Raw genomic sequence first — 65,243 nt, forward strand, 5'->3', positions numbered from 1 at the left:
GTTGGAAGTTTTCTTGGTGGGTTTGATTTAAACTATTTAAAAAAGTTCTTTGCAGGACTAGATCAATAGTTCAAGAGATTGAGCACATGCTTTGCACAAGAAAGATTTGAATTTGATCCCTACCATCACCTGGTCCCTCGAGCACTTCGACAAGTGATTATAACAAAGAGCCAGGCTGGGTAATTCCTGAGCGCTACCAAGTGTGAATCCCGCTACCTTACCCACAAATAAAATTTATTTTACAAAGGAAAAAAACAGATTTTCAACAAGAGGAACAGAATCACCTTTTCTCTCTTTATCTTCCCCTAACTCCCTAACTTTGGAAACAACTTTTCTGACTTTGAGCCATGTTAATTACATATATCCAACTCCAATTTTGTTCCCAATGATATTAAACACATTTTGCCGCCCCCCCCCCCACCATCCCTAGAATACACACATAGTGTATTCATATGTTCTCCTGGAAATTAACAAGTTAATTCCAAATTTGGAATACTGTGCAATTGTTGAACAGAAAGGTTCTTTCATAAAATAGTTCATACGAGATATATATGAGATGCTGAGCTCTAGGTATGATATCATACTTGGAAAAAATGTAACTTTTCAAATGCTGTAGCATAATGACAATTAAGGCCCCACGTTCCTAGATCCTGTTTAAGTGGAGTTCAAAAAGGCATTTTTTTCTGCGTCTGGACCCCGCACTGGGTTACTGGCGCCCGGCCACCCCAGGGGGGGAAGGGTGCTGTCCCTCCATCTGCTCCCCCCAGAAGGCTTGGTGGCCGCCATCTTCCAGACGCCATTGGAGAGTCAGGTTTGGGCCTTCAGTGAGGAGACACATGGGGCCTCACAGGATGGGGGTGGAGCTGGCCCTTTCCTCCCCACCCCAGCGAGACCCCGAGTAACCTCCCACGAACGGCCTCTCTAGCTCCTGATGAAGCTGCTTAATGGCCATGATCCCAGAGACTCAGGAACAAATCTCGGAACCCAGCAGGTATTGGCAGAAATCCCTCCAGATTTAATTGTTAAAATTTTGGAATTTCAAAATTGTGCAGCTACTGCTGTGGCTGTGCGACGTCATATGTTATTCAGAACCAGCAATAGAAAAAAAGTTGTCTACGGTTGCCTTTTTGGCAGATATGAGTATTGGAGTAAAATCCCAAATAATAGTGGTAGGTCTGGTGTCAAAATATTGAATGTAATCAAAGTAGAGAGAGAGTAATGTAGAAATCATCTGCCCCACAGGTAGGGGGAGGGTGTGGGATGGGGTATACTGGGGTTTTTGGTGGTGGAGGTACGGGTGTTTCATTGTATGACCGAGACTTAAACCCGAAAGCTTTGTAACTGCTCTCATGGTGATTCAATAAATGAAATTATAAAAAATGAAAAAGAGTAAGGTGGAGTTCATGCCCAATTTAACCAGCGTAATCAGTGGCTGCTATTTATATAGCAGTACTCCTACATTAAAAAAAAGAAAAGTTATTTCTCTGACAGAACTCAGAGGGCACTCAGAACTCTCCATTTTTCAAATAAGAGCCAGGACTTCAGGGAAACTTCAGAAATTCTCTGAAGTAAAGTTTGAGAGTTTCATATTTTTCTGGGAATGCTAGAATCGCCTACACATGCTAAACACTTCTAAAATCTGCTCATTATTTTGAATTGCTGCCATTCTGTATGTGTCATCCTTGAGTTTTTCTTTCACGTACTTGAACTAAATCATGTAGTTGTTCGGTTCTGGCATCAGTGAGCTCCTCAAAAGGCCGATATTCTACAGCTACTTTACCACTTTCTGAAATAAAGTTAACAAGGATCAATTCAAACTTATTGGCTAAAATGTTCTCTCTATGAAGGTAGTACACAGTGATAGTGAGTGTGTACTTCCTTTATACATCCAATAATTTTATTTCTAAAGCATAAAATAAGACCATTTTCCTTGTCAATGCAGACATTAAGTTTGGTTCCTTTTGCTTCTCTGTTTTGAGGCCATTCTCAAAGGTGCTCAGGGATTATACCCACTTAGTACTTGGAGTCATTCCTGGCAATGCAGTGCTGAGCTGGAACTGAAACCTGCTTCCTGCATGCCAAGAATGTGCTCAGCCTGTTGAGCTATCTCTCCAACCCACTGCTTCTTTCATTTCTTTTTATTTGGGGTTTGCAGATCCTACCCTCTGGTACTCAGCGACTGTTCCTGGCTCTGTGCTCCCTGATGGTACTAGAGGGGACCATATGCCGTGCCAGGGATATGCAAGGCTCTGGTACCATCTTCCTAACCCCCTAACCCCCTATTGGTTCTTAAAAGTTATTATAGTTGATAGAAATTTTGCCAGATGACCACAGAAGTCTCTTTTGCTAGAAGAATTGCCCAGACTGCAAGGCTGAAGTCAACCCAGGATCTACTCGTGTAATAAATAAGGTCTGTGACAACGGAAAATTTCTGTCTCTAAGACTGCAGGGCTATAAAGCAAGGAAAGCAATACTGTTTGTGGACTCTCTACTGATTATTCAGTTTCCTTTGGGCACAGCCGGAAATATTCATAGGACTATAAAATTCCATAAGAGGAGAAAATTTAAAAATCTTAAATAGGGGGCTGGAGCAATAGCACAGCGGGTAGGGCGTTTGCATTGAATGTGGCTGACCCGGGTTTGATTCCCAGCATCCCATAGGATCCCCCAAGCACCGCCAGCAGAATCACTGTGAAGGTTCACAACACATAGTTGGTTGTTAAATAGACTCACAAACACTCAATATGTCAGTGCTGAAAACCAACCCCGAAGTGATTCCTGTTAAGTTTCCTCTTAGTAGGAAAACAGTAGCAATAATTAGAATATTTCGTCCTTTACTAAATTCTAGGTAAGTCTTTTTAAACATTTATTTTTATTATTTAATGTTTTTCTTATTTTTTGTTTTTGTGGGTGACACCCAACGATGCAGGGTTTCCTCCTGGCTCTGCGCTCAGGAACCACTCCTGGCGGTGCTAGGGGACCATGTGGGATGCTGGGAATCGAACTCAGGTCAGCTGCATGCAAGGCAAACACCCCACCCACTGTGCTATCACTCCAGCCCCTTTCTTTCTTTCTCTTTTTATTGAATCGCTGTGAGATAGAGTTACAGACTTACAAACGTTCGTGATTATGTTTCAGTCATACAATGATTGAGTACCCATCCCTCCACCAGTGCCCATTCTCCACCACCAGTCTTCCCAGTATCCCTCCCACGACTCCCTCCACCGCCCCTACCCTCCCCCCGCCCCCCCTGATGGCAGGCCTATTCCCTTTTAATCTCTCTCTTCATTTGGGGGTTGTGGTTTGCAATATAGGCATTAAGTGGCCATCATGTCCCGCCTGTAGTCTACCTGCAGCACACATCTCTTATTCCGAATGGGCCCTCCAAGCATCCCTTACTTGGTGGTCCCTTCTCTATCTAAGCTGCCTTTTCCCCCAGCATGTGAGGCTGGCTTCCAAGCCGTGGAGCAATCCTCCTGGTCCCTATCTCTACTATCCTTGGGTGTTAGTCTCCCATTCTGTTACTTTATATTCCGCAAATGAGTGCAGTTCTAGGTAAGTGTTAAGTATTTACTTTTACAATATAAGATAAGCTAAATTAAAAGTATATTTTTTTTCAGAAAATTGCAGCTTAAAGGGGCTGGAGCAATAGCACAGCAGGGAGGGTGTTTGCCTTGCACACGGCTGACCTGGGTTCGATTCCCAGCATCCCATGTGGACCCCGAGCTCCGACAAGGATAATTTCTGAGTGCAGAGGCAGGAGTAACCCCTCAGCATCCCTGGGTGTGACCCAAAACGCAAATGAAAGAAAAGACAATTGCGGCTTAGAAATACCTTCACATATCTGTCTAGAGACCCACTGTTGCATTTTCTAAAGAGGCAGAGGGCCAGAGTACTATTACAATGGGTCGAACATTTGCTCTGCATGCAGACAACACAGGTTCAGTCCCTGGCACCCCATGTGGTTCCCCGAGTCCTACTAGAAGTGGTTCCTGAGCACATCGCCAGGAGGAAGCCCTAAGCATCAGCAGGTGTGGCCCAGAAACCAAGAAAAGAAAAAAGAGAAAAAAATGGAGGACAGAGCTAGTACTTAAACAGAGGAGTCTGAAGTTTACAGCCACTATACTCTTCTGCTTTACTGACAAACAATTGAGAAAGAGGAATTGGATCAAATACTCTCTCTACAGTCTAAACTACTCTACGTTTATACATTGGGGGTAATATTTGCTGTAATTATTTTTCACAGATTCCACAAAGGACAAATTTGAGACTACTCTGTAAAGCATCTAGTAAACAAAGGAATAGGAAGTACTTATATTTCCATTATTTTCAATATAATTGACTTCTCAAAATCAATTTATTTGCTCGTCAAGTAAGAAAGCTGCAGTACTTCAAAGAAAACCAACAAAGTCTTACCTAAACCACAATGAGCAGTTTCTGAAATGCATCTGACACGGTCTTTTGAATAGCAAACTTCTGAGTCCTCTTCCTTTTCATAAGGAAAGGTAATGGTCCGACATCCAACCAAAACAAATAGATTTACTACGCCAATCTTTCTCATTGATTTTTATGAAGTCTAAAAAGAGAACTGGGCCTGGAGCTCTAGTACAGAGGCTAGGGCGTTTGCCTTATATGCGGCTGACCCGGGTTCGAGCCCCCGAATCTCATATGGTCCTCCCAGCACTGCCAGAAGTAATTTCTGAATGCAGAACCAGGAATAACCCCTGAGCATCGCTGGGTATAACCCCAAAAATAAAAAAGTTAAAAAAAATAAAAAATCAAAAAGAGCACTACATCATGATCTTAATGAGTAAGGGAAGGCACCACACAAGGCTATGTCTTGAAGGCTCTGTGCTAAGTATATTCTGTCAGGGCTATTACCATACATTTTTGCTATCTGATCAATTCTGGACATTCGTAAACAGGTAAACTAGAAGGGAGAAATTAGTCAAGATCAGTGCACAAATCTCACACTGATTATGTATTTCAAATGGGCAAACCTACAGACTACTCTAGGAACTTGACATACCTCACACCACTAATATTCCAAGAGCAGCAAACCACATTTGATGGGGTTTAAAATAGAAGGCTACCAATCATAGAAGGAAATATATTTTTACAGAAGTGTGTATTATACACACACACACACACACACACACACACACACACACACGTGCAGCTCACCCATTAACAACATGTCAATAATCTCTTATTTAAGGGCTTAATGGTCCCTAGGGCAAATAGAACAATCAATGGTCCCTGGGGGAAATAGAACAATCTTCACACACTTTCCTCTAAGGAAACATTTGTGGAGCATTTTCAGCAGTTGATTCAGAACACACAATACAAAATAAATTGTTTCCGTTCTGCTTGGGGCAGGGGTTCGGGTTCAGGATGGAAACACACAAAATATGGTGGTAGTAAGGTGTAATGGTCGTGGGATTGGCTATTGAATATTAAATGTAATCAAATATGTTTTTATAAAAATAAAAAAATTACTTTATAATAATCACTGTATCATTGTCATCCTGTTGTTTGTCGATTTCTTCGAGTGGGCGCCAGTAACGTCTCTATTCCTCCCAGTCCTGAGATTTTAGCAGCTTCTTCCAATGATTGGAGCTCTTTTAGGATCAGGGAAATGAGACTTGTTGTCATTACTGTTTTGGGCATATCAAATAGGCCACAGGGATTTTCCCAGGCTCTGCCTGTGTGGGCGGCATACAGTCGGTAGCTTGCCGGGCTCTCCGAGACGCAAATATTTATATATTTCTCTCTATGATTTGTTGCCTACTGTCTGAACCCCATCAAATATGATGTGGCAATTATGGAAAATGGTTAGGAAGTGTCTTATAATGTGAAAGTGGCCTGGCCTGGAGAGTGGCGGCAGTTGGGTAGTGGAGATCAGCTGCCGGGCAGGGTCCCTGGGGATGGGAAGGACCGTCACCCGCCCCTCTCTGGCGTGCCCCGAGTGAAAACGGTCTGTCATGGAGTCCTTTACTTTGCAAAAATTATAGTGTTCAAAGCAGACCCGAGCCACCTGGATACCGCAGCTACGAGTAACCAAATTGAATAACTGTGGTAATTCTAGAGGTAATACATGCAGATGGGCACTGACCCCCTTCCCAGGGGATGCGTACATTTCTCAGATCAGAGCCAAACCGGTCAGCCTCCCCTTGGTTCTGGCCACGAGGCAGGTGCAAGGGGCTTTGGTGATGGTGACTAGATAACCTCGGGCAGATGGCACGCCCGCACCCCCCATGGGGAGTGACAACCCATTCGAATGTCTGCCCTATCACCTATCAATTTCAGGAGCTTGAGAAAGGTTTGCTAGTGGCAAGGATGAGCTGGTCTCATTAAGATTCACCTACCAGAGTCTGTTCCAGTTCTTTCACTAACAGCCCTGCCTTTGATTTAATACCCTAAGCCTAAGTACCATAGATTCTGGGGGGAAAAACATTTTTATTAGTGTATTTCATTATCAAAATGAAGATTTTGGTGAGATAATGGACAATTACACAGGATCTATACTTGAAAAATTTCTTTGGAACAAAGAAGACTGTTACCCCCAAATAGGAGAAACAGTATTCCCATCCCTATATCACTAAGGTTCTTGGTAGGAAGACAGCTCTAAAATTGTGAAGTGTCCCCGGGTCCTGTGGCCCCACCAAAAAAAATGATTCTGTTAGTTACTACCTAAGATTTAAACAAGTATTGTTAAAAACATCTGCCCAAGGCTTTAGCAGCTTAGCAAGGAGAGGGATGTTTCTGATGTATCTGAAAATATGATGAGAGAGAGAGAGAGAGAGAGAGAGAGAAAGAGAATGAATGAATGAATTCTTACCCACACCCCCATTCCAGTCCCCACAGAGACCTTCCAGTTTATCCAAAGTCTCCTCGGCTCTGCTCTTGTTAAAGGACGACAAAACCACCTCTAAAGCACAGAAGATCTTCACACTTTGCGTCTGAAGTGGTGCCACAATATCTTCATTTTCCCTTTCTTCAAGTTCAGAAAGATCCTGAAGCTGTTAAGATTTAGATTGAAGGTCCTTCTGAACATCTCAATGTAGATTTTAAAATGTTTAATTAGAAATAAAAATAAAACGCCAGCAATCCTTGCCAACCGTTGAAGTAACCTGTGACTTCAACGTTAAGCAAAACTTCCCATGAACTACAACAGCCAAGCACATAAGGAGCACACAAGCGTTGTAGAATATGGACACCACCGTCAACTCACTGAGACCTTATAGATTCTGGGGTGTGACCGGTGCTCCAACACTTTCACTTAGACGACTCTCATCTATCAGGTCTGTAGGTTCTCTGGGCCAGCTGGGGTAACACCCCACACAGCTGGGATTCGTGCAATACTCAGGACAAAACCCAGGGCCTTGAACACGGTGGGCACAAGTTCCGCACTTGAACTCTCTCTCCGCTTCCTACCTTGACAATCCTTTTAGACCATCCACTGAAACCAAAATATTAGTTTGCCAGTTCCTGGCACTGGGAGCTGTTTAGGGCAAGTGTAGAATGTCGAACTGCTTTATGTCTGCTGAGACGAACCTAAACACATAAGAGAGATACTCGAGACTAGCAACGACTTCCCACAGAGATCTAATTCAGCCCACCCAAGACTTCTCAGTACAAGTTTCATAAAGTGGCTGTGAAGAGCAAATCAAACAAACTTTGCTGGTTGCTGTAGTTTCAGAGCCATACTCAGCAGTAATCAGTTACTCCTAGCTCTGTGCTCCGAGATCACTCCAGGTGGTGGTTGGAGGAATCATATGTGCGGCTGGGGATAGAACCAGGTTGGCAGCAAGCAAGGTCAGCCCATTAACTCCTGACCTATTTCTTTGGTCCTTAAACAGTTTAGGCATTAAGTTCATAGGAAGCACTAATACTTATTATTCTCAAGCCGTGGTACTTTTCTGCATTATTTCCAAAATCTCTGATTAATCTGAGCGTGTCCCTGACTTCTGGTGGTAAGTGAAACTATAAGCCGTAAGATCTGCAAGATTGTAGATAAGCAAAAGAAGTAAATTGCTTCAGAGATTCTATCTAGCGCTCCTGTCTGTAACGATAACCTGAAAGATAGGTAAGAGACCTGCCACCAAAGCAAGACCTCATCTACAGCACTCCCCTCTGCAAATTATTAGCCCTGCTAGAGGAGACTACAGTTTCGTTTATTATTTTTGTTATGCCATTTTATAAGCAACTATCATCTGCATAAGAGCTTTCTAATAAAATAAAAACATACCTCTGTTATTAGATCTCTAAATACATTACTGTGGAATTCTTACATCATTAGTTCTTAAATGACAATTTCAACTTTCAGCCAGGATGTACTATGTGAACATATTAATAAAAATTCAAATGCAAGGGTGGAGAGATAGTCCAATGGGTAAGGCATTTTTGCCTTGAAAATGGCCAATCTGGGTTCAACACCCAGTACCCCATATAGTGCCACCAAGCCTAGCAGGAGTGATCCCTGAGTGCAGAGTCAGAAGAAAGCCTTGAGCATTGCAAAACAAAAAAGAACAGCCATTCAAATACAAATAAAAGCAGAGCAATATTAATTATTGATTTGTCTCATGTGCCTATCACTATTACCAGTTTATAAACACCTTCAGTGCTCAAAGGATCCATATTGTATCCTTTCCTCATTCTCTGAAGCGAGAAAAGTTTGTTACTCACAAAGGCTTGATAGTTAGTTGGTTGAGAGAATAAATCAAGGAATGAGGAAAGAGAACAAAATTCGTTTCCCCAAGTTCAAGCTGCCTGAGGAGAGAGACCAATGAACACTGATCGTTGAATGGTTACACCACAGGCTAGCCTGTACCTGTATTGACCGCAGCTTTGTCAACTTTGAAACTTAAGAAGGGTTCTGAGGCCCTGGAGAGTAGTTTTTACCTTAACTTTGTAAGAGTTCGTTTTTTTTTTTTTTTTTTTTGCTGGTAACTGTGAAGAAATTCTCTGATGACTTGGGTCTTTTCTTTATTTTACATTCAGATTCGCTTTACTTTTCTGTATTACAGGAGGCCCAAAATAGACAAGAACTATGGGTGCTCTCCAAGGTATAAAAGAACCTCTCATGGAAATGGATAACTTTCAGAGGGAAGGTAGTAATCCCAGCCTGTGCATGAGATGATCTAACTAGAGTACCACCTTCACAACTACATAATGATTTGTAGGATGTTGCCATTATCACTATACTGGTAATGAATCTTATGCTATAAAAATCTCAACACCGCATTTATGAAAGGCATCTTCCTCCCTCCTGGGGTGCCCTCACTCATGCAAGGTCTACGCTCTGCCACTGAGTCACATCCCTGTTCCTACGAAATGGTCTTAATAGCCAGTGAGAGAAAGGGGTGGGGGGAGTACCACTCATCAATTACAATGGATATAGCACTGTAGCACTGTCCTCCGTTGTCCATAGATTTGCTTGAGCGGGCACCAGTAACGTGTCACAACAAATTGTGAGACTTGTTACTGTTTTTGGCATATCGAATACGTCACGGGTAGTTTGCCAGGCTTTGGAGGCCAGGGTGCACGCAAAGGGAAGGAAGTTTTCAGTGGGAAATGGGAACTGAGGGTGGGCATTGGGAACGGTTGACCGAAGACAGAGCCATGACGCTGGCCGCAACTCCCTCCAGCTGGCAGGACTGTCAAACGCACACGTAGACCCCCGCAGAGCCCAGAGGAGCCTGGGAACTGGGCCCTGACCCTTCCAGCTAGTCTTACTGCAACCAGCCTGGGCATTTCTATAGCAGACAGCCCTGGGGGAGCAGCTGCGTGCTGCCCGGATACGAGGGGACACTCTGCAAGGCAGGGGGAAGCTGCTGGGTGGGGTGGGTAGCTGCCAGTGTAAGGTGACCCGGCTGAGCAATGCTTCCCACGGCCCCGACCCCCGCCAAGTTCCGACCCGTCCTCAGCAGAGGGGACTGGAAGAGCATCTGCAGGTCGCAGGCCAGTTGGGCTGCGTGGGCGGAGCGCGCCGAATAAAAGGTGACCATGACATCGAACCCCCCTCTGGGCGGCCACAGCCTTGGGGAAGACTCGCACCGCAATCAGAAGGCAAAGCAGAAGGCTGAGGACAGAGAATGCTGCGGGGCACCGCGGTCACCCACCGCACAGACCCGCGACCGAGGCCCACGCTCCCCGCACACCCCCACCCTCGCGCGGGGGCCACATCCCCAGCATTGTGCACTCTGCAAGCCGGGCTGCAGCAGCGTCGCAAGGGTCCCGGGGTCCAGCACGAGAAATTGTCGTGGCTGCTGACAGCCACGGGGCCCTTGGCACACGGCAGGACGCGGGCCCACAGCGGGAAGTCTGGGCTCGCGGGGCGCCTTTCCCGGAACACCCGCCCTGCCCTCCGGACCGGCTCACACGCAACGCTGCGGCCGCCGGGCCAGGACTCAGCTCCAGCACCTGCAGGGTTTTGAAAGGTACCGCCCAGCCATCCTCGGCCTCACTGCGCCTGCTCGCTCCAGGCTCCCGTGGCACTGCACCTGCGCAGAATGCGCCCGCGCCTTTCCAAGGGGGCTCCCCCAGGGGTGGGGCTGCTGGGGGCGGGGCACTTTGGCCCGCCCAGCCCATAGTGGATGAGGCTTGGTGCTAAGTTCCCACCTTCGGCCCCTGCTGGGTCCCAGCAGCACAAGTCTCTCTTGAAGAGTCCAGAGTGCTAGTTTTGTTTCTTTCTTTTTCTCAAAGAGTTTTTCACAGTATTTAATTACACTCAATATTTCAACACCAATTCCACCACCATGACCCCTTTCCACCACCTTTATTTTATTTTGAGTTTTCCCACCACTACCCGAGATTTCCCCAAAATAGGCATTCATCTGGGGAACATAAAGTAACAAAATAGGAGACTAACACCCAAGAAGAGCCGAGATAAGTACCAGGAGGTTTACTCCATGGCATGGAGGCCAGCCGCACATGCTAGGGGAAATGGCAGCTCAGATAGAGAAGGGAGCACCAAAGAAAGGGTGTTGAGAGGATCCTCCCAGGATGGGACATGCATGCTGAAAGTAGACTACAGACCGAACATGTTTGCCACTCAATGCCTGTTTTGCAAACCACAACACCCAAAAGGAGAGAGAGAACAAAAGGGAATGCCCTGCCACAGAGGCAGGGTGGGATGCAAGGGGATGGGGGGTGGGAGGTATAGTGGCATCAGTGGTGGTGGAAAGTGGGCACGGGTGGAGGGATGGGTACTCGATCACTGTATAACTGAAACTCAAGCACAAAAATTTCTAAGTCTACAACTGTATCTCATGGTGTTTCACTAATAAAAAATTTTAAAACATTTATTTTGTATTGCTTGCTATAAATAATTGACTAAGAATGATCCAAAAAGGTTTCCGTAGAGGAAAGTCTATGAAAATTGTTGTATCTCATCTTGGAGCCATTGGTCGCTGGGATTAGAGACAGAGAGCTAATTTAAGGACACTGGGCAAGGACCTGGAGAAAGCAGCTGGTTCTTGCTCATCAGGGACCTTTGGGTAGCAGACAGAGAGCACCACCTAGTGAAACTTGAAAATGAGGAGCGCTGACCTTGTGGAAGAGGCAGGTCATAAAAATTTTTGTCAGTGCTAGTCCCGCCTGAATGGGTATTTGATCATTGTATAATTGAAACCCAAGCACAAAATTTGTAAGTCTATGACTGTACCTCATGGTGTCTCACTAATTAAAAAAAAAAATTTCCTTCCTCCCCACCCCAATCCCGACCCCACAGGATACTGGACTATTATGAAGGTGAGTTTGTGGGGCCGGGATGATGTCAAAGCATGACATCTCTGACAGAGATGATATCAGAGATCAGGGCAGAAACTGGGGACTTGAGTTGATTCAAGTCGTGGTTCCAACATGGGAGCTTGTGGTGCCCAAGAGACTATTCTTAGCTTCCCTGTAGCTATTTGGTGGAGCAACGGCCTGGGAGGCAAGCAGGTCCTACCCATCTGTAATGTTAGTGTCAGGGACTAGAGCAACAGTACGGTGGGCAGAGCGTTTGCCTTGTATGTGGCCGACCCGGCTTAGATTCCCAGCACCCCATAGGGTCCCCCAAGCACCATCAGGAGTAATTCCTGAGTGCAGAGACAGGAATAACCTCTGCGACTCAAAAGGGGGAAAAAAGTGTTAGTGTCAGATGGAATTGTGTTCTTTTGGGGCCACACCCGGTGATGCTCAAACTGACTCCTGGCTTTATGCTCAGGCATCACTGAACCCCTGGAAGGGGCTGGGGGACCATTTATGCATCTGGGAATTGAACTCAGGTCAGCAAAGTCAGGACAGCACCAAATCCCATCTGTGATATTTTGCCTGGTCCTTGAAAAAAGAATAATATATTCAGGGGTCAGAGCGATAAGACAACAGGTAGAGTATTTGCCTTGCATGCAGATGACCAGGTTCAATCCCTAGCATCCCATATGGTCCACTGAGGACCACCAGGAGTAATTCCTGAGTGCAGAGGTAGGAGAAACCCCTGGGCATTACCAGGTTCCCCCCCACACACACAAACCCCTCAAAAAATAAAGGATAATATAACCAATGTTCTTCTTTTCTAAGAAAAAAATTGGTTCCTTTAATCAAGTGTGACCTTTCTACAACGCTAATAATTATTTTATGAAAAGGAAGATATTTTTATTTATCCCCTTCAGTCTTAAAGTTGTTTTAAAAGTGGAAAATCTTTGCTCATGGTCTTAATTTTATTGTTGTTGTTTTTATCTGTTCTGGAAATCTACAAGTCTAGAAACTACCACATCATCATTTCTCATTTTATGACTGCTGTAGAGAAAACTCGAAGTAGGAGCGTGAGGGATTCAAGGCGCACCCCAGTTTTATCAGGACTGATGCGTGTTACACGCAGGACATGCGTCCATCTGTCCCTTTTCTGAAAATTGCCCTGGATTGTCCTTAAATGAGGTTTATTCCATACCGGCATCTCCAAAGAAAATGGAATCAACAGTGGGAGAGTGCTTGCCTTGCATGTGACTGACCTGAGTTCGGTCCCCAGCATCCCATATGGTCTCCTGAGCACTGCCGGGAGTGAGTCCTGAGTGCACAGTCAAGAGGAACGCCCGAACATCATCAGGTGTGGTGCAAAAACAAACAAACAAAAATCCTGGCTAAGAAAGATAGGAGAGAGGGTAAGGTGCTTGACTTCCATGTGGTCAACCCAACTCTGATCCTTGGAATAGTATGTAAAATATAAAGAAAAATGTCTTTTTAAAAAGTCATCCCTAATCAATAATGTTCCTCCTTTTGTTTGATGACTGGGAGTGTATCCCCAGCACTCCAAGGGGTCACTCTTGAGCAAGATATTCTGGAATAGCCCCAGACACTTGGGTGTGGTCCCAAATACCTCTCCCCGAAACAAAAGAACGACATAGATTCTATCCAGGACTTTTGAAAGATGATCTGAACTCTAGTCCATTCTTCCAAGCAGCCTGAAATCACTGGCATTCTGACACGCTTCCTCCGCCCACCCCTATTTTCTATGCCTCCATACCAGATCATTAAGCTGCACCCAAGCTTTCTCTCTCCACAAAACACAACTGGCTGTGGATAAGTTACTGGAGGCTGATATTGTTTCAGGCCAGTAATTACAGCGTCCATTGCCTCTCCCATTCCCTGTGAAGCTGTTCGCACGGTCTCCACTTCACGATGAACATGTTGCGGACAACAGGTTTTATCTTCCTTCTAGTACCCTGAGTGCTCCGCTTGCAGTAGGCACTCAAATTCGATCAGGAAAATGTGATCACTTTCTCCGTACAAGGAGCACTTTAATAAGCCCCCAAATATAGAAACGTCATCGGGGTCTCCTTGGTTTTACGAATGACAGTCAGGAACTAGGGGCCTGGAATTGCATGGGAACGAGGAGGCAGCCCTTGGAAACCCTTTAGTCCTGAGGCTCTGGTTCCATTTGGTTTCTGAAGGGCAAGGGAAGAAAGTGACACAGAATGAAAGCAAAGGACAAAGTGGAGAATCCCCAAGTGAGGAGAGAGACAAGTTCTGGAAAACTCCACAGAAGGCCAGCTTCCCCCCCACCCCCCCGCCCCGCCCCTACCTCATTCCAGGTGACAGCCTGTGAAGCAGGGAAAGAGTGGTCGGCCCTCACAGTGCAGCTTCCACCTCACCCTGAGGAGACAAGACACTGGTTCTGGCTTCATCACTCCCTGGGTCTCCTTTGTGGCTCTCTGCTCTGGCCTCCTGTGGCCCTTCCCATGCTCCCTTTCAACTGCCCTCATCTGTGGCCTTTGCTCTTGCCCCATTCGGCTGCTTCCACATTTGCAAACAGTTTTCTCCCATGACAGGAATGGGCCAAGAGTTGCTCAATAAAAATGTTGCCCCCCCCCGGTCCTACAGACATTGGGGTTTTTGGGTTCCATCTGGCTGGCTCTGCACTCAGGAATTACTCCTGCTGGGCTCAGGGGACCACAAAGGATGCCAGGAAGGGGGAGGGGCGGAAGAAGATCAGAACCCTAGTCAGCTGCATGCCAAGCAAGCTCCTGACCCACTGTGGCTCCTCCTCCTCCCGGCCTTCTGTATCTTTTTGAGGAACTCTGCACCCTTTCCCATCCCCGGCAGCTGTGCACAGGGGCCGTTTCTCCAGACCTGCTTGGACTCCTGTGGCTCCAGCTGACCCTCTGTCCCCAGGCCCACCACCGACCAGTGGGAAACACTACACCACTAGGCCACCGTGATGGTGATGGGTGCGTCTGTACTGAGCTTGTACAGAAATTTTCTTTTCCTCCCCTGCGACATCTGGATATGCTCAGAAGTTACTCAAAGATGTGGGGTGCCGAGGATCAAACCTGGTTGGGTGCTGCAAGGCAACACTGACCCGCTATGCTACAGCTCTGGCCAAACTTTGTATGCCTTGGGCTGTGTTTTTACTTTCCTGATGGCACCGCAGGAACTGACAACGTTTTCCTTTTGAGGATGACCACCTGAACTAGCCTGGTTTTGGTCTCTGTGCCACTGTCCTCAGCAACTGCGAAACTGACTCTGTTCTTTAGGAACTTTCAAAGCTGAATTTATCATGGATCTGGGCCACAGTCAGTGGAGTTCAGGGCTTACTCCTGGCTCTGAGTGTAGGGATCACTCTTGGCAGGGCGCGAGGCATCATATGTTGTGTTGGGGATTGAACCCGGGTCAGTTGGACACAAGGCAAGTGCAAGCGGCGTTACTACTCATTATACTGTTGCTGCAGTCCTGTCACCTCAGTTTTTTCATGCCACTTCACACTCTGAGCTCACTCGTGCATGTGTCTTAAAGGGTCCACCTCTGATCTTTGGCATGGGGACCTCTGGCAAGCCCAGCATTGTCTGTTCAAGAGATCCTGAGCATTTGGGCCCTACATGTACAATGTGAGCTGCGGATGGCCAGACCCGGCCCCTTCCCTGCCATGACTGTCTCTCCTGTCGCCAGTGACTCACTCACTGGTTGGGTTTGATCCCCAGCACCACACAAATCCAGAGAGGGACAGGGAAGGTGTCTCCAGTTGGCTAGAAAGGGAAGTGAAGACACACATCATCAGAGGAGCCTCCGGAGAGCTCATCCCACTACACACAGCTGCAGGAGGAGAAAACCAGTCCTGGCACCTCAGGACTTCCTGGCATCTCTGAGGAGTCCAGTCTCAAGGAGGGGGATCTGGGAGGCACCTTAAGGAGCCTGAAGGAATGAGACTCAAAGAAGCGGCACAGAGATGATGGGTTCTCCTTGGGTCCGTATCCACAGCTGTGAAATAACCACCTCTCTGCTGTCCGGTCAAGAGAATGTGGAGGGAATGTGCACCTACCACGCATGGGACAAGTGTGTGTGCTGCTCTGATGTCACAGTTCCTTGGGTCCAGGAGTGTCCCAAATGGTCAAAATTCAGTGATCGGGCACGCGCAGAAAGAAGAAACAAATTCGATGGCTCCTGTACCCACCCTGGCAGTAGCCTCCCCAGGACTCCTTATCCACTCCCCTAACTACAAGACTCATCGCCAAGTGCTCCCGAGTGGGTGGTTGTTGGGGCTGAGCAGCAAACAGTCCTAGCTGGGGGAGCACAGGGTGACAGGCCTTAACATGTGCCAGGAAAACTCACACAGCATTCTGCGACCACAAGGTGGCACTCTCCACTTTCCCAGGCCAGCACCAGGAAGGAAGGGCTGGTTCCCGCCCCTGCAGTGGAGGGAGTGACTGAGGCACCAGCACTCACCTTCAGGGACTTGGCTGATGCCTACCAGGCAGGTGGCCAGCCCAGGGAATCCAACCCCAGTGCCAGACACACAAACCCCAGGACCATCCAGGGGAAGAGAAGGTGAGGAGAAACCCTGGCCACGCAGCAGGGGCGGCCCCTCACACTAGCTCACCACTGAATCCCCCCCAGGGGGGCGCAGTTCAGACACCCCCCTTAAGTGCCATGTCCCCCAAGCTACTGACCACCGAGCGCCCAAAGTGCCAGGCTACGCGCCCGCGTCTACATTTGGCTACTGCGGGCAGTGAGGGCACTTGGCAGGGGACCACACGGGGAGCCTCCCTTCCTCCCATCCCATCCATTCCTCGCGGACCTCATCCCCACCTCTGGGAAGGATTCTAGTCATGCATTTCCTGCCAACAGCCTTAATTGGTTACATGATCAATGAACTCTCGTGTTAATTTGAAAGCCCATCACTGCTCTTATGCATGTATGTATTTAACATACGAAAAAGAAGAATTTTACAGCAACTGCCAAGAGGCTCTTCAGACAATAAAATGTCCAGGTGGTATGAAGCAGGAGGTGTTCACTGTAGGGCCTCTAACACCACGGCTGCCTGTGATGACTTCTTTTGTTACTCATCCGTTTGATCTGAAATCTCCGGGGATGACAGGATCTCCTGGGATCTGAAGATCTGCTGCACATGAGGGGTCTGCAGAGTCTTGACGGACTGTCGTGCTGCGACGGGCTGTGAAGACCCGATGGAGTGTGGTGACTCTGCGTTCTGTGGTTCTAGGGAGCCATGTGGAGGCTCGCTGGTCTGTCGTGCCAGGGGGACAATTGGTGGTGGGGGGCGCTGTGGTGCCTGTGTCCCCTGTGCTCCCTGGGTCTTGGGAGTCTTGGCTGTCTTGGTCTCCTTGGCTGCTTTCTCCTCAGGAGTCCGTGCTGCTCTCTTCATGACTTCCCTGGGCTCCCTGGAACAAGAAGAATACAGTCAGCTCTTGAAAGGGACGTGCCCCGTCTTCATCACTTCCTGACTTCAGGAAGGTATTGGAGCTGTTGCCATGGTTTACCCTGCGTCTTTATTGAAAATCTCATCCTCGTCAGAGGAATCCTTGTCATGGAGCTTCTGTGCCATGTTTTTTTACGTGTGGCCTTGAGTGGCTGATACATGTCTCTCAGCCACAGGGGCCGTCTTCGCCAGAAAAAGCCCTTCTGGAAAAGGCAAGGGGAGCGCGTAAGCCTGCACCCCGGCCCACTCTTGTCCTGCCTAAGTGCCACCTCCCCCCAGTGGTTACCTGACTCTCGTGTTCCACTGAACTTCTATGCAGCAATAATCCAAAGAAGGTCCTTGGAGGAAAACACGGACGCACATGATTCATAACCCACCCCATTTCCCATCCTTCCTAGGATGGAGGTCTCTGGTCTTGTTTGGAAACTACCTTGGTCTGGAACCATGAGGAGTCAAACCACGAGGACCTGACACCTTGACAAAGTTTCCATGCATGCCTGTGGCAATTTTTAGAAATTTGTCGGGTCCATTCAAAGGGACCCCGTAGACTCTTGAGAGACCTTTATAGGTACCTGGCTTGGAAAACAGGCAGGATATTTATTTCTGGTTACCACCGTTGCCCCAGCAAATGCCCTGTGCAATGAACAAACTACCCACCACACCGAAAGCATTAGAGTCTGTCCAGAAGCTTTTCAACTGGTCGCCTCTGGATTTAGTCCCTCAGGCACCCTTTACCGGAAGTTGGGGCTGGGGGGATGATTCTATCGTCCTAGCTGCTTCATCCCAGATGCTGAACCAGAGTAAATGCCTGTGTGCAATTAGCCAAATCCTTTAGCTCACTAGTTTTCATGCTGCAGACAATCGCCCGTGAGCAAAGAAGCCACAGGTATCAGCATCAAAGGCAGGAACCGCACCGAGGCACGGAGATGAGTTTTGAGAGTGAAGAGAGGAGAGAGCAGTCTTGCACTTTACGGGCAGTGTTATCATGTGTACAGAGCCCGTGGGTGCTGAGTGGAGGCAAGAAACGCAGCTCCCAAGTCAATGGAGAGGTCCCAAGGGACAGGGACCATGCTCTTTCCCAATCACCAGCAGTGTGTTCCTAAGGGCAAGGTAGTTTCCATTCTCCCTCTATTCCTTTTAATAAGAGACAGAGACAGAGGTTGGGGATGTGGCTCAGTGGTAAAGTATTTGGCTTGCATGTGTGAGGCCCTGGGTTCAATTCCTGGCACCACACTGAGCACTGAGGCTGGAGTAGTCTCGAGCTAGTTAAAAGGGCCTTTTGGACATGAGGCTCCAACTCTGGCCTCTGGCTCCGTATGTCCTCCCTGAGCACAGGTGGGCTGGCATAGGTAACAGCCACCCCACAGGAGGGACTGAGCAGCCCGGACTTGCAGAGCCCTAAGACACTAACACTGAACTCAGGAGGCCCAGGTCACGGGCCAAGAAGCACACAGAAGGGCTCCAGGGTCCCCAAGAACCAGGGGGAGGACACTACAGTGCAAGTGAAAGATTGTCAGACTAATATTTACCTGGATCTTCCATCTTTACTCTGTCTTGCTCTACAAGAATAAATCTGTTTTGGAAAAAAAATATGATCATGATTATCTCGGTGACCGATCTCTCTAAAACCTTATTAATTCCATCGATTTTGCTGTATCTACCCACTGATATCACTTTTTGAGAACAGGAATTCTCTCCTGTTTAATAGTCCCTGGACTCTCCTACAGCACATGACTGAAGGGGCACGTTAGGAATACAGCTTAGTGACTGTTTCAGAGAAATTCAGCGCATTAATCCAAATTAAAAACTATGAGGTAGGAAATTAAAAGTATCTGCCAAAACCCAAACACAGAAACATACTTTTTCACAACGTTTTCTAAACAATGTCAAGAACCAGTCTGATGCCTTTCCCATCACCACTCTGCATCCCCAGTGAGGAGTCCTCATCAATGCAGCAAGCAGAGTCGAGTCTTACAGGAGACAAAACTTGGTTGCATTTGCAATGATTCTTACCCAAAAAAACCCAAAACAATAAAGATCCTATGAGATATGTTATTCCTCAGGCTACAGATATCATACGGTGGGTGGGGCATTTGCATTGACTGTGGCTGACGCAGATTCGATCCCAGGACTCCAGATGGTTCCCTGAGCCCCACCTGGAGTGATGCCTGAGAGCAGAGCCAGGAATAAGCCCTGAGCACAGATGGCTGTTGCCCCAAATAAATAACTAAATCAATATGTCAACTCTTTGAGCGACTTAGACTGAAATTTCAATACCTGAAGCATTTCCGTGCTTTTGTCCTTAAGGAGATAAAACAGAACAGTGCAATAAGGAGCACGGGCTACTTTGTAGGTGACCCCCATGTTTGAAAGCGGGATGATAGGGCTGGGGAGGTAGCTCAGTGGGAGAATGCCTGCCTTGCATGCAGGAGACATGGGGTCGGTACCCAGCACAACAAGAAGAGCAAAATTGGAGGGATGCTAATGCCGTCCTTAGAGGATTGCGAGGATTAAACCAGACAACATACAGGAAATTCCTTGTACTGTGGTTGGCATAAATCAGAGCTGTGTTTGCTGATGACGTCACAAAGGAGCGGCTTAAACATACCAAAGACTGAGAGAGGTCTTCCTCAGTCAGCACCATGGCTTCTAATTTATTCTAATTCTTTGTTGGTGGTTGTGGTGCTGCCAGGGATTGAACCCAGGGCCTCACACATGCAAGACAAGTGCAACACCACTAACCTATATCCCGAACCCCTTCCATCCCATGTTGCTGTTGTTCATTTTTTGAGGCTCTTCCTGCCAGCTGGTGCTTGCGGGGCCTACTTCTGGGGTGGTGCTCAGGGACCATGGAGCACTGTGGCTAGCATCTGGGGTTCCCACGTGCAAAGTGAATTGAAGTTTGAGTCTTTGGACTTATCTCCCTGGCCCTTAAATCACTTTTTTAATGTGCCTGCTGGGAAAAGTCAGTGGTGTGTCATTGAACAGAAGACAGATATAGGCAAGCTCCTGGAGTAACTACCGCACGCTGCCAGGCTTGAGAGTAGCCCAGCTCGGGCTCAGGCTGCAGTGCGGGTGTGTTTGGTTTGGGAGCCACCCAGTAATAGGCAGGAACAACTTGATTTGCTGTTTAGGGGTAGCTCCTGGTGGCTCTTGGGGGGGCGGGGAGGGCATGCATTGCCGAGGATGGAACCCAGGTCTCCCTCACGCAAAGCGTGAAAAGTAGCCCTCGGAGCTCTCTCCCAAGTCTTAGCTGCAGTGTTTTAACTTCATCCAGGGAGATGGTGCTTAAACCTAATGAGAGCTACTGCACTGGATCAGGTCCTAGGAGGGTGGAGATTCTACACTTTTGATCCTTCCAGTCAACAAGGAAAGTAATCAGTAGAAGAATGTCAGTGAGTGTTAAGTTAAACCACTGACATCCTTTTGATTTAAAAAGGGGGAAAAAAAGTCTATATGGTGACCAGAGAGAGAGCTGAATGGTCAGAGTGCATGCTTTGCATGCAGAAGGGCCAGGCTGGATCCCTAGTTCTGCAAGGTCCCCTGAGCACCACCAGAAGTGACACCCCCTCTCCCCTCTGCACTGAGCTGGGGGCAGGCCCTGAACAAACAGGATGTAGTCCCCAAACAGCGCACAGGAAGACTACTTTTTGTTTCATCTCTAGCCTTCTTAACTTTTCAAAATTTTCGAAAGCTTGTTATTTGGGTTCATTTCCACAGGGACCTCTTGGGAGTCAGTTCCCTTCAACAAACCCTGGGATTATCTTTGCAATATGAGAAGCAACCACACCTCATTACTCAAGACTGAAGAGGAAAATCAAGCATCAGTAGGAGGAAAAGGGGCTTTTATTTTCCATTTGAACCCCCTGAATCTATTATCATGACATTAAATCCTGGAAATCTGAATGAACTGTTCTTACCTCAATGAGACATAAAATTAAAACCAATATTATCACGACGACAGCCACATTTATCGCAACGACTGCTTTTTGATTGTGGTACACAACATATCCTGGAACTTTTATGAGCTGAAAAATAAAAATTATTTTCATGCATTACTTTTGGAGGGGCCACATTCAGTGATGATGAGGGGTTACTCTGGCTCTGCACTCGGAAATCACTCCTGGCTGACCAAAAGGGACGCTGGGCATAGAATTCGGGTTGGTGGCATGCAAAGTAAGTGCTTCACCCACTGTACTATCGCTTCAACACCCAGGAACAATTAGACAGAAAGATGGGAAGGATTCTTAAGCCCGTTCTAAAGAATGGTTATCCTTCTACTAGTCTAAAACCCCATCCTCTGAAAGGAGTGGACTATAGGTTTTTATTTTGTATGTGGTTTTATTTTGGGGTGGTTTGTTTTTCAGCCCATATCCGGGGTCCTCAGAGCTACTTCTCGCTCAGTACTCAGGGGGACTCTTTTTGAACTATCTCCTTGGCCCCAATATGTTCTTTTTTTCTTTTTTTTCAAATGTAGGAGTACTGCTATTTATTCAGTCACTGATTAGCTGATTAAATTGGGCATGAACTAGGCCCCAATATGTTCTTAAAGAGCACACCAGATCTATTATGCCATCTTGTCTGTAGCCTTTCCTTCTACAATTTATTTATCTGGTGTGTTAGGTCCTCTTCTTACCTCTCCTAGGAACAGTGCTACCTTTCTACAAACGAGCACAGGGACAATCATTCTTGTAGTCAAAGTTGTGTGGCCACAAAAAAGAGAGCGAGCCAGCAGGAGAGGGAGAGCCAAGACACCCTGGTCTTCTTGCTTGTGTTCTTTCATGGCATGGCCTGAGAGCCCGGAAGCCCCTGAGCCTGGTCACCGTGAGATTCAGTTACAAAGCTTTCCTGATCGTGATCCAGGTTCAGTCAGACAATGCTCCAACACCCATCCCTCCACCAGTGTACATTACCCACCAACAAAATCCCCGCATTCCTCCTGCCACCTCCTCCCCGCCCCCAGCCTACCTCTGCCTTTATGGCAGGAACTTTTCTTCTCTCTCTCTCTCTCTCTCTCTCTCTCTCTCTCTCTTCCTCCCTTTCTCTTCCCACCCCCCCTCTTTCCCCCTTTCTTCCCTCCCCCCCCCTCTTACTCTCTCCGCTCACTCCATGCCCCCCTTTTGGGCGTTATGGTTTGCAGTGCAGATACTGAGGTCATCATGTTTGATCCTGTACCCACTTCAGCACACATCTCCCACCCAGAGCTATCCCTTCCAACTATCATTGTTACAGTGATCCCTTCTCTATCCCAGCTGCCTTCTCTGCCAGCCCTTGAGGCAGGCTTCCAACCGTGGACCATTCATCCTGGCCATTGTTTCTAACTGTCCTTGGGTGTTAATCTCATAGTAAGTTTTAGTGATTTTTACGTCCCATAAATGAGTGCAATCATTCTATGTCTGTCCTTCTGGCTTATTTCACTCTGCATGAGACTCCGTTAAAAAAACAAAAGTCTGTCCTCACCTCACTTGCCTCCGGCTGTTTCTGATCACCCTGGCCTTCGGTATTCTCACTGATGTAGTTCTCAGCCTCCCACTGGTCCGTATCCCATTTTTCACTGGACACCTTTACGTCCTGCCGCTCACTAAGAAGCTTCATCAGGAGCCCGGTTTTGTGGACCACCTTGGCACACTCCAGTTGCACCCGGGGATCGGAGCAGTCCATTTTCAGAGTCCGAATTACTTGGGCAATGAACTTCCTCACATTACTGTTGGGGATAAGGGGCCGCAACTTCTGGATGAGCTGCATCTCAAGTTCGTCTCTGGGGTCGGGTTTCTGTGGGGGGGAGTCGATGTCGGTGGCCACCTTCTGATATTCCCACTGCATCTCGTTGGGCTGTCTGACAGCCGGCATGAGGCTGTCCTCCATCCCCTCTTCCTCCTCAGGGGCAGTGCTTTGGATACCGGCAGTTTTCTTTGGCGGCACGATGCTTCTGGCATCCCCCCCGTTTGGAGCACGCGTGCTCTCCGCGGTCTTCTTTTCCCGGCTGGAGTGCAATGAAAGGAATGGCTCCATGACAGGTTTGTTCTGGTGCCTCCAGGACAGAGACTCCCCCCTCGGCGGGGAGTTGACGAGGCGCTTCACTGCACTGAAAGGAGGCCTCCTGGCCACCACCGGCCTCTGCGGTGCTGCTTCTTTTGTCGCTGTGTTCACTCTGGCCTGGGGTATTCTGCGGCCCAGCTGAGAGTCAAGTTTACGAAACTGGTAGTTCTTCCCGGTGTGTGACACGGGGCTGGGAACCTTCATGTTCCGAACTCGAGCGCCCGCATCCTCTAAGACGCGTAGAGTTCTTTTCAGGTCTTTGGATGGGATTTCGTCCTCCGGTGGCACTTGGAAAGCAGCGGCGGCAGACGGGCTGCCCATGGAGTGCTGTTCCAGGGGCACGGAGGCCGGCGCCCTGTGCTCCTGGATGAAGGATGACTCCTCGTTGAAGGAGCTTTCCACCAATTTCCTGGGCCTCCCTGCCAAGATAAAGTCTTTCGGTCTTTCCGGGGCCAGCTGCCTGTGCCGTCTTTCTTGGGCAATGTTCCCCGCCATGGACCAAGCCTTCCCTCGCCTCTGGCTGAGGGGAGTGCCCTCTTCTTTGAAGTAACTCTTCTGCAGGCCCCCGGGATCCTTGAGCACGCTGCTCCCTTGCAGTGGTTGCGTCTCCCACTCCTGAACATTTCCTAAGTGTTTTTTCTTTGGTGGCCCGACAGTTTCCAATTTCTTTGGAAAAAAATGGCGTTTAAATTTGGGCCCGAAAAGACTGGAATGGACCTGCGTGGCAGTTTTCTCCTTCTTTCTAACTTTGTGGACTTTTTCTTGAATTTCTCTGCTTACTAGACTTTGCAGAAAATGGATTTTTTTCACCTTATTGTAGATTTCACTGTTGGATTCGGGCTGTATAGAAATCCAAGCCGTGCTGGTTTTCGAAGGAGCCAGAGGATTTCCTCCATCTTGCACATCTTTAAAAAGAAACTTAATGAAGGATAACAATGTTGGTTCTGCATCTATGTCCCCAACCTGTAACAAAGACATTATGGAATCTAGTCTAGTAAGCATATCACGCTGATGACTATTGTCTAGCTGTTCATGATGGAAAAAGGACAGGCTGTTTCTCTCGGATGAGGCCTTCTCTGGTTCAATCGTCAGCTCGGTGCTGGTACTCTTCTTTCGGGCCTGTAAAGCCTTCATGAATTCCCCGTCCATATTACTGATGTATTGTTCTTCACCTGTCAAAAAGGAAGAGCTTGCTTTTGATCATGAAAGATAACTGGGGATAATTTTGGGAGCATCTACAGACATAAGTTCCAGGTAAGTAAACTAGTAATCAGTGAACAAGTGCCGTATGGTGTGTGGGGGGGGTGGGGGGGGCACAGGAAACCCTAAATTTACACCTGTGATTGGCAAAAACAAAAGGAGAAACAAAGTGATCATCGCTATTTATTCAGAATAAATAGGGCATGGAGTTCAGTACATGTATTTAGGATTATTCAACTGGGGGGCAGAGTGACAGTAGAGCAGATAAAGGCCTCGTCTTGTAGGCAGCCAACCTGGGTCTTATCCCCAGCACCCCATACGCTCCCTCAAGCCTTACCAGTTCTGACCCCAGAACACAAAGTTAGGAGTAAACTTTGAGCACTTCTGAGGATGCTGCCAAACAAGCAAACACACAAACAATAATCATAAGATTATTCCACTGATCTCCAAGGACCAAGTACCCAGTCTTCAGGACAAATATTTGCTGCTCAGTTAGACTCTTTACAGATCAACTATGATTTTTCTTTTTTTTAATTTTTATTAGTCAAACACCATGAGGTACCGTTTTAGATTTACAAATTTTTGTGCTTGGGTTTCAGTTATACAATGATTGGGTACCCATCCCTCAACCAGTGCCCATTCTCCACCACCAATGATCCCAGTATACCTCCCAACCCCCCTCCCCTCCTCCCATCCCACCCCGCCTCTGTGGCAGGGCATTCCGTTTGGTTCTCTCTCTCTCTTTTGGGGTGCTGTGGTTTGCAAAAGAGGAACTGAGTGGCAATCATGTTCGGTCTATAGTCTACTTTCAGCATGCATCTCCCATCCTGGGAGGATCCTCCCAACACTCTTGACTTGCTGCTCCCTTCTCTATCTGGGCTGCCTTTTCCCCTAGCATATGTGGCTGGCCTCCAAGCCATGGAGCAAACCTCCTGGTACTTATCTCAACTATTCTTGGGTGACGGTCTCCCATTTTGTTACTTTATATTTCACAGACGAATGCAATCTTTCTATGTCCCTCTTTCTGACTGATTTAACTTAGCATGATATTTTCGATGTAGTACCACTTATATGTAAATTTCATCACTTCATCTTTTCTAACAACTGCATAGTACTCCATTGTGTAGATGTACCAAAGTTTCTTTAACCAGTCATCTGTTCTCGGGCACTCAGGTTTTTTCTAGATTTTGGCTACTGTGGGCTGGAGCAATAGCATAGTGGGTAGGGTGTTTGCCTTACATGCGGCCCACCAGGCTGACCTGGGTTCAATTCCTCTGCCCCTCTTGGAGAGCCTGGCAAGCTACTGAGAGTGTCTCGGCTGCACAGCAAAGCCTGGCAAGCTACCTGTGACGTATTCATATGCCAAACACAGTAACAACAAGTCTTACAAATTGAGACGTTACTGGGCCTGCTCGAGCAAACTGATGAACAATGGGAGGACAGCGTTACAGTGCTACAGTGCTTGGCTACTGTGAACAGTGCAGCAATGAACATAGAAGTGCAGATGTCATTTGGACTGTAATTTTTTGCCTCTCCGGGATATATTCCCAGGAGTGGTATTCCTGGTGAAATATTGATGTTTCTATTGATATGATCATATGGTTTTTATCTTTACTTTTGTTGATATGATGGATTATGTTGACTGACTTCCAAATGGTAAACCATCCTTGCATCCCCTAGATGAATGCCACTTGGTCGTGGTGTATGATCTTTTTGATGAGTTGTTGGATTCTATTTGTTAATATTTTGTTGAGGATTTTCACAACCATGTTCATCAGAGATATTAGCCTGGAATTTTCTTTGTTAGTGGTGTCCTTGTTTGCTTTTGGTATTGGGAAGATAAGTGCCTCATAGAAGCTGTTTGTGAGAGTTCCTGTTTTTTTCAATTTCATGGAAAAGCTTGAGGAGAACTGGCAAAAGGTCTTCTTTAAATGTTGGGAAGAATTCGCTAGTGAATCCATCTGGGCCTGCGCTTTTGTTTTTGGGAAGACTTTTGATTTCGGTTTCATTTCCTTGATATGAATGAGTCTATTCAGGCATTCCAAGTCTTCTTGGTTCAGTCTTGGGAGATTATAGGAATCCAGGAACGTATCCATTTCTCTAGGTTATCTTGTTTCATGGCATACAGACTCTCAAAGCAGTCTCTGATGATCTTTTGAATTGCATTGGTTTCTGTTGCGATGTCCCCTTTTTCATTTCTGATTTGGTTTATTAGGGCTCTCTCTCTCTCTTTCATTGTGAGTCTTGTTAGTGGCTTATCGATCTTGTTTATTTTCTCAAAGAACCAGCTCTTGATTTCACTGACCTTTCGGATTGTTTTTTGGGTTTCCATGTCTGATTTCTGCTCTAAGTTTTATTATTTCTTTCCTTCAGCGGGGCTCGAGTTCCTTTTCTTGGTTATTTTCTAAGATCTTGAGCTGTGAGGTCAGGTTATCTAAGAGGCCATTTCTTCCTTCCTTAGGAATGCTTGCAAAGCTACAAATTTTCCTCTTAACACAGCTTTAGCTGCATTCCATAGGTTCCGATAGCTTGTGTCTTCATTCACATTTGTTTCCAAGTATTTTTTTATTTCGTCCTTGACTTCCTTCCAGATCCACTCGTTGTTCAACTTTGAGTTGTTTAATTTCCAGGTGTTTGATTTGTCTCTCCGTGTCTGTGTATGCTTCGCTCCTATCTTCAGCACATCGTGGTCTGAAAAGATTGTTGATACTATTTCTATCTTCCGGATTCTATTGAGGTCGGTTTTGTGACCTTACATGTGGCCTTTCTATTTTTGGACAGTGTTCCGTGTGCACTGGAAAAGAATGTGTATTCTTTCTTTTTGGGGTGTAAAGCCCTGTATAGGTCTATTAGCCCTCTCTCTACTATTTCTTCCTTCAAAGTCAATGTCTAGCATGCTGAGTTTTGTTCTTGTTGACCTATCCAGAGATGATAAGGCGATGTTGAATTCTCTGACTACTATTGTGTTGCTAGCAATGTCCTCCTTGAAATCTGTTAGCAGTTGTTTTAACTATTTAGCTGGTCCCTCATTAAGTGTGTATGAATTTAAGAGTGTGATTTCTTCCTGTTACACATATCCCTTGATAAACAGAAAATGACCTTTGCTGTTCCTTCTAGTCTTTTTCAACCTGAAATTTATGTTGTCGTATATTAGTGTGGCTACCCCAGATTTTTTGAGGGAGGTGTCTGCTTGCAGGATTGCTTTCCATCCTTTAACTTTGAGTCTGTGTTTGCTCTGACCATTCAGATTAGTTTCTTGTAGGCAGCAGAATGTTGGGTTCAGTTTCCGAATTCATTCTGCCACTGTGTCTCTTGATTGGTGCATTTAGACCATTGATGTTGAGAGAGATTATTGTTAGAGAGTTTTGTGCCATCTTTCTGTAGGGACTTGTTGTGCTTGTAGGGTGTTTTCTTGTCTTATAGAAGCCCTCTTAGTGGTTCTTTCAAGTTTGGCTTTGTCTATGAAGTTCCTGAGCTGTTGTTTATCCATGAAATAGTGTATGGTTCCTTCCGAGTTTGAATGAGAGTTTAGCTGGATAGAGTACTCTTGGTGAGGCGTTCATTTCATTGAGTTTTTTCACTATATCCCCCCATTGCCTTTGGGGTTGGAGGGTTTCCTCTGATAGGTCTGCTGTAAATGTACGGGGTGCTCCTTTGTATGTGACTTCCTTCTTCAGCCTTGCTGCTTGCAGGATCGTGTCTTTATCCATATCATCCATCATTCTGACTCTGATGTGTCTTGGAGTCTTTTTATTAGGGTCTCTTTTACTTGGCACCCTTCGGGCTCCTTGGGTCCGGATGCCTGCATTCTCCAGCTCTGGGAACTTTTCGGCAATGATATGTTTAACTGTGGCTTTTTCATTGGGGTTGCCTCCCTGTCCTTCTGGTACTCTGATGATTCTTACTTGCTCCTCTTGGATTCATCCCCTAGGACTCTGATTCACCCCGGGGCTATTGTGAGGTCTTTTCCCATGGTTTGTTGTTGTCTGTAAACTTTCTGGTGCTCATCTTCAAGCTTACTGATTCTGTCCTCAGCTGTAGCCATTCTACTGGTGAGGGCACTCACTGAGTTTTTTATTTCATCTATCAAATCCTTTATTCATGACATTTGTTTGCAGCTTTTCTATTTCTGCTCTCATTTCTTCCGGTATTTTGTTGGCTGCCTGTTCCACTGTTTCATTCAAGTCCTCTTTTAATTTCCTGGATGTCTGTTCCACTGTTTCTTTGAGTTCATTGAACATCTTCAACATTTTGATTCTGAATTCCTTATTGGAGAGACTGTATTTGTGAGTAGCCCCTGTTGGGGGCCTCTGGACCTTTTTCTTCATCTTCCCCTCATGGCGTGGTGGGGATCTGTGCTGTTTCTTCATGTTGTGGTGGTAGTATGAAGGTGGGAACCACAGTTCACTATGAGTTTTCCCTCTTGGTTAATTTGGGGATTCTGGGTGAGCTCGGTCTAGTGGTCGCCTTTTTCCCCTTCAGGAGTTGTGGCTTCCTCTCATGTTCTCCTCTGTGGCCTCTGGTGGAGCTTCGGGGGATGTAGTCCTTTACATTGGACTTGTACACGTCTACGGGTATTGTGGTGCAACTGGGATGAGCTAGTGGATTATTGGCCTGATGTATTTGAGATTGCCGAGACATTCTCCCCCGAGTTACGTGACGGAGGTCAAGATATGAGTCCAAATTGCTAGGAAAGGGGAAAATAACTGCTGCCCTCAGAGTAGGCCATGCCCCCTATCCACGCCCCCTAGCTCAAAGGCCAGGCTCCCTGGCTCAGAGGCCACACCTACAGGACCAGGCTGACCGCTGGTTCGGCTGGGACTAGGGGAGCTAGAAACAGTAGTTGGGGGTTGGAAGGTGCTGTTTCTCTTTAACTCTTTGGTGTGCTAATCTTGTTACTGTCATAGGTTACTGTCACAGACAACGAAGAAATTCCTCCAGAAATCAGATCCTCTTCTGAATGCATCCATTCTCCACCTACCAACTAATCACGATCACAACCATCCTGTTGTTCATCGATTGCCTCGAGCAGGCCCCAGTAACGTCTCCTTCATCCTAGCCCTGAGATTTTTTTAAAGTGCCATATTAAAGGCTCTTTCAGGGTTAGGAGAATGAGCCCCATCATTGTTACTGGTATTGGGCATATTAGGTACACCACGGGGAGTTTGCCAGACTCTGCCCTGTGGGCAGGTTACATCTGGTAGCCTACCATTTTGTCCAAAGTTAGAATGAGATAATAAGGTGTATGTGGCTGCGCACTTCTGGGATCTAGGTTTTATAATCTCTGGGTCTTGGCTGCTGATGGGATTACACGGCGCCAGGGGGCCAGTTGGTGGGTGTGACCCCTGCCTACTGGAATATGGAGGATCTGGGTGGAGGATGCTCAGCCCCGATCGAGCAGGCTTGGAGATCTCAGCCCCGGGACCCGTATGCCTTTGTTCCTCTGCTGGTACCTTCATGCATGCGGAGAGCGGTCTCAGCATGGTGGTGGCTGGTTCTGGAGGTCTTTGGCTGCCAGAGCCCTGGTCGGGACGGGGAGGGAAACTCAACCCACTCCCCTCCAGGGGCCCTGGCGAGGACAGCCAGGCGCGGGGGCAGGAGACTCTGCGCTGTTCTCTTCCGGGATCTGGGTTTTATAGTCTCTGGGTCTTGGTCGCTGATGAGATTACACGGCGCCAGGGGGCCAGTTGGTGGGTGTGACCCCTGCCTACTGGAATATGGAGGATATGGGTGGAGGATGCTCAGCCCCTATCCGAGCAGACTTGGAGATCTCAGCCCCGGGACCCGCATGCCTTTGTTCCTCTGCCCGGTACCTTCATGCGTGCCAACTAATACTTTTACCAACTAATACTTTTATTTATTAGCCCTCAGTTTCATATTGTTGAATCTGGACAGATGTCTAAGTATAGGTTAATGGATTAGCCAGAGTATATGTCAATGTGCAATGTTGAGAAAATCTTTGTTTTGTTTTGTGTGGGGGCAACACTTGGTGATGCTCAGGGGTTACTCCTGGTTCACTGCTCACAAAAATCACTCCTGTTGGTGCTTGGGAAACTGTATAGTATGTCGGCAATGGAATTCAGGTCATTTGTGTGCAAGGCAAGTCCCCTACCCACTATACTATCTCCCTACCCGCTGTCCTATCTCTCTGGCCCCTGAAATAACATTGGAGATCCCAAAATTGGGGAAAACAACTCTTATTAGATGTGTATTTGCCTTCACTTACTTCCTAATACTTCCAGCTCTACCTAGGGAACCATACAAAGTTTCTGACTTCTTGAAGGTCAAGTGTAAAATTGTGCACTTGGGTTTCTTTTGGTGTGGGGGGCGGTGGGGTCAAACCCAGCAATGCTCAGGGGTTACTCCGGTCTCTGTGCTCAGGGATCACTCCTGGTAGTAATTTGGGATCATCTGAGATGCTAGGGATCCAACCCAGGTCTGCCATATGCAAGGCAAGTGCCCAATTGCTAGACTATCTTTCCAACCAAACTTTACTGAGAATTAAAAGTTCTTTTGGTGGTGGTGAAATTTAGAGGGGGAGTTAAGGGATGTGAGGAAGAAGCATGGACTTGCAGGGAGTCCCAGACTGGGAACACAAGATCTAGGCATTAGGCATATTTAACACTTTTTGTTTTTCTATTATTCACTTAAAAATGTTATTAGTATTTTTATTCTGAATTTAGATTATTTGGTTTAGTTATTCTTTGGGGCTGGAGCGATAGCACAGCAGGTAGGGCGTTTGCCTTGCACGCAGCCAACATGGCCGACCTGAGTTGGATTCCTCCGCCCCTCTCGGAGAGCCAGGCAAGCTACCAAGAGTATTTCGCCCACACAGCAAAGCCTGGCAAGCTACCCGTGACATATTCGATATGCCAAACACAGTAACAAGTTTCACAATGTTACTGGGCCCGCTCGAGCAAATTGATGAACAGCTGCAGGACAGTGATCAGTGATCAGGTATTCTTTAAATAACATTATTATTATTATTATTATTATTATTATTATTACTTTTTAAGTAACATTATTAAAGTTGAAGTAACATGATTACAAAATACGAATGCTATTGGTTTCCATGTACAAAGTGAACTTTACCTGGACCACCGCCGAAGTGCCGAGACACCACAGTTCATACATCCCCTCTAATCTGACTCTTTCCCCGCCCCCCCAACAAATCCCCAGGTTTGATGTTCATCTTATGAAAGGTGAGTCGTAAATGTTGTTATGCCCATCTCTGAGAAGAGAGTAATAGAATTGTTAAAAATTGATTTTAAAAGTAACATTATCTTTGTGTAAGAAGCAAAGTGATGTGATATGCCCAATTGCTGATAGCGAAGCAGATTCATAATATCCCGGCATGAAAACACTTTTTTTGGTGGTATGTGTGTGTGTGTTGTGTGTGTGTGCGTTGTGTGTGCGCATGTGCTCGTGCATTCGCCATACAGCAGTGCCCAAGGGATACTCCCAGCAGTTCTTCGAAAATTATTTTATGGGGGATTGAACCCACACCTCCCACATGAAAAGCATGTGTTGCAACCTATTGATCTATTTTCCTGGGCCCCTAAAAGGACACTGCGGAAGTTATCAAGTAAACTTACTATGTGGAAATATATAAGGGCACCTGAGTGCTTTGTGGATTTGAAGGGTTAAAATTCAAAGTAGGTTTGGAGGTGGGGATGCTCTAAGAATCCATCATTAGAAGGACTGAGTGGCAGCCTATGCTTAGAAGACCAGAATTTCTCAGGCTCTAAGCAAAACGTGCATAAGATAGTATGACTTGTACTTGCCTATAAAATTATAAAAACACATGCAATAAGGTAGCTACACCAGTCCTATAAAGAAAAGGGCAACTGATATTTCTTGTGTATAAAATCTGTTTGCAAACTGCATTGTGTGGCTGAGTTCTCATCTGGAGGACCAACACCTTGCCCAGAGTGTGGCACTCAGTTGTGACCATGAATGATAGCTCCCTTTCCCACTTCCATCCCTTTCTTCCATTCCTCTTAAACCTTCAGGTCATTCATATACTGCGAAGGTAATGATGTGGCTGAGATTCTGACTTTTGCCAAGGGAAATAGCTCATGGAAATATAGGGAGTTGAACTCCGAATAAAAATAATGCACTCCATAATCAGCTTCAAATGTACCATCAGTGATTAAAATAAAAATGAAACATAAATTAAAAACCTATCAGCAGGCAATCCAACTCACCGCAGGGTGTACTACTGGTAAGACATTCACTGTCACAACGTAGTTTGACTGTCTTGTAGACAACGTCAATATTATTTTTAAATTGGCAGAGGCAGCAGGTTAGATGGTTAGGTAAGATCCTATGAATGGAAACACAGAGAATTAAGTGCAGAGTCAAGAGGTTACTTTAAATAGGTAGAAGAGGCAGTCAAGGCCACTGAGCAGCTATTGAAAAAGTTCCTGAGAAACATGGATGAGGTGTTGCTCAAACTCTGAGGTGGTGGGAACCCAACTGGGAGGTGATGCATGCAAAGCGTGTACTATTGCTCCAGCCCTCAGAAAACTGAGTTTTGTTTTTTGGTCATATCTGGTGGTGCTCAGGGGTTGCTCTGGGCTCTTGGCTCAGGGATCATTCCTAGCAGGCTCGGGAAACCATAGGCAGTGCGAGAGGCTGAATGTGGGTTAGCCACATGCAAATCAAATACCTAACTCACTATCCTATCTCTCCAGCTCCCAGATAACAATAAAAAAACATCAGTTACAACCTGGGTGTTATTTCTCTATGGAGTGATCAGTCGGGGGCGCAGAGATAAGCAACATTCATGGAATGAGGTAGCGTGGAGGGCCAAGAGTTCTCTCAGACAAATGGCATTAATCAAACCCAGCAACCTTCTTTTATTGTAATACAGTACACTAGGGGATGCATCACCAAATCCATGTGGACAAAAGGCTATTGATCTTGCTCTGTCGATGATTAACCTCCCATCCCCATATTTCAATCATCTACATTTCCGTCTAGACAGGATGTCCCCTCTAACTTTGCCTAAACAAAGCATAGCATAATCAATCAGTGTCAAGAAGGAGCTGCATCATGACACGCTGACACCTGCCCAGTTCAATCAGAGTTCCAAGCTGCTTCCAGCATGACACTGAAAGCAAGGCAGTGTCTGTAGGAACTTCCTCATGACTCTGGTCGGGCTCCAACATCTCCCCCTTTTTGTTTTGCAGCCAGCTTAGCCTTCATGACGACATGTACAGCGTGTTGTTGTTGGGCTATTCTGTTTTGTTTTCTGAATTTTTGGCAGGCTATGTAAAAAAGAAACAACAGAACAATAAGTACAAACATACTAATAAACCCATCACAAGGGCTAGAATATACTTCTTAGGATTTAGTTGAGTGATCCCATCCAACAATCCACCCCCAATGGTATCAGGTCCCCAGACTTGCAAGTGGGCCTGAAATACAGAGTGAATGTTAGTTTGCAACTCTATGATTTTGTCGGTCATATTTTTTATGGTTTAACAAATGCTTTTTAACCTTTTCCCATGGAGATTTAGACTCATAATAAGGTACAGGAGTTATACAAATGCAGTATTCCAATCACATTTTAGAGTGCGTTGTCTTCTTAAACTCGGTAGCTGGTCACCGAGTAGGGTAACAGTTCGTGTAACATCGGACGATTCCTCTTGTAATCCTGCATCAACTTGTCACTGGGTTGTCCACAGTCTCTGAAAGTCCTGATGCCCTTTCTTTCTTTCTTTCTTTCTTTCTTTCTTTCTTTCTTTCTTTCTTTATTCTTCTTTTTGCTTTTCGGGTCACACCTGGAGATGCACAGGGGTTACTCCTGGCTCTGCACTCAGAAATTACTCCTGGCAGTGCCCAGGGGAATATATGGGATGCTGGGAATCAAACCAGGGTCAGCCACATGCAAGGCAAATGCCCTACCTGCTGTGCTATCGCTCCAGGCCCCTCGTGCCGTTTCTTAACGAACTCAGCAGTCTGAGATCCTTGCCTCAATGCAATACAAGCCGTTGATGCTGTAGCAGTGATGGCAACGAGTCCCATGATAACAGCAATTACGAGGCCTACAAACCTCTTTGTGTGTGGTGCCAGGTGAGTGACCAGCCGGTGAAGAATGTTGGTAGCTGGACTGTCTTCCCACAAGCGGTTAAGCCACACAGGCATCTATACCCCCATGCAAGCTCTAAGAAGATAGATGCTTTCTTCTGCTGTGAGACTCACAGAGTTAAGAATACAAGTGAACATAGAGCAGTCACTGCATGATATTACCTCTGCTACTTTATCCCAGCTAATTCCCCCTTTCAGCATGACATATGGCAGTGGGACACAAGCCTGTATATAGCGGGTAAGATTTCTATCAAAATGTAAAGTACGTTTTGTTCCAACATTGTTATGTTGGATAAAACTGTCCGGGCTGTCATGTATCCAAAGGAATTCCCTATTTTCCATAGATGATTTTGTTTCTTATGCCCAGGAAGGAAGGGTGTAGGAGGCGGAAAGCTACCTCCGCACCCCATTATGCCAATATTCACTGTATCACTGTCATCCCCTTGTTCATCGATTTACTCAAGTGGGCACCAGTAACGTCTCCATTCGTCCCAGCCCTGAGATTTTAGCAGCCTCTCCTTACTCATCTTTCCCAACATATTGGAGGCTCTTTCTGGGTCAGGGGAATGAGATCCTTTATTGCTACACTTTTGGCATATCGAATATGTCATGGCTTGCTTGCCAGGCTCTGATGTACAGGTGGACTCTTGGTAGCTTGCTGTGCTCTCCAAGAGGTATCTATCTTATCTATCTATCTATCTATCTATCTATCTATCTATCTAGATAGGTAAGTTGTTGCTTTCTGTCTGAACCCCATCAAATCTGGTGTGCCAATTATGGAGAATGGGTAGGAAGTGTCTTGTGATATGTCGCAGCCGTGTGGTCCAGGAATATGTTCACTCATGTGAGGCTCGGCCCAAGCAAGTAGGGAGTGGCCTGGAGCGTGGCTGCAGTTGGGTTGTGGAGGTCAGTTGCTGGGGCTGGGTCCCTTGGGGCGGGGAGGGCTCCCACTCGTCCCCCTCTGGGGCATCCTGCGTGAAAAAAGCCTGGTGCAGAGTCTGGTGTCATGGTTATGGGGTCCTCATTTTATGCTCCCTTCTGGAGGGTGGCCGATGAGAAGATTATCTGGCACAAGCAGGGTGTGGCTTATCGGTGTGACCCGTGGGTCACCGGAGACTGGAGGAAGCAGGCAGAAGATCTCTGCTCCTGGCTACCGTTTAAGCCCGGAGTCCAAGGTCATAAAGTTCTGCATTACCTGGGTTCCGTAGGACTTCACTCATCCGTGAGGCTCAGCCCGAGCATATGGAAAGTGGCCTGAGCATGGCAGCAGTTGGGTAGTGGAGGTCACTGCTGGGGCTGGGTCCTTTGGGGCACCCCAAGTGAAAACAGCCTGGCACGGAGTCCAGTGGCATGGTTATGGGGGCCTCATTTTATGCTTCCTTCTGGAGGAACAGCTAGGAGTTCTGGAGGGTGGCTGATGACGAGGTTATCTGGCGCTGGCAGGGTGTGGCTTATGGCTTATGCTAATATTAGAGTTAATTATAATTTGGGACACTTCAGAGCCTTGTATTGCTCCCCAATTCAGAACATTCTTTAGTTCCTTTTGCCCAGGCTGAGCCTACTGGACTCCAATCAATATTTTTTCCATAAGAGGAATCAATATAGATTCTAGCTTTTTCTCCTCTACATCGTTTCCAATATATCCAGTTTTCTAATTCAATAACTTTAGGGAGTTCACATAGGAGGCAGAGATGGTAGAGTATCATAACTTTCACTTCCAGTATCCAGAAACCCATTTGCTGCGAGCAATAACAATGGTTTTTTTTTTTTGCATTTTGGGTCACACCTGGCAATGCTCAGAGGTTACTCCTGGCTCATGCACTCAGGAATTGCTCCTGGCGGTGCTCAGGGGACCATATGGGGTGCTGGGAATCGAACCTGTGTTGGCCATGTTGGCTGCGTGCAAGGCAAACGCCCTACCCGCTGTGCTATTGCTCCAGCCCCAATGGTTTTTTTTTTAAGCAATGGTTTTTTATTGCTTCAGTAGATTCAGTAGAATTGTGATATTCAGCCATTCAGTATTGCGTGTGTGTTTTTAAGCAATGACTCCCGTTGCTAGTGCAGATAGGCATCCCTTCCACCCTGATAACATATTCAGGAAAATTTGTGCCTTCTTCTTTGGGTTTGATTAGGTCTCTACCATCAGCCTGGCACCAAGTCTGGTGGCACGGCTATGGGGTCCTCATGTTATGTTCCCTTCTGGGAGAAGTAGCCCTGTGATCTGGATGCTGGCTGATGACGAGATTATCTAGCGCTGGCAGGAGGTGGCTTCTGGGAGTGACCCCTGTGTCACTGAAGACTGGGGGAAACAGGCAGAGGATCTCTGCTTCCGGGTCCTGTTGAGCCCAGAATCCAAGCTCACAAAGTTCCACATTACCTGGGTTCCTTGGGACTTCACTCATGCGTGAGACTCAGCCCGAGTGAGAGGGGAGTGGCCAGGAGCATGGTGGTGGTTGGGTTGTGGAGGTCGACTGCCGGGCTGGGTCCCACAGGAGTAGGGGGGGGGAATGAGAGAGACAGGCCCATCCCCTATCCCTGGAGGCCTGGAGTTTGCTGTCACTGAAACTGCATACCTGCACTTCTCATTGGGTTCTGGATGTTGGTGGCCCCTGGGATTTTTAGGGGGCAGGTGGGACCCTGGAGGTCATGCCCACAAACTGCCTCTGGCTGCTTCTTAAGCTCCTTAATGGTCATGATCCAGAGATACACAAAAGAATTTCTGAACTGAGCAGCTCTCTGCCTTCTCCCCATCCTAATTATCTAAAACTTTAGAATTCCAGGAACACACAGCCACTTTTGTGGCCGAACGGCATTGTACTATTCATAACAAGCAATACAAACGAGAGTATGAGGGAAATTGTCTGCCATAGAGGCAGGGGGAGGGGTGGGATGGGGGCGGGTATACTGGGGACATTGGTGGTGGAAGATGTGCACTGGTGGAGGGTTGGGTGTCCTATCATTGTATGACTGAAACTCAAACAGGGAAGCTTTGTAACTGTATCTCACGGATTCAATGATTTTAAAAAATAAATAAATAAAATTACCATTCTGAAAATAAAGTAATGTGGAGTTCATGCCAAATTCAATTAGCTTAATCAATGGCTGAATAAATACCAGTACCCCTACAAAAAGAGGGAGAGAGAGAGACTGAGAGAGAGAGAGAGAAAGAAATAAACAAGCCTTAAAAAAATTAAGTGAATTAAATGTCAGAAAATCAACTTACAGTTTTTCTAGCTTAAGATTCATCATGAGGATGTTTTGAACTGCTGCAAGTGTCACTTGTGTTGCTCCCATGTCTCTGAGGGAGAAAGCACAAGCATGATGTGAATCCAAATACAGAAGCTCTAGAGTTAAATAGATGAGATAAATGAAGTGATAACTTTGATTCTGGCTTTGCTGTAAATCCAGGTCAACTGTTTGCTGTAGACTATAATTCCAGAGAGCTCTTGCTGATAAACGACTTTTCTATCATCAAATTAATGACACTTTGGAGAATAAAAAAATTTCCTTCCTTCCTTCCTTCCTTCCTTCCTTCCTTCCTTCTTTCCTCCCTCCCTCCCTCCTTCCTTCCTTTTCTCCCTCTCTCTCCCCTTCCTTCCCTCCTTCCTTCTCTTCTTCCCTGATTCCCTTCTTCCTTCCTTCCTTCCTTCCTTCCTTCCTTCCTTCCTTCCTTCCCTCCCTCCCTCCCTCCCTCCCTGCTTCCTTCCTTCCTTCCTTTCTTCCTTCCTTTCTTGTCCGACTTCTCATTCTAAATTGTATCTACTCCTTTCAATGATTCTTTTTCATGTGAGCTGCGGGTGGCCTTGGATTTTGGCCACATCTGATAGTACATGGGGGATATGTTGGCCACTGTACTTGTGGGTTACTCTGAGTAGAGATCTGGGGAACACATAAGGGGCCAGAGGTCGAATCCAGGCCTCCAAGCAAGCAGTGCATGGGCTCCAACCACTCACCTATCTGGTCCTCTTTTCTTTACTTTCTTTTTTCAATAATGTGTCCATTATTACTTGTTACTTTCTGAATAAATAATACTTCTACACGTATCTGTATGTTTCTTATCTATATGTACTCAACATAGCTCTTTTCCTCTGTTGGCTGTTGCCCATGTCATTCTTTCTTAATCTTTTCCTTTGAGAATAACTGTCATTTCAATAATCCAGTGTTAAAATTAAAATTATAACTTTTAAATTCAATGCAAAACACTTTATCTTTGACAGAAGTGGAGAAAAATAAAGACAGCAAATCATAGCAGAAACCATATAAGCTACAAACTTATTACAATACTTACAGATATTTTAATGCTGGCAATTTAAAAAGATAGGAATCTTCAATAGCTGTTAGGGGATTATGGCTGAGAATTCTAAAAAAGAATTAAAATTATATGCATAATCAGTATGTAGCATTAAAATTTATATTTAATTTATTGGCATGAAAAGGTAAAGGTAAAGGTAAAGGCCCTCCCGTTGATCATCGATTTGCTCGAGCGGGCCCAGTAACGTCTCCATTGGAGACTTTGTTGTTACTGTGTCTGGCACATCAAATACATCACGGGGAGCTTGCCAGGCTCTGCCGTGCAGGCGAGATACTCTCGGTAGCTTGCCGGGCTCTCCAAGAGGGGCGGAGGAATCGAACTCGGGTCGGCCATGTTGGCCGCTTATAAGGCGAACGCGCTACCCGCTGTGCTATCGCTCCAGCCATTGGCATGAAATTTGAAGGTGAAAAAACATTATTTTCTGTGATTATTTATAATCACGCTTAGAATCCATAAAGCATTCTTTTTTTTTCTTTTTGGGTCACACCTGGCGATGCACAGGGGTTACTCGTGGCTCATGCGCTTAGGAATTACCCCTGCTGGTGTTCGGGGGGAACATATGGAATGCTGGGAATTTAACCCGTGTCAGCCGCGTGCAAGGCAAACACCCTACCCGCTGTGGTATTGCCCCAGCCCCAAGAATTCTCCCTTTGAGAAACACCCAAGTCTCTAGATGACAAAGTGAAGGGGAACCGGGGGGGGGCGGGGAGAGAAAATAAATGTAGAGCAAAGAAAAAATATGCTGACAAATTTTTCCAAGTTGAAAACTCTAGGAATAGGGGCCAAATAGAACAGCAAGTGGGGCACTTGCCTTGCATGCAGCCCACTTGTGTTTCATTCCTGGAACCTTACACAGACCCTGGAACACACCAGGAGTGATCCCTGAACACAGCGTCAGGAGTAAGCGCTGGGCACCACTGGGCATGTCTCCCCATCAACCCCAAAGAAGAAATAAAACCCTAGGAGTGATGATGTCTGCAGAAGTCCTTGCTCTGCAGCAAATATTATTTCTAATGGATGCCTCTACAATTCAAAATGTTTCTTACACCCTGAGAAATTCAAACTACTTCATGACAACACACCCAGCTAAAGATTAAAATAGGGTCAATCCTTGGTTTTGGACAAAGAAGACATGGTCAATGGTAGAGGAGCTGTTGGAAGCTCTCTTCTTACCAGTCATTCCCACAGAGATCTTTGTGCCCAGACCTTTGTCACGCTGTATGTGATCACGGACTCACCTGTCAGTCTCCTGGACTTTCAGCTTCTTGAATGCCAGGGTCACCTGACTGTCACTGGTCTGACAATATCGGGTATTTACTAGACACTTCAGAAATAACATTATGGATATATTGGTCAAATGAACCAGTTCCTGCCCTCCCTCCCTCAGTTCCTCTCTCTTTTCTTTCTTTCTTTGGTTTGTGGGTCACACCCAGGAATGCTCAGGGATTACTCCTGGTGGTGCTTAGGGGACCATATGGAATGCCAGGCATCGAACCTTGGTCAGCCGCCTGCAAAGCACGCACCTTTCCTGCTATATTATCACTCCAGTACCAGAAGCAGTTCATTTTTGACAAAAGATTTTGTTCCAAGATGCTAGAATGAATTTTCTTCTTTTAAAAACATGCAAACTCTTTAAAACAAGCAAAGAAATACACAGGAGGGGAAAAAAACAGAAAGAAATTTTCAGTAAACTCTATTCAAGAAACACTGGCATACCCTTGCAGGATAGATAGATAGATATAGATATACATAGATATATATCCGCCACGCTCCAGGCTCCTTTCCAGATGCTCAGGCCAAGCCTCACGCATGAGTGTAGCCCCACAGAACCAGGTGAGGTGGGACTTTGTGACCTTGGACTCCAGACTCAATGGGGCCCGGAAACAGAGATCCTCTGCCTGCTTCCCCCAATCTCTGGAGACCCAGGGATCATGCCCATAATATCCACCCTGCAGGTGCCAGATAAATACCTCATCTGCTGACCTCCACTACGCAGCTGCCCCCATACTGCAGGCCGCTTTCTGGACAGTGTGGCCACAAAGCGCCATGCAACACAGCATAAGACACTTAATACCCATTTTCCAAAATTACCGCACCACTTTTTATGGGGTTCAAATATGGTGTAAACTATGGGAATGCCTGTAACGGTGATTAGAGGCCTCCCTAAAAGCCTCCATCCCTCTCAGAGAGCCTGGCAAGCTACAGAGAGTATCCCGCCCACACGGCAGAGCCTGGCAAGCTCCTGCCGACCTCACACATGAGTGTAGCCTCAGAGAAGCAGGTGAGGTGGGACTTTGTGACCTTGGACTCCAGGCACGTACCCGTGGCATATTTGATATGCCAAAAACAGTAAAAACAATGGGCCTCATTGCCCTGACCTGAAAGAGCCCCCAATACGGCAGTGTTAATAAGGATAAACAAAGAGAGGCTGATAAAATCTCAGGGCCGAGCTAGGCTGCCAAAACGAAGGACTAAAATGACTTTACTTTCAACGAACGTACGCTAGCATCCGAAGCACCCATCAAGGACCTGATGGTGCAATCGCAGATTAAGTATGACATCATTGGTCTGACCGAGATGAGAAGGCATCGATCACATCATGCCATTTACAACACTGGAGAAGAACTGTTCCTTGGAACATGTGACAATAGAGGCATCGGTGGTGTTGGTGTCCTGGTCAACATGAACTTGGCCATGAGCATTGATTCATATGAATGCCTAACAACCCAAATCAGACGATTACGCTTGAATAGATGTGGCTCACTGCTGGCAGTTTCCATCTTTGTTGTCTATACACCAATATCCAACTACGATGAAGAAGGTATTGAGAAGTTCTACATGGAGCTGAAGAAGTTCTATAAAGAAGACCACACCTCCTACAAGATCACTATAGGTTATTTTAATGCCAAGATAGGACTGAGGAGGTTGCCCGAAGAACTCCACATTGGGACCAATGGCCTAGAATGGAACGAACAGGGTGAGAGACGATCTGAGTTCACCTTGTTGACCAAGACCATACATGGTAACTCACAGTTCCAGAAGGCCAAATCTAAACATTGGACATGGGAGTCCCCTGGGGGACAGTTCCACAGTGAAATTGACCACATCATTTTCAATGGACCGTTTTGCCTGACTGATGATGCTGTTGTCCCAAAATTCCAAAACGGATAGGACAACCATCTCCTTCATGCAAAATTCTACTTCACAGAGCAGGGAGAAAGGACTGCAAAGTTTAAGAAGAGAACTTCCAGAATGACCACCAAATGGGAGCTCTTTGGCACTACTGAGGCAACGTAGGAAGATGCCGTCGCTGACATCAACGAGGAATCCAATTGACTGGTTCAGCACCTCCATGACTGCTCAAGGAATGCCAAGAGTGGGAAAGTCACAAACAGATGCCTGTCTTAGGAAACTCTCGAGCTCATTTGCCAACGTGGTTTGCAGCAAGCCTCTGGCAATCACAAGCTAATGTCCGAGCTCGCAAAGCTGTGCAGAAAAGCGATAAAGGAAGACCTCAAAGAGAGAAGAGCAATAGTGTTGGCTGATGCGGCAGAAGCTGGGAAAAATATTCGCAACACCTGCCTGTCCTTCGCCAACTATAAGTAAGACCAAGATGACTGCCCTCCGATGTCCTGTTTGATCTATCACATCTTCCAGAAGGGAAATGGAGAAGATTGTTCACGACTTCTACTTGGATCTCTTCGATAGCCATGTCCAAGTGCCCACATACAAATTCCGCAGGATGGATATGTCGTTCCCAACGTCCTCCTTTCCGAAATCCGACACGCCATTTCGTTGGTAAGAAGTGTACACCACCTGGCCCAGACAAGGTCAGACCCAAACACCTGAAGAATCTGACACCAGTACTGGTCAATACACTGGCTTGGCTCTTCACACTCTACCTATCTGGATGCAAGGTTCCTTCCCAATGGAAAACCAGCAGGACCATTCCGTTGTACAAGAAGGGAGACATCCACGACATTGGCAACTATCGCCTGATCTGCCTGTTGTCCATCATCTACAAGCTGTCATCCTGAATAGGACTGGCAGAACACTAGAAGATGGACAACCATGCGTGCAAGCCGAGTTCCGAAAGAGATTCAGCGTGATCGACTATATCCACTACGCTCACTGAGATTTTGCAAGAGTTCAAGATGCCAAAGATGCCACTCTGCCTAACGTTCATCGATTTAAAAAAGGTCTTTTATTCTGTTGAGACTGACGTGGTCATCGAAGCCCTAGCCCAACAGAGCAGTCAAACTCAGTACATCAGGATCCTCTGTGGCTGTATTACGGATTCACCACTAGGACCTCACCATTCTACAAGAAAGTGATCATCGATGTTAAGAGAGGGGTTTGGCAGAGCGATACCATTTCACTGAAACTCTTCAGTGCCACCCTCAAGAACGTCATGTGATGACTGGAATGGGAAGGAATGGGAGTAAAGATATACAGTCAGCAACTACACCACCTCTGCTTCGCTGATGACATCGTTCTAATAACAGCAAACATTAACCAAGCATCACAACTGCTGGACGACTTTGACCGTGAGCATGAAAAGGTCAGACTGCAGCTGAACCTCACAATGCCTGGGAGGCTGGAGAGATAGCACAGCGGGTAGGGCACTTGCCTTGCACGCGGCTGACCCGGGTTTGATTCCCAGCATCCCATATGGTCCCCTGAGCACTGCCAGGAGTAACTACTCCTGAGTGCAGAGCCAGGAGTAACCCCTGTGCATTGCCAGGTGTGACCCAAAAAGCAAAAAAAAAAAAAAAAGAAAGAAAAGAAAAGAAAAATAACGACTGCCCGCCCAATATGGGCATTCCTTAAAAAACTAGAAATTGAGCTTCCATATGACCCCAAAATACCACTTCTGGAAATATATTCCAAGGGTACAATAAAGCACAGTAGAAATGACATCTGCACCTATATGTTCATTGCAGCATTGTTCACAATAGCCAGAATCTGGAAACAACCTATGTGCCCGAGAATAGATGACTGGTTAAAGAAACTTTGGTACACCTGCACAATGTAATACTATGCAGCTGTTAGGAAAGATGAAGTCATAAAATTTGCTTGTAAGTGGAAGGTCATGGAGAGTATCATGCTAAGTGAAATGAGTCAGAAAGAGAGGGACAGACATAGAATGGCTGCACTCATTTGTGGAATATAAAATGAGACTGACACCCAAGGACAGTAGAGACAAGGGCCAGAAAGATTGCTTCATAGTTGGTAGCCTATGTCATGAGCTGGGGGAAAAGGCAGCTGGAATAGAGAAGGGATCACTAAGTCAATGATGGTTGGAGGAATCGTTCGTGATAGGAGATGTGTACTGAAAGTACACAAAAAATCAAACGTGATGGTCTCTCAGTATCTATATTGCAAGTCATAATGCCCCAAAGTAGAGAAAGAGTATGGGGAAAATTGTCTGCTATAGAGGCAGGGGGAGGGTTGGGATTGTGGAAGGGGGAGATACTGGGGACATTGATGGTAGAAAGTGTGCACTGGTGGAGGGATGGGTGTTCGATCATTGTATGACTGAAACTCAAAGATGAAAGCTTTGTAACTGTAGATCACGGTGATTCAATTCAAAAAACAACTCTCAATAACTTTGTAAATTGTGGTTCTTTAAATACTTTTTTAAAAAGAGATGTGCACACAGTGAACTTCATATCTGTCCCCCAACCACGCAGGTTACCTGAACAAATATGGATACTTAGTTTGGGATAGACCTAACTGTCCTCTTGCTAGGGACCACAGAATCTCTAGTGGCTTCCAGCCCAGGCCACTGTGGCTGAGCAGATGGCTCTCTGCATGTGCGCATGGGGTGGAGTTCAGTCTCAGGAAAAGCAAGACCCCAAAAGGCACATGAATCCACCTGAAATTCAGGCAACGAAGGTCTTTGCTGCTCTTTGATATAAAAGAGAAACGGTGCGCAAGAACCACGCTGAGAAGTGGCACCCCTGACAAGCACAGGTGTGAGCTCCGCTCCTAGGACGTTCTTACACACAAGTAGAAGAGCGACCCCTGGTGGTCGTGTGTGCGAGTCTCCTGCCCCCCAAAAGGACAGAGGCCTTCAGCAAAGCGCCTGGCCAGGGGCCAAGCGCCTGGCCCTGATGTGGGATTTGAATATGGGAGCATCACAGCCAGGGCTGTGTATGACCCTCAGACATTTCGCAACAATAAAGAGGAGGAAAGCTAAACATGTTGGCAGGGGTTGGGGGTTGTTGGGAGACTACAGGGTGAGGCTAGACCACATCTGGGTGGTGCTCGGGAATGACCCCTGGCAGTGCTCTGGCAGCAGTACTAAGTTTAAACAGAAGATGTCTCCTTGCAAAGATGGGAGGAAAAGATGCACTTGGGAGACCAGAGTAGTTGCTGAATGTGATGAACTCCTCAACTTTCCAACCAGTCACCCCTAAACCATTCCAAGGTCCTGAGCGGCCTTCATCTTTAAGGTAGAAGCTTCTGAACTAGGAGAAGCTGCTGCCAGGAGTTCAGAACATAACCCCAAATGATAACAATGCCTTCGAGTAAGCTCTTGTGTGGACACTTATCTAAAGACAGGTCGTTATGCCTTGTGGCGGGGAGAGAGTGAGGGCTTCGCCGTGACCACAGCTCCGTCTGCCTTCACAGTGCAGCTCCCCACCTCACTGATCATCTCCACAGTGGGGTCACGTGGTCAGTGGGAACAAGTTTTGGGTTTCCTCTGTTCTATCTTAGTTCTTATGTCTTGGCAAAATACTGAAGTTCCACAAACAAGCCAGAGTGTCCACATGCTCTGTCTGAGTACGGCAGCACCTTTGTACTTTGTCAAGTCTTCAGTTGCTACCATCATGGAACTTGTATCGTTCGAACCAACGAAATGACTAAAAGAATTGTTTAAACGAGCCAGCAGTCTAGACCTGTGTAGGTGAATGAAGAAACACTTGAAAGTCAGAAGGAGAAAAAAAAGTTACTTGGGACCAGAGCAATCGTACAGCAGGTAGGACGTTTGCCTTGCACACAGCTGACCTGGGTTTGATCCCTGGTATCCCATATGGTCCCCCAGGCAGCACCAGGAGTAATCGCGGAGAGGAGAGCCAGGAACAACTCCTGAGCATGGTGGTTTGGCCCATAAACATAAGCAAAAGGAAAAAAACAAAACTGAACATTTAGGATTAGCAAACACTGTTGGATTTCCATAACATACTTCATTCCTGATTTCATCTGTAAGAGATATGATTAGGACCCTTTCAAAAACAATGGTCAATTCCCCAAAATTTAGAAATTTAGCTCCCATTTGACCCAGCAATACCATTCCCGGGAATATATCCCAGAGAGGGAAACAAGCATAGCCGCAGTGACATCTGCACTTGTTTGTTCATTGCAGCACTCTTTACAATAGACAGAATCTGGAAAAAACCTGAATGCCCGAGAACAGATGACTGGTTAAAGAAACTTTGGTACATCTACACAATGGAGTACTATGCAGCTGTTAGAAAAGATGAAGTCATGAAATTTACATACAAGTGGTACTACATGGAAAGTATCATGCTAAGTGAAATGAGTCAGAAAGAGAGGGACAGACATAGAAGGACTGCATTCATCGGGGGAACATAAAGTAACAAACAAAATAGGAGACTAACACCCAGGAATAGCTGAGGTAAGTACCAGGAGGTTTACTCCATGGCTTGGAGGCCAGCCACACATGCTAGGGGAAAAGTTAGCTCAGATAGAGAAGGGAGCACCAAATAAAGGATTTTGGGAGGATCCTCCCAGGATGGAGGATGCATGCTGAAAGTGGACTATAGACCGAACATGATTGCCACTCAATGCCTCTTTTGCAAACCACAGCACCCAAAAGGAGAGAGAGAACAAAGGGGAATGCCCTGTCACAGAGGCAGGGTGGGATGGGGGACATAGGGGGTGGGAGGGATACTGGGATCCGTGGTGGTGGAAAATGGGCACTGGTGGAGGGATGGGTACTCGTTGTATACCTGAAACCCAAGCACAGAAATCTGTAAGTCTACAACTGTACCTCATGGTGTTTCACTAATAAAAGTTTTTTTAAAAAATGGCATCTTATAAATATTCTGGCAATTTATGGAAAATTTATTAATTTAGTTGCAAATTATTATGGCATTTGGGCTGGAGCGATAGCACAGCGGGTAGGGCGTTCGCCTTACAAGCGGCCAACATGGCCGACCCGAGTTCGATTCCTCCGCCCCTCTCGGAGAGCCCGGCAAGCTGCCGAGAGTATTGGATATGCCAGACACAGTAACAACAAAGTCTCCAATGGAGACGTTACTGGGCCCGCTCGAGCAAATCGACGATCAACGGGAGGGCCTTTACCTTTACCTTTACCTTATTGTAGGTGACCTGTTACTCATTCAACTGATAATGTGTTCCCCTCTCAGTGTTTATTAATATTATAGATGCTTCATTCAAGAAACTCACTACCTGCAACCCGCGAAGAAGCAAGGCTTTGTGGGTCCTGAATTTTATATAGTTTACTAAAACCCTGCTTAAAAAAATAAATGAAATGTAAAATTATGAATATAAAAATTGCTGGGATCTTCCCCGAGATCTTGCAAGTAAGGTTTGGAGTTCAGCTTCCTCATCAATTCACCTCAGCTGGGCCTGTTTTCTTTTGTGCTTAGGTTGATTACATCTGATGGGTCCTCAGCCCACTGAGCTCTCTCTCTGGCTCTCATCTCGAGCTCTTCCCAGGTATATTTAATGCAGGGAGTAAATCATGATCAACCCAGCTTCTAATCAACCCAGTCATTTGTCAGACAGGCAATAAAGTGACGTAACTGAAGGACTAGCATTCCTGGCCTTTGGAAAGAGATGTAACAACAGCTTTTTTTCCCCTTGTTGTTTTTGGGCTACACATGGCAGGGTGCTCAGGCCTTACTACTGGCTAAGCTCAGGGAGACCCTGTGGGGTGCTGAGGCTTAAACCTAGGTCATCCATGTGCAACGCAAGCCGCGCATCCACGGTAATTGTGCTCCAGTCACAGAGTTTTGATCACACAGGAAAATTGTACCTGAAAGGAATGAGCTTGGTCATTTAGAAAAATTAGGGCTGGAGCGATAGCCCAGCGGTAGGGCGTTCGCCTTACAAGCGGCCAACATGGCCGACCCGAGTTCGATTCCTCCGCCCCTCTCGGAGAGCCTGGCAAGCTACCGAGAGTATTCGATATGCCAGACACAGTAACAACAAAGTCTCCAATGGAGACGTTACTGGGCCCGCTCGAGCAAATCGACGATCAACGGGAGGGCCTTTACATTTACCTTTACCTTTAGGACCCAAAGAAAGGAGCCCACCCCCCAAAACATTCGGGCCCCAACACATTCGGTGCTGGGGTGGGTAGTGCCATCACTGGTGTTTGGGGGTCACTTGGTGCAGTGCTGGTGAACCATGTCGTGCAGGGGCTTGACCCTCGGGCTCCAGCACTAAACCGTGCACTATCTCCCCAGACTCCGTGACAATCTGTTGAGCTGACCGAATTGGTCGTAGGAGCTAGTTCTATTTAAATCACATGACAGGGATGATCATTTCTTTCCAGGTATCTCTGATTCTTTCATTACCTTTTTCTCTCATTTCAGAGTAAAATTTCAGTATCTCCGTATTTCTGTCCTCCCGTTGTTCATGGATTTGCTTGAGCGGGCCCAGTAACGTCTCCATTTTGAGACTTGTTGTTACTGAATTGAATATTGAATACGTCACGGGTAGCTCGACAGGCTTTGCTGTGCGGGCGAGATACTCTCGGTAGCTTGCCGGGCTTTCCGAGAGGGGCAGAGGAATCGAACCTGGCTCGGCTGGGCCGGCTGCGCACAAGGCAAACGCCCTACCGCTGTGCTGCAATGCAAATCAATCATCACCTTCTCCATTTTCAATTTGTTGGGTTTTCTTCTCATTTTGGGGGGCCACATTCTGAGGTGTGAATGGGGGTCACTCCCGGAAGTGCAAAGCGTGGGCTCCAGCTCTTTGAGCTGTCTCCTCAACCTCATTCATCATGAGTCTTTCTTAGTATACCACCCACCGTTATCTCCAGTGTCATCCCGCTATCTTGTTACCCTGCCGTCTGGACTAGCAGTGGGGCTCTCATGCTTTCCCACCAGCATCTGTCTTCTTTCCTTCAGTGTTTAAGGTTCTTGGTGACAAACACCCTGCTTTCTTCTTCTGTATAGACAGGCCTGACGCTCAGAAGAAATGTCACTCTGTGAATGCTCTTGAATGTCTTAACTTTTATGAACTATGATGCGTTTCCCCGCCCCCAACCCCCACCGTCTCCTATAAAACTATACCGAAACTGAGGTTCTTATGATGCCTGGTATAATAAAATGCTTAGTAAAAATGCGGCATTAAAACAATGAGGTAACTATTATCTCTAAGCCTGCTCCTTACTAAACTGGTCTTCCGGGGAGTCAACTCAGGTCTACACCCATGAAGAATCACCGAGCTGCCTTCCTGCCCTACCTTCATCGAATCTGCAGGAAACTGTGTAAAACTGGATTTCTGAAACACAAGCAGGTGAAAACTCGTTTTCAAAGGAGGATCTTCTGCTTGAGTACAGAATTTCCTTTATGTCTCTGAACTTTGATCTGCTTGTGTCACATCAAATCAGAGAGAAATCAGAGAGAACTTTTCACTCAAAGGGTATAAAACCACAGACTTCTTACAGACGAGTAATCAGAAAAGTAAGTATAATGAAATTAGACAACAGCAACGTATTTTTGATGAATACTTTTCACTCAGTCTGACGTAACACAAACGCTTCTGGGGTCAGAGAGATAGTTTGAGATAGAGCACATGTCTGCCATGTATAAGGCCCAGAGTTTGATTCCACCGCACCACAGAACTCCAGGTGCCATACATGGCCTCCTTCTAGGTCAGCTGGCCAGTGTGATGCCAGCTTTGCCAGGAGTGATCCTGGTCCCTCCCCAGCACTGCCAGGTGTGAAGCCTATTGAACGTCTTTACCATAGCTTTTTCTACCTTTTGCCCTAGCTCAAAGGTTTATACTGAGCACAGTGAATTCAATTTGTATATATATCATTTTTTTCTTCAAAATAATGTTCGAGATTCTTAGGAGGGAAATATGCTAAGACAGACGTTCAGGAACTCTTCTGCTTCACCATGTAAAAGAAGCTACCAGCTATGAACGAATCCATAACTTTCCTTCCCTGCCAACTCCCAGTAAAAACTGCTATATCTAGTTCTTCCCAGCTCTTTGTTGCATACATTTAAGTGGTTAGGAACTTTGCACATGAACAGGAACCAAAGCTGGAATTAAACTGGGAATTTAAAGCCTCATTCACAGGTCAGCGCTGCACCAGTGGGAATCACAAGACAATGCTAACGGATGCCTTTCTGTTAGTGCTCATGCCAATCATCAGTAACAGGAAAAAGCAAAGCATGCCATGCGCCATGCAAATCTCTTGGCCTCTTCGTTCCTTAGTTTCCTCATTTGAAAAAAGGGACTGATCTCAAGACACACTTGTTAGAGTTCACACTGGCCTTATGCCACTTAGCTAATAATAACTGTACGATGAGGTTATGCAGTTTTATTATATATATATTTATCTGCTTTTTCACTTACATTTTGTGTAAAAACTGCATTTCATGCCAGGACTGAAACGTTCCAAAGCTCAGTTCGGTGATTAAATTGCAACTAAGATTCCTACCAAAGAAAAAAAAGAATAAAAAAAGATAAAAGCAGTGGCAGCAGCAGAAGAAAGAAGAAGGAAGAAGGAAGAAAGAAGAAGGAAGAAGAAGGACGAATTTTTTTGTTTTTTGGTTTTTGGGTCACACCCAGCATAACTTCTAATTCACATAAACACATTTCATGTGCTAAACATCACTGTGGACGACCTAAGCTTAAGGTTTATTCTTTGATGTTTATGATGCTGTGGGGGCATTAGACGCAAAATAGCAAATTTTGTATTAAGTATTTTAACAAATACTTAAGTAATTAAGTTCTCTAGGACAGGGATTCATGACTTCAGCACTACTACCACATGGGGGCTGGATAATTGGGGGGGGGGGGCGCTGTCCAGTACATTGTAGATATTCTGCAGTGTATCTGGAGGCCTCTGCTTACTAGATACCAACAGCATCATTACAGATCTGGCAATCAAAACAATAAAAAATCTGGAGACACTATCAAGGGTCATATGAGTACAAAATCATCCTGGTTGAGGGCCATTGTAATCGTTACTTACAGGCAAAAAAGGATTTGCTGTACAGTTCTAGTAGCCACTTTTAATGTTCTAATAATATTAAATTGAATAATAGAGGCTGACAATTAAGTGTTACAAAAATTCCAAAAATAGGGGCTGGAGTGATAGTACAGCGGGTAGGGCGTTTGCCTTGCACGTGGCCAACTCGGGTTCGATTCTCAGCATCCCATATGGTCCCCTGAGCACCACCAGGAGTAATTCCTGAGTGCATGAGCCAGGAGTAACCCCTGTGCATCACCAGGTATTACCCAAAAAGCAAAAAAAAAAAAAAATCCAAAAATAATGAAGCATATTTTGAACTTACACAGATTGCAAATACGGTACTGCTTCAAATGTCCGCCTTTCAATAAACTGTATTTTATTGCAGGATAAATCTCTAGGGAAAGAAAAGGGAAAATATTGCTTCAATTAACTAACAAATATCTAATTTTAGGAATAACTAGTAGAAGTCAAAATAAATATTGAATGAGTAGATCTGAATGTTCCAGAATTCCTAACCTGGCTTTCCTTTTTCTCAACCACACATCTTCATGAATAAAATGTACGACTACTTGGTTCTAATATTGGAGTTAAACTTTTCTCGGAGCAGAGAATTGATGAGGTGATTTTATGTTCTAGATGGGGTTGAGTTTTTTATCTTCATGTAAAATTACTATATTTAATATAGTTATTTCAATATTCAAATGAACAGTCTCATGTTTATATACCTTCCTGTGTAGCTGTTTTCTAGGCTAATAAAAACTAGCCTAGAAAAAATTAGCCCTTTTCATATAATATGAAAATCCTTTTAGACAGAACTTTGAACTAATTTAGAATTAAACTTTTCTATGATCATAGAAATTCAATTTTTGGTTCTACATTTTCTGAATATTCCATGAATTTCACTGCTTTAATTGTACAGTGGTGGAACAAAGAAAATCAGAGTACTGAACTTTGATTTGACTACAAGTGACTGTTCTGTATCTTTGAATTCTACTTAAGTTCTTTCACACATGACCAAGATGGGTATACCTATCTGCTAGCTCATCCCTCTTCTTCTCTTGCCTCCCTCCCTTCTTGGTCTCCTTCCTTCCTTGGCAGTTCTCAGGGCTTACTCCTGACTGCACACAGATCACTCTGAGGGTGCTCAAGGGATCTTGCATGGTGCTACGGATCAAACCTGGGTCACCCATGTGCAGAAGCAAGGCCCAGTCTTTCCTTTTCCAACACACAATGCACACCGTCATGTATTAACCTTCCTAATAGTTCTCAAGTACCAGCCTCACTACTCCAAATCAACTGAAGCAGGAACTGTGGTGGGGGATTTCACAGGCCCACCCAGTGATCTGCTACAGGCCTGAGTGCCCCAGCGCAGGTGGGCACGAGGAAGCTCAGCATGCTAGCCCTGGCTTACAACACCTGGGTCTAGGTCCCTCCTCTTTCTCTTGGTCTTCTGAGAGCACTGAGGTGTTTTTCCTGTGTTTTACCTCTCTCCTGCTCTCTTTTTACGAGATTCTGTCCAAGATGTCTGTCTGACAATCGCCCAACATTTCCTACACTGGAATTTTTATCACCAGAACTCTCCTCGTGATAACCTCCTCTGCTCTTAATACTACTGCTATAGAATCCATCTGTATTAGCCTCGTATTTCCCATATAAATGTTCGTTTAAGTCATAGATCATTCGAAAATATGTTGACATAGGGTGTTAGAATGTTGTATTGCAAATCACAATGAGAAAAATAATTTTTTTTTTTAAATTCTGGGCTAATGGCATTCAAGTTCTTTATTTTCCTTATAATTCAGGTTTATTTTTATTTTATTTTTTAAATAATTTTTTATTAAACCAGCTTTTAAAAGTTTTGTAGAAAGGCCAGAAATTTAAAAATAATAATATTCTAGATTTTGCAGAGCATATTTTAATTTTTCTTTTTTTTACAGAAAAACACAAATGTAGATTTTACAAACACATAGTTTTCTTTTGCTCTTCAAGCTGTGCTCTCCCATGTATCTCACTTGCTAGTCTCTATGTTCCTTTGCTTTTTCACTTTCACGCTGGAAAAGCTGGTGCTCCCTCTCCAACATCACCCTCCTTTCTCTCCTCCCACATCTTCCTAAGCACCTTACATCCAATAAATCTATGCTGCTTCACTGTTGCACCTCTTTAAATTCTTTCCTGCAAGGGACAGGCGGTGAACCACGTTGCCTGTGATGAGGCTGGGACTGCTTTCCCGTTCCTGCTGGTGCAAGCTGGCAGGGTGAGGGGCCCTGGAAAGTTCTTTGGGGGAATAATAAAACTAAAGAAGAAATTCTCTAGCCCCAAAGTAGCCCAAGAGCTTGTCCATCACATCATTTGAAATACAAATCCTCACATCTTTCTAAGTAAGTTTTAATAAAAGCTATCTTGCTTCACACACAAAATTAAAAAACAAAATCAATAAAACCATGGGCTGAAGCAATAGTACAGCTGGTGGGGCCTTTGCCTTGCATGCATCCCAAGAGCTGGACAATCACATCATTTGACATACAAATTCTGAGCTCTTTGAAGAGAAACTGAGATATCAGCAGGATGCAAAATTCCAAGGCCCCACCCAGAAAAGGCTGGTCCCCTCAGAGAAGAAGTTACACAAGAATCCATGAGATAACAAAGAGAATATCAACAGTGTAAGGCATTCCTGTGAAAACACCCAGATGAAGTTTTAGTATGCAAAATTCCAGGAAAAAACAACCCTTTTGGAAGGATTGAATAAAAGCACCTGGCTTGCTCTTCATGCCCTAAATATCTCACTTGTTTCTGTCTGTTTCTTTGCTTGCTTTTTTCCACTCTGGAGAGCCTGTGTTCTCTCTTGAACACAGACTTCTTACTTTCTCTCCCTCACATCTTTCTAAATAAGTTTAAATAAAAACTACCTTGCTTCATACACAAAATTAAAAAATAAATAAAACATGGGCAGGAGAGATAGTGGGGCGTTGGCCTTGCACTGCACGCAGCTGACCCGGGTTTGATCCCCAGCATCTCATATGGTCCCCCCAGCATTGCCAGGAGTAATTCCTGAGTGCAGAGCCAGGAGTACCCCCTGAGTATCGCTGAGTGTGATCCAAAAAGCAATAAATAATAAATAAATATTAAAAAATAAAAACGAACATATTTGCATAGATTTTTGTTTTTATTTAGTAGTGCTCAGGGTCTACTTCAGGGATATTACTGGGAGTCAGGGACTGGGGAGCCCAGAACTGTGTCCTGCTGGAAATCCAACCCGGGCCTCCTGTTGCAAAGCATCACACTCATCATTTGTGCAATCTCCTCAGCTGACAAAAACAATTCGTAAATTAATGGGCCAGGTAAAACTGGACCATGCATTGGATTTGATCCATAAAGGAACTCTATATGAACACGGAGGAGATGGTATATTAGCACTTAGGTTTCTATGGGTGGAGCAGATATAAGTACTTTTCATCTATTAGTAAAGTTTGAAAAACACTTTTGTGAAGCAAGATAGTTTACATCGAAAGAAACTTTCTTAGAAAGATGTGGGGGGGTGGGAAAGAGAAAGAATGTGTTCATGAGATAACACGGCTTCTCAGAGCAGAAAAAGCAGACAGAGAGACATGAGGACAAGTAAGCAAATTACATGATCCAGGGAGAACATGGGCTTGAAGAGTAAGCCTAAAGTTTTTTTTTTTCATATATGTCCATATATATATATGATGTAGGCAGGTAGATAGGGAAAGGCCCTTTGCAATGAAACAAAGTTTCATGGAAGAAGAATTCTAGGAATGACCCACCTTGCGGACACAGAAAACAAAGGCCTGATAAGACCAGACCCTCAGGATATAGGCCTCCCCACGGAATTCCTCTTTTTGGACCTCCCTGGTAACCTCCTTAGCAACGGACTTTCACCTGGAAAGAGGCCTCACGTGGGGACAGGCTGGAGCAACCCTATAAAGGCCACCTTGAACAAAGGAAGGGCGCACATATGCTGCCTGAGCCCATGTGCTGCTTGCGCCCACGTGGCCGAGCACATGTGGTGTCTGAGCACATGTGTGGCCCGCATCTCCCCTCTTCAGATGTGTACTTTCATTCTTTCGTGTCTAACTTTACTCTCTCTTTCGCTTTCTCTCTCTCTCTCTCCCCCTCCGCACCTAAAAATCCTACAAATAAAATCCATTAACTTCACTCACTGCTTGTCTGCTCCTGAAATTCCTTTCTGCGAGACCCCGCTTCACATAAGTCATCCGTGGGGCCCACCGACATCATATATATATATATGCAAATGTAATTTAGTGTCAGAAATGACATGAGAGGTTTTTAATGCCATACTTACAAAACTACAAAATTTTATTGCTGGAAAAAAGGATGAAGATTAACTTGCACACCCCCTTGTTTTAAAAACAGAGCTAAAAATTCATAAATAAATGATTAACTTACAAGTACTTGAGGTTTGGAAGGGCTTCAAATGAATCCTTACGTAATTCTGCCAAAGAATTGTCACTGAGTATTCTGAAAAATGGAAAAATTATTTCTGGTCTAAAATGCAAAATAACTATGACTATTTATTACATAGGACTATTTTTTTTTCTTAAATTTTTATTAGTGAAACACCATGAGGTACAGCTGTAGACTTACAAATTTCTGTGCTTGGGTTTCAGTTATACAATGATTGAATACCCATCCCTCCACCAGTGCCCATTCTCCACCACAACCAGTCCCAGTATCCCTCCCACCCTCCATCCTCCCATCCCACCCTACCTCTCTCCTTTTGAGTGCTGTGGTTTGCAAAAGAGACATTGAGTGGCAATCTTGTTCGGTCTATAGTCTACTCTCATCATGCATTTCCCATCCTGAGAAGAACCACCCGACGCCCTTTATTTGGTGCTCCCTTCTCTAGCTGAGCTGCCTTTTCCCCTAGCGTGTGCAGCTGTGCAGCTGTGCACAGGACTATTCTTACACATAATAATGGTGCTATCTAAATATCCCAATTCTTATTTAACTTAGGGATAGTGGCCTCTGTTTAAACTCTTTATTTTGTCCTCACCTAGATGCATCATGAACACGAACACAGCTATTGACTCTTCTCACCAAGTAACCTATATAAAGCATATTCTCTAGGTCACAAAATCTGTCAGATCCAAATTCTGTGTGACACCAGAAACACAGGGCTGCCACTCCCTGCTCTCTTCCCAAACATTACTCTGAGTCCCCCATGAAGAATGAAATTAAGTCTGGAAAGGAAGCCCTAAGAAACTTAACACCATTAAATTGTTTTGTTCTGGGAAGGAAAACGTGCACAAAGTGCACATGACATTTGGGCCCAGAGCAATAGTATAGTGGGGAGGGTTTTTGCCTTGCACGTGGCTTACCTGGGTCGGACCCGGCACCCCATAGATCCCCCACGTCTGCCAGGAGTCAGCCCATAACCAGTAGCTGTGCACCCCCCCCCCCCAACAAAAAAGAGCAGGCCAATAAAGCGAAGGCCCCAAGACACGTTCCTGACAAGGAACCCAGCTTCCCAGAGGCCCCAAGCGTGCCCCTACCAATCACACCCTCCTCCGACACACACCCCTGACTTGAACGAACATTATTTGGGGGGTTTCTTCGGTGCTTTGTTTTGTTGTGGGGCCACACCCAGAAGTGCTCAGTGGTTACTCCTGGCTCTTCGCTCAGGGATCATTCCTGGTGGTGCTCAAGGGACCATATGGGGTGCTCAAACTCAGGTCAGCAGTCTGCAAAGCTTAAAGCCTTTCCAGAGGCAGAGAATTTGATACTGGTCCATGGAATTGGGTTGCCTTGGAAGGCAGGACCAGAGGGCAGGAAAGCTATCCAAGATTTTCAAACAAAGACTTGAAATTCGGCTTCTCTTCCCTCCTTTACCTTATAAGGATCAAATGTAAAAGGGAGTCTCCACACGGTTTGCCCCCAGCCCAGGCCCCAGAACTGGAAAGTTTGTATAGTCTGTTGAGGACTCCCATGTTGGAAACCGATAATTGCTGCCAATTATGGTTTAGATTCCCTGCTCCAATGTCCCCTTTTGTTTAGAAAAATTTCACCTTTCAGAACTAAGGATAACCCCTGCGCACCACTGTGTGGCACCAGAGCAAAATTATTTAAAAAAAAATTCTACTTTTTTTAATTTTTAGAAAAGTATGCAAGCGATTTCCATTTGTAGACTTTCTCTCTAGGTCTGAGGTTCATAGTCTGGATGAAAATACAATTATTTCCAACGCACTGATACAGCCTTTGGTTTTGGTTTTAGATCATACCTGGCTGTGCTCACGGCTTATTCCTGGCTCTGTGCTCAGGGATCACTCCTGGCAGGGCTGGAGGGCCCTATGGGGTGCTGGGAATTGAATCCTGGAGGCCATATGCAAAGCAAAAACCCTACCCACAGTACTACCGCTCTGGCCCTAAAATGGTCATTTCTCATATTAGGAATGTCAACTGACAATGACAGATTAGCAAATTGTTCATTTGGCCTCTAATACAAACCACAGATATTTTTCACATCGCATTTGTTAGAGACATCTCAATCTTTTGGTTCTTCATCACAAATTTGAAGTTAGTTGTTAGACATACAGGTGGCTATTAGGTATGTCAATATGTGTTATTTAATAGCACTGTCACTGTCCTCCCACTGTTCATCGATTTGCTCAAGCAGGACCAGTAACATTGTGAGATTTGTTACTGTGTTTGGCATACTGAATACATCACGGGTAGCTTGCAAGGTTTTGCCGTGTGGGCGAGATACTCACCGTAGCTTGCCAGGCTCTCTGAGAGGGGCGGAGGAATCAAACTCGGTTGACCAGGTTGGCCCCATGCAAGGCAAAGGCCCTACCTGTTGTACTAACCATTTGCTCGAGCGGGCCCAGTAACGTCTCCATCATGTGAGACTTGTTGTTACTGTGTTTGGCATATCGAATACATCATGGGTAGCTTGCCAGGCTCTGCCAGGCAGGCGAGATACTCTCGGCAGCTTGCCGGGCTCTCCGAGAGGGGCGGAGGAATCAAACTCGGGTTGACCAGGTTGGCCCCATGCAAGGCAAATGCCCTACCCGTTGTACTTGGCTGGAGCGATAGCACAGCGGGTAGGGCGTTCGCCTTACACGCGGCCAACATGGCCGACCCGAGTTCGATTCCTCCGCCCCTCTCGGAGAGCCCGGCAAGCTACCGAGAGTATTCGATATGCCAGACACAGTAACAACAAAGTCTCCAATGGAGACGTTACTGGGCCCGCTCGAGCAAATCGACGATCAACGGGAGGGTACTAACCATAAAATTAAAATATGGATGGGATCCCTTTTATTGATTCATCAGGGCAGCCCCCAAATAAAGAATGCCCAGAGGTGGATGGGCATGGAGAAACAATACTTTCATGAACTGGCACAACGATTTTGAGGTCAATTAAATTTTTATAACTATATACTCTTCAGCCCAACAAATCCATCTCTAAATATCTACTTAACAGGCCTATCTGCCCATATTCACAAGGCCCTGTGCTGCGGTAATACATGTGACCAAAAAAAAAAAAAATCAAAGCATCTTTCAATACACTTTTTTAAATAGATGGGGTAAACCTCTATGCACCATAAAGGAAAGAAGTCTAAAGCAAAATTAAGTGAAAGTATCAAGTGGTAGCTGTTATATTTATAGAAAAAACAAATCAGAAGATTTACTTTCGCATTATGGATCATTTAAAAATTTTTAATGAAGAATGTAATCATGTACCTGTTAGTCGAGTGCATCAGCAACCTGATGGCGCCTTCAGACTTCCAGATACCCCAAAATTGCTGCTGTGCCTTTGGCTAGACCCCAAAAACTTCGGGCAAAGTTTACCAAGAAAGTAAATGGCCAAAAGTTAGGTATGTGGGAAACACCCCCACAAACCACCTCCGGCTCAGCTATATAATTGGAGGCACGGCCTCTCTGGTTCCTGAAAGAACTGCTTAATGGCCATGATCCCAGAGACTCAGAAGCAAATCTCGAAACCCAGCAGCTTTTGGCAGAAATGCGTCCGGTCCTTGCAGTAGGTTACCGGTGCTGGGCCAACCCAGGTGGGAATAGGTTTCGTGCCTTGACCTGTTCCCCCCGGCGGCCCAGTGGCCACCATCCTTCAGAGACCACTGGACAGTCAGGTTTGGGCCTGCAGTGACGAGACACGCAGGGCCTCACGGGATGGGGGTGGAGCCGGTCCTGTCCTCCCCACCCCAACGAGACCCCAAGTCATCGCCCACGAACGGCCTCTCTGGCTCCTCATCAAGCTGCTTAACAGCCTTGATCCCAGAGACTCAGAAACAAATCTCAAAACTCAGTGGCTTTTGGCAGAAATGCGTCCAGACTCCGCAGTAGGTTACTGTCGCCGGGCCACCCCAGGGGGGAAAGGGTGTTGTCCCTCCGCCTGCTCCCCCTTGGCGGCTTGGAGGCCATCATCCTCCAGAGGCCATTAGACAGTCAGGTCTGGGCCCGCAGTGACGAAACTTGTTGGGCCTCACAGGATGGGGGTGGAGCCGGTCCTAGTCTCCCTGTTCCAATGAGACCCCAAGTCATCGCCCAAGAACAGCCTCTCTGGCTCCTGATCAATCTGCTCAACGGCCATGATCCCAGAGACTCAGGAGCAAATCTCGAAATCCGGTGGCTTTTGGTGGAAATCCCTCCAGATTTAAAAGTGTTAAAATTTCAGAATTTCAAAATCACATGACCCTACTACAGCCACGCAACATCATATGTTATTCATAACCAGCAATAGAACACAAATTGTCTACTGTTGCCTTTTCAGCAGATCTGAGTCTTGGGGTAAAATCTCAAATAATAATGGTGGGTCTGGTGTCAAAATATTGAATGTGATCAAAGTAGAGAGAGAGTAATGTGGAAATCATCTGCCCCACAGGTAGGGGGAGGGTGTGGGATGGGGTATACTGGGGTTTTTGGTGATGGAGAATGGGCACTGGTGAAGATATGGGTGTTTCATTGTATGACCGAGACTTAGACCCCAAAGCTTTGTAACTGCTCTCATGGTGATTCAATAAATAAAATTATAAAAAATGAAAAAAAAAGTAAGGTGGAGTTCATGCACAATTCAATCAGCTAATCAGTGGCTAAATAAATAGTACTTCTACATAAATAAATAAATAAATAAATAAATAAATAAATAAAGTAATCATGTTGGCTTGCTACTCAAGCCCATGTTCTCCTGTGAACACATTTCCAGTTTGCTCATCTCTGTGTGCTCTCTCTAGAACTTCTCTTGTTCTCCTCTCACATCTTTCTAAAATAAGTTCAATAAAACCATCTACATCACCAAAATATATATTTATATGTATATGTGCATGTGTGTATACAATTAACTCTACCAGTTATGGAATGGAAAACAAAAAGACTTTTAACGTAAGAGCTTGGTAAACCAAAATTTTTTAAAGAAGTAAACTATTATAACTAATAGAGGTTGTTTTGGGACATGAGTGTGAAATACCTTCTATGTGGTATTGATTTTTAAATTGTATACTAAGGAGGATTTTATGGTGCAATTATTTTTTAATATTCATATTTGGAGAGAATATACTCACAGTTTCTCAACCCAAGGGTATGTCTTCCATGTATTTCCATCAATGGAAGAAATAGAGTTTCCTTGGAAATCTCTGTGAAGAAACACAGTTCACAGACTTGAACAGGTAGGAAAAGAATGAACAGGAAAGTAAAAGAATCATAGAAACACAGAATACTCCAGCTCATCTCCATAGCTATGAGTTTCCCATTTTGCCCAACTAAAAACATGACGTGGGATGACTGGTCAAACAATGAAATATCTCACAATCTGAACTTCCTAATTCCTGGAGTAGATAAATACTGCCAGCTAATTAGCCTGTAAGCCATTTTTCCAAACTCACACCTATTATAACTCCTACTGCAAATTAAAGGAGAAAATTATAATTTCATAATTATCATATACAGAAAAATGAACAAAATTATCAGCAAATAAATATTTTAAAACATTGCCAGGAAACACCAAAGGTTTAAGTCAATGCTCTCTGTTGAAATTTCAAGATAGTAGAAATTTCTAGATAGAGACTAGGGAAATTAGAAAATGAGGGGGGACTAGTGAGGAGAGATATATTCAACGTGCCTCAGGAAAAGAACAAATCACAAAGAATTACCTTCATTGGGGGTGGGGAGGAATGCACAGGAAAGAGAGTAGAAGGAAACCCAAGATGGTAACAGAAGTTACCATGCGGCAGTCATATAGCTGGTAGAGTGGGAAAGTGGGATTTTTGCGCCTTATCCTGTTTACTTTACTGACCTATTGTAACAAAGAGAATATGTTCATGAATTTACACGTGTATAGACGCATGAAGTTGGTGGAGGGGGGGATGGTGCTCAGGACTTGCCCCTGGCTCTGCGCTCAGGGTCAATAATTTTTCATTGAACTGCTGGCTGGCAGTGATGGAGGGGGACCCTATGAGGTGTCCGGGATTGAACCTGGGTTGGCCACATGCAAGGCAAGAGCCCTACCCACTGTCCTAGGACTCTGGCTCCCTGAGTTCAGTTTTAAACACTAACTCTGTGGATCACTTTGAATCTAGTTTTGTCAACTTCCCTCAGCAACATGTGTATATAAGCTGCAAATGTGTACATAATCCAAATATAAACCTAATCAGTTTACATACACAGTTTTCAGGGTGAAAATGTTGAAACAGAAACCTATCCCATCCACCTAGTGAACATTTCCACTCAAGACTTCTGGATGCTTTATGATGTCTAAGCCACAAGTTGAGGGATATGTTTAAGGAGGCACAGATTCATAACTGTTTCATATTACAAGCATATTACATATCTCCAAACACAAAAATCATACCAAACGTGCACAGCTTTTTATATGCCCAGCACATAAATAATTTTTGATCCAAAAAAATCAACCTCTAATTCCCAGCTAAAGTTGCTCTGTGTCAGCTCTCTGCAGCTTTCCACAACTGACAAGATTCTGTACATTTCTGTGCCTCTGTTGGTGCTTGGTGACACGCTGCCTTTCCTTTTTGTGTATTCCCTTTCTCCCCAATACCATCATGTTTAAGAGCCGATGACATATTGTTGTGGCTAGGTTGAGGGAAATGGGTGCTTTATATGGAAAGTCGATGTAAACAACTGTAATTCTGAAATGAGAGATTAATGAATACAGACAGCATTCATGTGTATGCTAGTTGCCTGATGTAAGTATATAGTTTCACAGGGAGGCCACACCCGGCAATACTCAGGTGTGACTCCAGGCTCTGCACTCAGGAATCACTGATAGTGGTGCTCAGGGGACCATATGGGATGCCGGGGATCAGAACTAGGTGGAACACGTGCAAGGCAAATGCCCTACCTACTGTACTATCACTCTGGCCCAAAGTATTTACATAGATTTCATAGTATTACTTTTGTTGCAATTGGAGCTGGTTAGATCTCACAGTCAACCCTTCTCCACCACCTTGGCCTCATCTCTATAGGGATTCATGTTAAACTTGTTTCAAGGTACTAACTTCATAAGTATCAAAATCAACAAGTATCACAACAATATTAGGAGGTGATAACTTACCATTACCCCCACCTCAAGAAAAGGGAACTGAGTCACAGAGCTAAATAACTTGTCCAAGGTAACAAAGCTAACAAATGCAAACTCGGGCAATCTGGCTCCAGAATTCATGTCCATAAGCACAAGATTGTGGCACCAGCAATAAAAGATAAGGAGGACAAACTATTTTTTTTTTTAAAAAAAGGCTGTAGCACAAAGGAAACAAAGGTTAAGGAATTAAATGAAGGATAAGTTGATGGTGAGATAAAAACAGAGAAGGAAAGAGGGTGCGGACAATTATAACCAAAAGACTAGAAAAGCAGCAGCAACAGATAAGGAGAACAAGGATATCTTTTGACTAACAAAAGATAAAAAGCGGAAATCATTTAACGTGGGCTGGGGGGGGATGAGGCAGACACAGGGAGACATTGAAGAAAAGGCTCTCTATGTCAATAGGCAGAATGCAGAGAACAGAGGAAAGGGGATTCTTACAGGACGGTGAAGGTGTTGGTGTTGGGCCCTGGCACAGGCACTCTATGGAGCCTCTTCTCTGGACTGAGACCGGAGCAGGAGAGGGTCTTATCTGTGCAGGTACAGAGCTCACATATGTTAAAGGTCATGGAGACATTCTGTTCCAGTTGCTCAGGGAAATCTACGTGTGCCTTTTCTGAAGCATGTCGTACAGCAGGCTGGGCAGAAGAGTGAATCAGACAAGAATGACGTGTCGTCAATGTTTCTGGTTGTGGAGTAGCGTACAAAGGTGGAGATGTGAGTTCCCCAAGATCTGTCTGCTGATGCTGAGGCTGTTCTGAAGGCATTTCCTCACTGGGGGTTGTCGGAGCAGCATTTGCCTTTTCTGAACTACATCGTACAGAAGGCACAGTTGAAGACTGAGTCGGAGAAGAATGAGCTGTTCCTGATGTTTCTGGTTCTGGAGCTAAGCACAAAGGTACAGATGTGTATTTACCAAGATCTCTCTGCTGATGCTGACGCTGTTCTGAAGGCCTTCCCTGTCTGGGGGTGGTCAGAGTGGTACTTGTTATAACTCTCACCTCAGCTTTCTTGGAGGCCTTTGAAGACTGAGCTGAAGTCTCTTGCATGGTGGGAGATATAACTGAACTGCCTTTAGTTACAGTAACGTCCTTGTTTTTAGGTGGAAATGTGACTCCACTCAGGTTTGAACAAGGACTCCGAGACGGTGTGATAAGTGTCATATTTGACTGTTCTGTAGCACTGGTACTTGTCAGGGTTGTCGAGGGTTTAGTCTTCACCGTGTGTTCTGGAGTTACAGTCAAATATTGATTTGTAGAAGGCCGATTCTGATGAAAATGTTGAACCTTGTTCTTCTGTGTGGTTGGAGAAGGTATTGTCTTCAAAACCCCCACACTGGGTGGAGCTGAAATGTCAGCTGAGAGTGAACGAGTGTTCACATGATGGGGACCTGGTGAAACTGTCACCTTCTGATTCTCCAGAGTCTGAATTCGGAAAGCTTCAGAACTCCACGCTATAGAGTCTGGACGCTTAGAAGAGGTGCCTGGCTGAGTTGAAGAAATGACTACCTCAAGATGCTCAGGAATCTTAGGGACGACGTCCTCCTGGGTTGCAGAAGATAAAACAGTTTTAGTGGTTTCAGACTTGTTACTGTTAGGTTTCTTATGATGAGTATGATACCTCTTTGTACTCTTAGATAGCAACCTATATATTTTCGAGATTTTGAGAGTGGACAGGTGTCCAGTTCTCGAGAGAAGGTGGAGTAGATCCCCTTGAGCTTTAGTGACACAATCTTGAAGGTTCTCTATCAGCTGGGAAGATTCTTGCTCCTTAGTAGAAAAGCTTTTCCCAGGGTGCTCTGGACCTTGAGTCTGTGCCTCCTGGAAGACGGACGATTTTCCCACCTTCGTGAGGTCAGTGGTTTCATATGATGAAGATGGAGTCACCTCAGGGGACCCTAGCATTTTATCCTGGGACTCCTGCAGGACTGATGGAGAGTCCATCGTCTCAGAGAGCTGTGGACCTTCACCTTGGACCTGCTGGTGGGCTAAAGAAGATTTGGGTAAAGAGAGCTCTGAAGCTGGAGTCTGTGATTCCTTCTGGACTGAGGACTGAACCCCATTAATGACCTCTGGAGCTATGGAAATTGTCACCATCACAGGTTTTACAGTGACGTGGGGCAAGTTTGAAAGGTCAACTTCACTTGGAGGCTGAGCTGAGACCTCGTGCTGCTCTGGAGCAGGTCGAACCTCATTACTGACCTCTGGAAACATGTTAATTGTCATACCCACAAGTTTTCCCCTCACACTGGGAACATTTAAGAGCTGAGCTTCATTCTTACTTGGTGATGACACATGTTCAGGATGGTCTGATGGTCTGACCTCATTATTGAACTCTGTATATAAAGGAAATGTCACACCCATAGGTTTAGCAGTGACCTGGGGTAAATTGAAGCTTAGAGCTTCATTCTGACTTGGAGGTGGAACATTTTCTTCAGAATGCAGAAATGGTTGAGCTTCAAACTCCATAGGGGATTCAGGAGGCTGAGCTAGGGGATTCTGCTGGACTGAAGATTCAGTCACCTCAGGGATGCCTGGAGCTTGAGGCACTGTCTCCTGCCGTATGGCAGAGCCACTGTCAGGGCTCTCTAGTACCGCAAACTGGG

At 45.6% G+C, this 65,243-nt stretch overlaps 1 protein-coding gene across 1 annotated transcript; it reads right to left on the reverse strand.

The window, feature by feature from the left end:
* Positions 1 to 16,665: 16,665 nt before the first annotated feature.
* Positions 16,666 to 60,669, reverse strand: LOC130042592 (leucine-rich repeat-containing protein 37A3-like). Its single transcript, XM_056134752.1, has 10 exons — positions 60,606 to 60,669; positions 51,374 to 51,445; positions 50,430 to 50,510; positions 38,817 to 38,888; positions 37,752 to 37,826; positions 32,641 to 32,759; positions 22,655 to 24,405; positions 21,115 to 21,222; positions 18,724 to 18,767; positions 16,666 to 17,156 (listed from the first exon to the last, which is right to left on the reverse strand). The coding sequence occupies exons 3-10, from the start codon at positions 50,447 to 50,449 to the stop codon at positions 16,817 to 16,819; spliced, it is 2,529 nt and encodes an 842-aa protein (XP_055990727.1). The 5' UTR covers positions 50,450 to 50,510; positions 51,374 to 51,445; positions 60,606 to 60,669; the 3' UTR covers positions 16,666 to 16,816.
* Between the last annotated feature and the right edge of the window lie 4,574 nt (positions 60,670 to 65,243).

The sequence above is a fragment of the Sorex fumeus genome, unplaced genomic scaffold (genome assembly GCF_029834395.1).
Source record: "Sorex fumeus unplaced genomic scaffold, SorFum_2.1 ptg000105l, whole genome shotgun sequence".
In the NCBI taxonomy this organism is placed as follows: Eukaryota; Metazoa; Chordata; class Mammalia; order Eulipotyphla; family Soricidae; genus Sorex; species Sorex fumeus.

What these genes read in the sequence shown, in the direction of transcription:
- LOC130042592 (XM_056134752.1), bottom strand. Translation starts at nt 50,449, where the DNA reads ATGCAGTTTTTACACAAAAT. An exon ending in ATGCAGTTTTTACACAAAAT is followed by an intron (nt 38,889 to 50,429) that starts GTAAGTGAAAAA and finishes ATTCTTTTTTAG; the next exon opens with AATTCTCAGCCATAATCCCC. An exon ending in TACCAGTAGTACACCCTGCG is followed by an intron (nt 24,406 to 32,640) that starts GTGAGTTGGATT and finishes CCTTTTTGACAG; the next exon opens with GTGAAGAACAATACATCAGT.